Source organism: Ictalurus furcatus, chromosome 4 (genome assembly GCF_023375685.1).
Source record: "Ictalurus furcatus strain D&B chromosome 4, Billie_1.0, whole genome shotgun sequence".
Taxonomy (NCBI): Eukaryota; Metazoa; Chordata; class Actinopteri; order Siluriformes; family Ictaluridae; genus Ictalurus; species Ictalurus furcatus.
This window is the reverse complement of record NC_071258.1, coordinates 3,227,318-3,288,265: the sequence shown is the minus strand read 5'-3', so window position 1 is coordinate 3,288,265 and position 60,948 is coordinate 3,227,318. Positions and strand designations below refer to the sequence as shown.

The 60,948-nt window shown below is 39.5% G+C and overlaps 4 protein-coding genes across 4 annotated transcripts in view; 3 read left to right on the top strand and 1 right to left on the bottom strand.

Moving 5' to 3' along the window:
* The first annotated feature begins 7,072 nt into the window (after positions 1-7,072).
* On the top strand, positions 7,073-9,431 carry si:ch73-167i17.6 (regulator of G-protein signaling 9-binding protein). The gene has a single exon (XM_053622249.1). It carries the CDS (start codon positions 7,579-7,581, stop codon positions 8,305-8,307), a length of 729 nt encoding a protein of 242 aa, XP_053478224.1. The 5' UTR covers positions 7,073-7,578; the 3' UTR covers positions 8,308-9,431.
* A 9,524-nt stretch (positions 9,432-18,955) lies between these two features.
* On the top strand, positions 18,956-28,193 carry pdpr (pyruvate dehydrogenase phosphatase regulatory subunit). Its single transcript, XM_053622553.1, has 18 exons — positions 18,956-19,456; positions 20,388-20,667; positions 21,173-21,306; positions 21,426-21,507; positions 21,909-22,072; positions 22,190-22,311; positions 22,453-22,570; positions 22,724-22,873; positions 23,355-23,547; positions 23,652-23,776; positions 24,220-24,375; positions 24,622-24,755; positions 25,081-25,229; positions 25,656-25,768; positions 25,872-25,966; positions 26,097-26,186; positions 26,307-26,489; positions 26,997-28,193. Exons 2-18 carry the CDS (start codon positions 20,399-20,401, stop codon positions 27,399-27,401), a joined length of 2,682 nt encoding a protein of 893 aa, XP_053478528.1. The 5' UTR covers positions 18,956-19,456; positions 20,388-20,398; the 3' UTR covers positions 27,402-28,193.
* A 9,141-nt stretch (positions 28,194-37,334) lies between these two features.
* LOC128606431 (fibulin-7) lies at positions 37,335-48,437 on the bottom strand. Its single transcript, XM_053622552.1, has 8 exons — positions 48,159-48,437; positions 43,063-43,222; positions 42,793-42,963; positions 41,065-41,190; positions 39,834-40,016; positions 38,454-38,591; positions 38,202-38,337; positions 37,335-37,869 (listed from the first exon to the last, which is right to left on the bottom strand). The coding sequence occupies exons 1-8, from the start codon at positions 48,225-48,227 to the stop codon at positions 37,509-37,511; spliced, it is 1,344 nt and encodes a 447-aa protein (XP_053478527.1). The 5' UTR covers positions 48,228-48,437; the 3' UTR covers positions 37,335-37,508.
* A 6,030-nt stretch (positions 48,438-54,467) lies between these two features.
* Positions 54,468-60,948, top strand: part of LOC128607180 (C-type lectin domain family 18 member A-like) — an 18,780-nt gene continuing 12,299 nt past the window's right edge. The window contains exons 1-2 of the mRNA XM_053623871.1: positions 54,468-54,591; positions 56,141-56,232. Coding sequence (XP_053479846.1) covers positions 54,468-54,591; positions 56,141-56,232 — 216 coding nt within the window. The remainder of the gene's footprint in view (positions 54,592-56,140; positions 56,233-60,948) is intronic.

Genomic DNA, 60,948 nt, shown 5'->3' with positions numbered 1-60,948 from the left:
AACACTCTTATGAAGCACGAAGGTCAAGTTTAGATATCGATTTATTGATTTATTGCTTTATTTAAGAAGCAACCAAATGTATCATTTTCGGCTTCACAAACTGAAGCGAAAACAATTGAACATTTATAACACTCTCATGAAGCACTAATGTCTACTTTCCACAACTTTCCTCCCTTAAGAAACATACAGTATGTCAGCTACATTTACGTATAATCATCATGTTCACAGACTAAAGCACAACTCAATTTTGCGTTTCTAAGTAGTGCTTATGAAGCACCAATGTCGACGTCCTACGTCTTTACTCCCATGCGAAGCTCATATGTCAACCAAATGCATGGTTTTTATATCCTCGAACTAAGGTGGAAATCAATTTTGTGTTTATAACACTCTTATGAAGCACTAATGTCTACCTTCAACAAGAATGGTTATTTAAGAAGCACATACGTTGGCCAAGTTTGAGAATAAACTATATGTTTATAACACCCTTATGACGCACGAATGTCCACTTTCTACACCGTTTCCTATTTAAGAAGCCAATATCTCAGCTAAATGTTAATATATAATTTTATTTCCAAACCATTTTTGCGTTTATTTTGCACTTGTGAAGCGTTAATATGTCTACCTTCGTTAACTTTATGTGTCAAGTAGGAGTGGAATAGATACTTCATAGAAGAGTGTTAGAGCTTCATCAGTGTTAGTAAACACAAAGTAATAAACTGGCAAATAAGGATAAAATAATGCGAACAACAATGTTGAATAGGGTGTTTCTATGTTCCGTCTTTTATTTTAAGGCAAAAAGCCCCCACATTTACTAATGTCATGCTTATAAACGTGTCATGAATCCTTCCCTTGGTTTCGAAGAGTTCTCCTTCACAGCGACAGTCAGAAGCTGGTTTGGATTCTGTCTGTGTTATTTCGTGTAATCTTGCCATGAACCCCGCCGCCTCTCCTGAGTGGTGGGAGGGCATAAATAATTCAGCAGATCGGATAAGGCTTCACCTCTGCTTGTACTTTACTCTTGGCTGGTACATTCAGTAACGCCATTTCTCCCGATCCTGCACCCAAACGTCTCTGTAGTTCACATAATACAAGTGGAGCTACCTTCTAAGCGTTAAAAGCAAACACACAAGACACCACATTTTGTCCGCATTTTTCCCCCATGCGTTTTCTTCAGATTTATCGTTTTCTACCCACTTCCTTCTTCCTTCTTATCGCACCGTAGCTACCAGGCTGGGAGTTTGAAGGCCAAGACGCAACTTTTTAACTTATTAAGAAGCTTGTATGTCAGCCAAATATATAATTTCATATTCTCAACCTAAACTGGAAATCAATTTAAGTGTTTATAACACTCGTATGACACACTAATGACTACTTCCTACAACTTAACTTATTAAGAAGCTTGTATGTCAGCCAAATATATAATGTCAGGTTCACAACCTAAACTGGAAATCAATTTAAGTGTTTATAACACTCTTATGAAGCACTAATGTCTATTTCCTACAGCTATATTTATTAAGAAGCTCTTATGTCAGACAAATATATAATTTCATATTCTCAACCTAAACTGGAAATCAATTTAAGTGTTTGTAACACTCTTATGACACACTAATGTCTACTTCCTGTAAATTGATTTATTTAGGAAGCCCGTATGTCAGGACGAGTGATTCCAGCGACTTCATACTTCATTAGCTCGATACATGTGATTTCCCCTTCACATTTAAATGACAAGATTGTGTACAGATGCCAGGGCAAACAGTCTGAACCGTTCATTAATATGGCAGCATGAATAAATGCTTACGCTTCCCAAGGAGCCAGGCAGTGAGATCCTCCCGCTCCCTAGGGGTCAAGCAGCGAGCTAGATCTGAGGCTTTCGTCCTGAACGGGTGCAAATTTTATAACTAATAACAGGTCAGTATTGGTGTTAAACCCTGAAATCAGAAAATCACCAATGTACATATCTACAATTAGGTAAGTAGTTAGTAATGGCTTCATTAATGCGCTTTATCATAAACACTTTAGACTTTTTAACTTACATTTAAAGCAAAGATTATTACGATGTTCATTTGCATAACATTGAAATCCAAATTGCTGCGTATACAACATGAAACGAAAACTTTTATTAAATATTCTAAAGATACTACTGAACACTACTGAGTAATCACTATAACATCATTATAACTTTTTATAATTTAGTAGTAGCAGAATTTGCATTTGTTTTTTTTTAACTACAGTTTTTATGTGATCACTTGACATTTTTTAAATGTAATTTTTATGTAATAATTTAGCGTTAAGCACGCGTCCATACACAAATTATTTTCTTTTTCCTGTTGCAGTGATGCGGTGCGATCCTCGTCTGGTACTGAGTTACAGTACCAGTTCAGGGCAGCAGAATTTTTGGCACCTTTTATGTAAATGAACAATAATTAATATATATAATTAAAATAGGTCAATAAAATAAATAAATAAATAAATAAATAAACAGTTCAGCACTTCTTTTTTTTTTTTTATTAATATTTACTAAAGACACCCTTGGGCTTGTATGAGTTATATGAGTTATTATGAGTTATTATATGAGTTACCATATCCTTATTGGTGTTTCCACCCACAGAACTGTCGCTCCCTCTGTGTTTTTTGTTTTTCGCACCATTCTGTGTAAACTCTGAGACTCTTGTGTGTAAAATTCAGCAGTTTATGAAGTACTCAAACCAGCTCACATGAACTCAAACCAGCCCTCGTGATCTTTGACCGAAGCTCTCGAACCTGTATCTTTTATGTAAATTAGGCCAAAGGTGAAGTATCTGGGACTCTCAGGGAAAGTAGATGCTTCGAAACCAAGCAGTTAGCCAATTTCAGCCATCTCTCACACCCGTCTCCATGACCACCAAGTGAAGTGACGAGACACGGAGTAGAGTTAAGTTGAATCAGAACTGAAGACGGGAAGAGGAACCATAATTCGATGAATGTAATGAGATAAGTTTAGCTGAAATAGCTATTCTTATCAGGCAGCTAACTTTGGCTATCTAACAATTAGCATAGCCTAACTACCTAGAACCTTAACTAAGTAGTTACTATTTAGCATTTTAATACTATTTAACATTTTACAATTTAGCATTTATAAAGTTGTTTAACATCACTGTTCATCATATCTAGCTACTTGTGTAGTCCTGAAACCCCTTTTTATCTACGTTTCTCTGGAATCTTTGAAATAATGGAATAAATACACCACAGCAAAAAAACAACAATTAAACGTGACATGTACGGTATATGATTTTGTGATGATCTGCTTTACTTTACAGTTACAATTAAACATTTGCAGCTCCCTGGGTTTGTTTTTTTAACGTCTTATGCATCAGGGTCATTCCTGACATTCGTTCCTCTTGGAATCTCCTCACCTTTCCTGTAGTTAGTGAATAATTCCTACAGGTTCCTGAATACTGCGAACAGCATCTAAGCAGAGACTTTAAGAGGTTAAAGCACTGAACGTAATCTTCCTCTATAGTCATCTTAATCCTTTCAGATTTCGGAAGGCCGTGCTGGCGGGGTGGCACAGCTAGCAAATGTGGTTTAGGAAGCTGGCTCAGGCAGAGGCCTGCAGGGACATGCTGTTTTTCTCCCCACGGGGTGATAGTTGGGATGGCATCCTGTTTTGCATGAGCACAGCAGGTTAATGTGGAGCTCTTTCCCCTGCACAGAGTAAACCTTCAGGGTGTCCCAGCAGATGCTGGCTCTTAGTCATCATGACTTTAATTGTTACCAGAGAACTGTGCCACCCCGAGCTCATTAGGGAAGGTGGTACGGGTTGCTAGTAATAAAACTTAACAACACTAACGCGTCTGTGAAAACACGGAGAAATTGAAAAACACCGAGCACACTACTGAGAGTTCACCTAATGCCATGTGAAGATTATACTTCTACGAGAAGACGTTCTGTATTATAATTAATCAAGACTTTCAGAGTAATGAGCCTTGAAGAATTCAATTATTCATTAATTATCTTGTAATTATATTTTGATTTACATTCTTAATCAGTCTAAGATGTTATAATACCTAAATCTAATATGATCAATAATAAGAATTTTTTTTTTTTAAATGAATATTTATAGTATTTTTAGGTTAAAGTATGTAAACAATTGAACAGTGACAATATCTTTAGTCTTGTCTCCGTACTGTGACACGAAAACAATCACAATGGAGTTCAATTATCCAGTGTTAGCTTTAATTTAAGAATATTCACACCGGTTTTGATCAAATCACGTGAAAAGAAATCACAGGCTTTTTGTACATTTTCACCAATCGGACATAACGTTAAAACCACCTGCTTAATATTGTGTAGGTCCGCCTTGTATGACCGAAACAGCTCTGACCCGTCGAGGCACGGACTCTACAAGACCGCTGAAGGTGTGCTGTGGTATCTGGCACCGAGACGTTAGCAGAAGGCCATTTAAGTCCTGTAAGTTGTGAGGTCGGGCCTCCATGAATCAGACTTGTACTTGCCCAGTACATCCCACAGATGATCGGTCGGATTGAGATCTGGGGAATTTGGAGGCCGATTCAACACCTTGAACTCTTTGTCATGTTCCTCAAACTGTTCCTGAACAATTTTTGCAGTGTGGCAGGACGCATTATCCTGCTGAAAGAGTCCACTGCCATTAGGGAATACTGTTGCCATGAAGGCGTGTACTTGGTTTGTAGCAATGTTTAGGCTGGTGGTACGTGTCAAAGTAACATCCAAATGAATTCCAGGACCCAAGTTTTCCCAGCAGAACATTACCCAGAGCATCACACTGTGTCCACCGGCTTGCCTTCTTCTTATAGAGCATTCTGGTGCCATTTCTTCCCCAGGAAAGCGACGCATACACACCCAGCCGTCCACATGATGTTCATCAGACCAGGCCACCTTCTTCCACTGAACAATGGTCCATTTCTGGTGCTCACGTGCCCATTGTAGGTGCTTTTGGTGGTGTACAGGGGTCAGCATGGGCTCTCTGACCGGTCTGCAGCTATGCATCTCCATACGCAGCAAGCTGTGATGCACTGTGTGTTCTGACTCCTTTCTATCAGAACCAGGATTAACTTTTTCAACAGTTTGTGAAATAGTAGCTCTTCTGTGGGATCGGACCACACGGGCTAGCCTTCAATGAGCCTTGAGCGTCCATGACTCTATCGCCAGTTCTCCGGTTCTCCTTCCTTTGACCACTTTTTGGTAGGTACTAACCAGTGCATGCTAGGAACACCCCACAAGACCTGCCGTTTTCGAGACGCTCTGACCCGGTCGTCTAGCCATCACAATTTAGTCCTTGTCAAAGTCGCTCAGATCCTTATGCTTTGCCCATTTTTCCTGCTTCCAACACATCAACTTCGAGAACTGACTGTTCACTTGCTGCCTAATAAATACTGTATATCCCACCCAATGATAGGTGCCACTGTAATGAGATAATCAGTGTTATTCACTTCACCCGTCAGTGGTTTTAATCTAACAGCTGATTGGTGTATGTACATAATATGGCAAAAATATCACACTGCAATACCTGAAAAGATTAGTTTTGCTCACAGAGTGCCAATAATATGCTAATGTTATTAGCTCATAGAAGTGATTTTAGACTTGGCCTATCTGGATTTGTGGGAACAGTTGCAATTTGCATACAGTATTTGTTCATATTCTGTCAGTTTGTAATGAAGAAACAGGTGTAGAGATGTTCTTATGCAAAGTTTCGGTAGTTTCTTAGGCATTAAAGCAATTTTAAACCATTTATTGTTCTACACAGATGACAGTTAACGGTTTAATAAGTTGTAATAAGTATTGCGATCTCCTATAACTTGATTAAGTAGGGAATAAAACATGATGGGACGTGCTGTTTTAGGACAATAATCAATGACAGGATGATGTGACATGAAGTTACTGTTTCCACCCTGAAGTGTTTTATTATTTCTCTTCCACCACAACAATTTTTGCAATTGTTTAAATTTTATTTTTTTTTAATTTATTTAAGAACGACACATTATGCTATTTATCCATACTTAGGGGCCTACATTTAACGTTAAAATTAATAAAATGGTCTAGCAACTAAATGATACTCTTTTTTTCTTCATAAAATGATCATTTGCAAATCTCAGCATTTAATGCGCTTTAATACTTTTAGAAGAAAAAAAAAAGAGATTTCTGGGAATTAAGGGATTTTTTTTTAGCGTCCTAATGCAGTGTACATGGAACCATCTTTCAGCATAGAACCTGTAAGGGTTCTCCTAAAAGGAAAAACACTTAATGATTGCAATTTTAACCTTTTTTTTCTTCTTTTTTTTCTTGGCCATACATTTATTGATCATGAAACTTTAGTTATTAATGTTTACTTAAGCTATTTGCTACAGATATGTTAGCATAATCACTGAAAAGTAAAATTTTGCATTTCAGAACACTTGATAAACAGTTTCCTCTTTAAAAAGGAGTGCCAAGAGCTTTTTATTTCGATTATTTATTTATTTTTATTATTATTTTTAGAGCTTTTAAGGGCTGAGCAATGAATGATGTCGAATACTGAAGGAAATGATTTGCAGTAATCAGTAGAAATGTAAGGCGGTGCGCTTTAAACAGTGTGGCCCAATTTATGATTTCATTCCCCTTGTATTTCTGATATCATCTTCATGCACACACTCCACATGAACACAGTGCTGTTCAGAATAAACACACACTTTCTCCCCCTCTGAAATATGCGCACACTCCAACAGTTGTCGAGTTTTACGCGTTTGACTGACATGCACATGAACCAATCAGCATGGGTGTTTAAACGCAGTAGAATCGGCCAACCAATCCGCTTTCAGTATTCCAGAATTGTTTTTTCCGGGATTCTCTCGTGAACGCGAGATTGACTGCTCGTGTCAGTGATGCGCGTCCACGTGAGCTTCTAGCGGTATTTAATGGACAGCGGCTCTGAAGTGAACTGAACGTCTCCCTGCTGGGAAAAAAAAAGAAAAAAAAAAGGAATAAAAAATAATAACCAAAAACAAAGAGGAAATAAAGACAATAAACGGGCATTTTGAACCATTTTAGAAAACAAAGAGCAAGCGCGAGGGAGGTTTATTGCGGATACGCGGATGGTTTCATGTACATTTTTGTCCATCAGAAGGGTTTTACTGAGGTGCAAGACGTTTTTATGGACACGTTGCGGCTTTCTTTAGTAGGATTATGAGCCAGGGATAGGTTATGATATATTATGCCGTGTAAAAAGATTGAATTTGTGGTGTCGGGTATTAAGGTGTAACGCGTAAAGGCGGCGGCGCGCTGTGTTGTGTTGTGTTGTGTTGTGTTGTGTTGTATTGTGGTGTAGTGTAGGCCACTGACGCCGACTTTAATCTCCGAGGGCAAAAGTAAAGCTGTTTACAGATCCGTTTATTGCTAAGCCTGTGCGCTGTCTCGTCAGGAGCAAGGTGGGAAACATGGCTGGAGAGAAATTGGCCGTGACGCGAGCGCTGAGTGGATTTGCGTGGCTGTGGCGCTGCCGTGGAAACTAAGGGCGACCGAGGCGCAGGTTTCCACCCGACACATCCCTAAAGGAAAACTTTTCATTTCGTTTTCTCTACAAACATGGGCAAGGACGAGTGCAAAACCATGCTGGACGCTTTAAACAAGGTAACGGCGTGCTACCGGCACCTCGTGTCCGCTTTAGGGAGCACGTCGGACTCGCAAAACCTGCGCGAGGAGCTGAAAAAGACGCGGCGGAAAGCGCAGGAGCTGGCTGCGGCGAACCGGACCAGACTGACCGCGCTGCTCAAAGACAAGAGCATCAGCAATGACGACCGCGCCGAGTACGAGCGCCTGTGGGTGCTCTTCACCAGCAGCATGGAGATCCTCGAGGTGGACATGAGGAGGTCGTTGGAGATCGGGCAGGATTTCCCGCTCAAGGTGCCCACGCGCCACTTCATCCAGACTGGCATGACCGGCAGCACGAGCACTGTGGCGGCCCGGGCCATGAGCATGCAGAACATGAAATACGAAGCGGACGCGGGCATCGACACGGCCGATCTGAAAGACCTGGAAGCCGAGATCGCTCAGCTCGATCAGATGATGGAGGAGATGGAGATGAAGGTGCAGGTGGCGCCGTGGGCGGTGGAGGCCAAGCAGGAAGCCGGAGCCGAACTCAAATCCACAGTCAGTGTGGGAAACTCATCCGTCGGTGTCATTTCCATCTGCGACGAGGAACCCAAAGACGGGGCCGAAGGTGAAGCTGGTGTTATGAGGATCTTCGCGGGCATCATTTTCACTATGGTTTTACTCATTGCAGGCATTCTGGGATATCTGGTCGTCAATCTTTGAAGTAGGATCTTCTTAAGGCTGTGTGAACACTAAAAGAACAACAAAACAAAAACTGTGACCTGCTGGATTTATTCTAACCTACATATTCACCTGCCAGTGTGTGTGTGTGTGTGTGTGTGTGTGTGTGTGTGTGGCTTGGACCTGAAAAACACATTCAGTAGCAGTGTTTCATGAATCAGAGGCTGAACTGATTACTTTTGTGGATATAATGTATCCATGGGCCACAGTATTAGTACACTGTTACACCAACAACCTGGCTGTAAATTTTTACAGTAAATTATAAAGTACTGTAAAATCTACAGTAAACAACTGTAAAACATTTACAGTGATAGCTTACGTAGTATAAAACAACACATCATCCAGTAGGCTACATTTGCTCGTTTGGCTGATGGTGTGTGTGTGTGGGGGGGGGTTCACTTACAATCGGTGCAGGATGGGATTTGAACATACAACCGTCTAACCCGTAACCGTAAACTCTGAGCTCAGCTAACTTGCTTTGAATCAATATAATCTTATTGAGCTATGGTGTCTCAGTGGTTAAGGTCATGTGTTCAAATTCCAGTACTGTCAATCTGTCATGTTTGGTTCCTTAAGTAAGATCCTTAACCTTCAGCTCAGTTTAATCTTGCATCAGTTGTAAATTTAGCAGCCATTAAATGACCATATGTACTGGATTATGTGTTATCTTATACTAGGTAATTCACTGTAAACATCTTTTACAGTTGTTTACTGTAAATCTCAGTACTTTTCTGGCAACCCTGCTGCCACTAAATTACTGTCAAATTTACAGCCATTCTCTCTCTCTCTTTTTTTTTTCTTTCTTTTTTTTTTTTTACAGTGATATGTTACAGAGAAGAATTGGTAAGCAAAAGACAAACTGAGATGATGTAGCATATTTATTGGTCGTTTCCGTGAGTGAAATACCATCAGATCAGGCCAGGCTCTCTATCAGGGCTCTTGAGAATCGTTGCGGAGATTTCATGTACAGCAACATTGAGAAAGCATGTTTTTTTTTTTTTTCTTAAGGGATATTAAAGAAACTGGTTCTAATAGTTCCAGCTGGCTGAAATGAGAAATCTGATTGCAGTCTAATCCTGTTAGTTTAACCTGAACTAGAACAGTACAGTTAATACCAGTATATATATATATATATATATATATATATATATATATATATATATATATATATATATATACACACACACACAGACAGTACTGTGCAAAAGTCAAAGAAATGCTGTAGAGCAAAGGTGCCTTCAAAAATAATGAAATTAAATGTTTCTACATTTTAAAAAAATACAATAAAGTGCAGTAAACAGTAATAAATGAAACAAAGTCACTATTTAGTTTGACAACCCTTTGCTTAAAAAAAAAAAGAAAAAAAAAAGAGCAGTCTCGGGTAGAATTAATGCAGTTTTATAAGGAAATGAGCTGTAAGTTTTATTGAGCATCTTGCAGAATCAGACACGGTTCTTCTGGAGACTTTGACTGTCGCACTCGCTTCTTATTTTTGCAGCGAGACCCAGCAGCCTTCATTGTGTTTTTTTTTTAATCTGAAAAGTGTCTCTTACCACTTAATACGCTGCTTTCTTTACTGACAAACAAGCATTTTTCTGTAACATATCATTTTGTGCTGGAAAACTAATGTTTGGGAATCTAAAATGTTTTTTCGTACTACATCGATAATGTAAAAGTCATCAAATAAAAAAATCTATAATATATAAATTTGTACTAAAAGAAAATAGGGTGCCTAAAACTTTTGCACAGTACTGTACATATCATTAGCACGTTTTATCAGTAGCTGAGTTTATGACCCTGAGTTTATTATTCTATTTTGCCCCCAAAAAAGAGACAAGCTGTTTTTGGGGGGGATTTTTTAAAATCAATTACAAGACTATTTTCTATTAAACCCTAAAAATGCACCCTAAGGGTATTGTAAAGCAATTTCTGTCTGAATGACATCCCCAGAACTAAAGGCTTGATATTCTTTTTATTTTTAAACACAGATTTTTTTTTTTTTTTAAATCAATGTTCAATTTTTTTTAAATGCAATTAAAAAAAAAATTGACATCTGTTTTTTTTTTTTTTTTTAAGCTGCTAACTAAACTTTAATCATTAATAACTGTTTAGATTCGTTTCGTATCTGGATCTGTCGCTTTAAAATTGTACATTCCTCATGACAATAGGGTAAGGATTTCTTTAACGGGGAGGCACCGAACGTTCTTAAGGGGTTAACGGCTCACACCTCTGCTATAATCTTTATCGGACCAGTCCCAGCCTATGGGCCGTATCTTTGACACCCCCGCCCTAGCTTTTGTCCCTTTGGACGCCCATCGTCACAAAAACAGGTTAATAATTTAATAAAACAACATTCCCAGGCCTATATCTCATTAGGCTCAAACACAACACTTCACAATAACCATCTGAACAGTGTTAGCCTACTAGTCTTTACTGGAACCAGTATTTCAGACTTCTCATCATGTCCACACATCATATCGGTTTCTTAGTTGTGCCTCAGTCCTACAGAAAGCCCCTTTAGATTGTACCTTACAAACCTTACAAATGGCTATGACTTTAGGCATTTCGCCGCACACTGTAAAAGCAACAACTGTATAGTGAATCTGTACATAATCCATATTCATGTTGAAATAGTGTACATATAATTGAATATATTTATATCAATAAATAATTTAAACAAATTTTTTGTCTTGTCTGACGTGCAGTGTAATATACGATAGTGTAATATATGCGTCATGTATTTTAGAGACTTGATTTATTTCCTTTATGTGTATTATGGAAATGCTAGTAGTTTTTTTTCGAGGTATACTCGGATAAAGGTGGTGTAAAAAAAAAAGAGAAACGACCAGAGAATCGCATCTTCTTGTTTTCTTGGTTTACATGACTCAGTCCTTTATAGCTGAAGAACTCTTTTACAATTCATTTGATCAGGTGTTCATCAATTTTCTATAACAGCAGTGCAGACAGTAGTGCCAGCTGTAAGGCATAACACAGGTTTATATGAAAGCACTTCTTCTATATTTTTACTTTAACAACCCTGCTGGAAAAAAAAAGAAACCATCACAGAGATTCTAATGGTTTCCACTACAAATACCATTACAAACCATCAGCTAACCATTTAAACCTTTACCATTATTGGTCCTTAATGGTATCCACTAGACATAACATGCCACCAATAGCAGGCAACAAATTAGCAGTAGAGACCCATTACAGTTTCCATTAAAACCTATTACAATTCATGTTATAACCATTAAAACCAATTCTATGAGGGTTTCTATTGTTTTTTTTTCAGCAGGGAACTTACACAGGGATTTGAATGGTGGACGCTACACATAATCAAATGCTAATAATAAACAAATAAAAAAATGTGTGATTTATCAAATAAAAACATGTAATTGTTTATATAATTTGTGTTAATATGAAAAAGTTTTGGTAAGGAGATGTTAACATTTTTGAAAGGAGTCTCCAGTTTCAGCACTTTGTAACATTCTGGAGGTTCTCTGACACTGGGAAGTCTTCAGAACAAAACTTGAAGACAAAATGTCTTTTGTGGTTTCTCACTAACGTGGCAAGCTGCGTTTTTGGTCTTATTAACTTCGAGAGAGAAAAAAAGTGAGGCTGGGGAGGGAACGATTGTTTATAGGTGCTATAACGTTAGCGAGAACAGGGACTAGTTTGTCGAGCTTGTTTTGCGGACATTACACAATGTTAAATGTAACTATAGACTAATAAAAAGTATGATGTGTCTTTCTTTAATTAAAAAATAATGGAATCACTGGCAAATGCTGTGAAATTAAAGGAATAAAAAACTATTGGCCATATCACCCCATCCCATCGTTGATTAGTTTCTCGTAACAGTGCCTCTCTACACAAAAAAAAAAAAAGAAGAAAAGATTAGTTGGAAGAACAACGGGAAATGGTGTATGTATAATATATAATTTTACATAATACAAGTTAATTTAATCTATATATGATGGAGGAAAGAAACAGGCTAAGTGTTGCCTATAAAGATACATAGATTTTGCTAAATACTGTAGCTACAGTAGCATTAGCAGGTGAAGGTGACCTGAGGTAATTTTTGATTATATTTTATTTTAAAATGCATTACTTAATGGTTAATGCCAACTAAAGAAAATTCCATCATGGAAAAAGTAAATATATTCAACATTTATGTGGGTATTTAACATAAACGTGTAGTTACATGAGACATGAGGCATTTTGCACGTCCTCCCTCCATGAGACAAATATAGTCACCAAGAGTAAATATTAAATAGATTCACAATCAAGCAGATAAATCAATCAAATTTCTTAAACTATCTGAAGTAACTTTAAAAAAAAACAAAAAACATTTAGACAAACACTAAATCTGTATTAGACTATACAGTAGATTGTATATCTGAGGTATATACAATCTGAGTAGATCTGAGGTAAATTGTTTACATAATAAATTTTTATTTTATTTCAAAATGTAATACTTGATTGTAAATGATAATAAAAATGATCCTCACAAAAAAACAAATAGATTTAACATTCACGTTGATATTTAACATTAGCAGAATACCACGAGATGGCCATTTTTGCTAGCATTAGCAGGTCAGGCTAATCTGAGGTAATTTTTCCCTTTTTTTTTTTTTTTTTTGTTAGTGACATGTAGATTATTTTTAAACCAAAAAGGACTTTTCCCACCACAAGCACTGACTTTAGAAGAAGATATATAATGTATAAAATATTATATTCCTTAATTTCAATTCATTCTTCTGAGCAATTCCATCAAACACAAAGTTATTAAGCATTAAAACTGAAAGTTGAATAAAATATACGAAATAATGGACTAATCCTAGAAAAAGTGTAGCTGTGTAACAGAAATGTGATCTGTAGGAGGGTTAAAAGAGGAAGGGGGTTCCTTAATTATTTATCATACACGTCATTTATATATTTATTTCATTTCACACACTCTTCTTTGCTTTGCTTCTTCTTTGTTTAAAGCCATTTAAATATCTGATTTCACGAGTGCACTGAAAGTGAGGGATTGAGTGATCGCCATGGTTACAGCATCAAGCACCTATCTTTCCTCCAGCAGACGCGAATGGTGTTCGAGCATCAAAGACTCATTGGAGTGCTCATTGAGGAAAACTTGGACAGGGCGAGGAGTGCTTGCTCAGTAATGGGACACAAGTACTCCAGTGATGCACTGAAAATGCAGTACAATACTGGATCAGTATTTCGAGTGCTGTAGTAGAAGTAGCAGTAGTAGTAATAATAAAAGCAGTAATAGTAGTAGTAGTTGTAACAATAATAATAATAATAATAATAATAATAATAATAATAATAATAGTATTACTAGTTGTAATAATAGTAGTAGTATTAATGGTTGTAATAGTAATAGTAGTAGTAATAGCAGTAGTAATAATAGTAGTAGTACTGTAGTAGTAGTAGTAGTAGTAATAATAATAATAATAATAATAATAATAATAGTAATAGCAGTAGTAATAATCATAGTAGTACTGTAGTAGTAATAGTAGTAAAAGTAGCAGTAACAATAATAATAATAATAGTAATAGTATTACTATAATATAATATAATATTAGTAGAAGTAGAAGTAACAGTAGTAGTAATAATAATAGTAATAATAGTAGTAGTAATAGCAGTAGCAATAATAGTAGTAGTAGAAGTAGCAGTAATAGTAGTTGTTGTAATAATAGCAGAAGTAGCAGTAGTAGTAGAAGTAGTAGAAGTAGTAATAATAATAGTAATAGAAGTAGTAGTAATGGTACTAGTAGAAGTAGTAGTAATTGTAGAAGTAGTAGTAATAGTAGTAGTAGAAGTAGTAATAATAATAGTAGTAGAAGTAGTAGTAGTTGTTGTAATAATAATAGTAGTAGAAGTAGTAATAATAGTAGTAGTAGAAGTAGTAGTAGAAGTAGTAGTAATTCTAGAAGTAGCAGTAGTAGTAGAAGTAGTAGTAATAGTAGTAGTAGAAGTAGTAGTAATTGTAGAAGTAGAAGTAATAGTAGTTGTTGTAATAATAGTATAAGTAGCAGTAGTAGCAGTGATAGTTGTAGTAAATTGAGATGACTGGACCTGTGATTTTATCCTGAAGTCCTTCATCCACGATACTTATCCAAGACACTTCATCAGTTCATCAGAATTCATCTCAGAACAGATGAAGCCTCTTGGACGAGTGGTGAAACATCTTCATCATGACAACAGCCTCCTTGACTTACCCTACTACTAAACAATTCAATGACCTGGATGAATAAAAGCCTCCATAAATATGTGATCGACAATATTTTTAGCTTGTGGACGGCCAGTCTGGCAGTGTCTCCATCACACAGAGCGCACAGAAGATGAAGCATAAAGCCATTAAGTAAAAACAGAAAAAAGACGGTAGAGAATATTCTTCAAATATGCCCCAGATATTCTCAGGCTGCACCAAAAAGGTTTAGTTCAAACAAAAATTTAGAAGGATTTATTCTTCCAAGTTTTCCTTTATATTCAATTCAAGGTGTATTGCACCACCATGTGTGGAAAAAATACAGAGAAACTCTACTTAAGTGAAAGTGCAGTCATAAAAGCTTACTTTAAAGTGGATGTATCCAGACAAAACTGTACTAAAGTGAAATAAATATGTAATCAAGTATTAAAAAGTAAAAAGTGAATATTTTTAACTGATTAAGTTAATTAAGTTAATGCTAAAATTAAGTCAATGCTGTGTTTTGGTGCAAAAACTAACTTTTATTACTTCTCTAAAACTGTAAGAAGATGCTCATAAGCATGACTAATGCTAATTAATCAGAAGTAAAATGTCCCTTAAATAACCAATATTTAGCATTAGCTAGAATTTGACTTGCTGCCTAGCCAGTTATGTTAGCTAGTGGATACGATGCTAGTCTAACCCGGTATTAGCACAGAGAACAGGTTAACTTAGTTCAATTTAACCAGTTAATATTCAAATTAGTATACAAATTAGCAAAACAATGTGTTTTTTTTTCCGAATTAGATGCAATTCATGGCTTTACATAAACCAGTATACTGAAACATTTTACTGAGGTAAGGCCAAGGGCGCTCATCCTCAAGTTCCACAATGCAATCTGGTGGATTAACCATCTTTAATTCAATTCAATTCATAGCTATAGCGCTAACTACATTGTGCAGCATAAGAAGGTCACGGCAGATGCCGAATTGACACGATTCTCGTTCGTTTTTTCTATATTCATGTACTTGGATTGGATAGTAAACTGAAATGATTGGATGATAGCCTGAGCCCATCCGATTGATGTATAGCATACAGTCATTGGCTGGATGAGAGAAGAAGAGGCCTTCATGATAAGTCTAAATAAATGTTCCCCTTCAACCCTGTGTAGGATAAGCGGTCTACAAAATGGATGGATAGATGCACTTGAGTACGTTTAAATATGGACACCATACTCCGTTCATTATGGTTTTGATGAGTTCCTTCCTTATTTATAATGTCGTATAAAGTCTATACTGACTCGGATAGCAACCTAAGAGACGCAATTATTTCTGTTCAAGGCTGAAAGTTTAGTTAATTAGTCTCCCTGCTGTGGCTTGTGACTCATGAGTTCATATTGACTGGAGTGAGGGCTTGTTAAGGGCAAGAAAATCAATGACATTTAAAGGCCAAGGCATGCCTCCAACAGATAACTAGCATTTACAGTGATAGAATGAGGGGAAAATATATTTTTGGAACGGTTATAATATTTCTTGGTGATATCCAATTTTTATGGATGCATGATACATGCATTTCTTAATTGTTTCTGAGAATTTAAAAAACAATGAAATGGCTGTCTTTACTTTATAAAACCAGCGTTTTCCAAGGTGGAATAAATCAACATGAGGTGACAGGAGAATAAATCATTTAAAAAAAAAAAACTAAAAAAAAACCTCACACTTTTCTGAGACAGCTTTTCTTTTTAATCTATCTATTTTCAGAAGTGTAAAGTAGAATTAATGGCAATTTTGCATTTGAAAACGTAATTCTTCCTAATTTCTTCGTGTGTTTAGAGGAAAATGATAGAAATCAACGCTGATTATGAATTTTTGCGTAATGCAAACGTTCAGGATACTAAAATGCAAGTCTCATCATGAACTAATTTCTGGGAAAAAATAATGACGCCCCTAAAACAAATATTTAAAATACACGCAATCAAATTATCTCTTAAAAAAAGGTCGTCCTTCCATATCGAGTCTATCAATAAAACCCATGTGCTGCTATATATATATATATATATATATATATATATATATATATATATATGTGTGTGTGTGTGTGTGTGTGTGTGTGTGTGTGTGTGTGTGTGTGTATGTATTACTCACTCAAGTGACAGGAAAAAGAATCATTCAAATCAAAAAGACACCTTTCCTTAGTCTCTCTTTACTTCCCAACAAAGAAAACACACCATCACCCAGACTTAGAGCTCTGCCTACAGGCGGAAACTAATCACAACATGCACTCAGCTTTTATAAAAAAAGATTTACTTTATGTATTTGTATAGTTTAATAACTTTAGTGAACATTACACACAGACTACTCTGATTATAATGGACATGATACATTTTAAAAGTGTCTGCATTAAGGTAACATTTCTATCGGTGATATCCACTCACCAGCCACTTTAATAGGAATGCCTGTAAATCTGCTAAATCATGAAATGGTCCAAACAGACAATAATATGGCAGCAGCACAAGACATAAAAGCATGCAGATACATGTCAAGAGTTTCGGTTAATGTTCACATTTCATTTTTCATTCTGAAGATTGCAGAAACGCCATGTTGATTCGAGTAAGTATAATGAGTAGAATGGCCAATCTGAGCTGACAGGAAGGCTACAGTAACTCAAATAACCAGTGTTTACAACTGCGGTGAGCAGAAAAGCATCTCCAGACACACAACACTAAAAATGGCCTGTGAGTTTATATATTTGGGTTGTAATTAGTAGTAGCAATTATGGGGTCCAAGCACTTGTGCTCGGAAACCGGCTTGACATCTTGGGCATCTTTAATAAACATTTGAATATTATTTTTCTCCTATGTGTATACTGGATACGCTTAGACAATGAGATGTACTGTAAGCTAAAGTATCTTGTACAATTACAATGATTTACAAGTGAATTTGGTTTCTGACTAATGGCATTAGATAACATATATATGATAACGTATGTAACTGAGATCAGGCATGTAGTTATTCCTGTCCATATCAATGCTCTTACACAGAATACTGAAATATTGTGACTCAGTCTCCAGGTGATGTCACCTTAATACCTTGCATAAAATCTTAATCACTACATTATTATTTAATAATTTAAAAAAAGTGAGTTATGATATGTAAACACACTTTTCCTGGCTTTATTTCCTGTCTCATTGTCCCATGGAGAGGAGCATGGGCATAACACAATTTTAGAAAAATGTAATAAAATAAAGACACAAATACTGGTTTTCTATCATCAGCTGCAGTTGTTTTCATTGACAGGCCTTAAGAAAATACTCTGGTGAAATGTTTTCCTTTGGGTTTTAAAGCAATATATAATTTTGTCATGGTTTTTTGTGACATTTCAGACTGAACTGGTTATTCAGAATCAATATGCTTGCTTTATATCCATTAAAAAAAGTCCTTCATACTGCATGTAAAGGATAAAGCCCAAGCAGAACACTTCTGTTTGCTGAATCATGCAACTCTGCTATGTGTACACTGTGTAACAGGATACACCAGGCCAATAAAACATACTTGTCATCTAAGCATCCTTATAACAAATTCCTCCCTGAAATAGAGGTATAGACAGGGGTTGAACTGGGGGAGTGCAGGGGGCGGCGCTGAATGCTGGTACTGTGATTTGATGGAAGTTTAAATCATATAATTTTGAACGTAATTGAAAATGGGAACAAAATCATTCTAAATTGTTCCAGAGTAAAAAAAGTTATTTATAAAAAATGCTTAACTGTTTAATAACAGTATTTTTGAATTTCCATGTGATAGCAAGAAAGCACAGCCTAAACCCAAACCTTTTCCGAAAAGGCTTCAATTACTGTCCAGAATTCGTCACTTCCTGCCTGGCTACAGGAAGATATGACGTTAGACGAGGCGAACAAGGTTTCTGGTTAAACGCATTTCATTCTTTTACGTCATACTAACTGCTTTCCAGCCAAAGAGTGGGGATTGGAACATTGGAGCAGGGAAGTACAAAAGAAAAATAATTTCTATACGGAATGAACCAAAATGAAAAATAAATCATTTCTAACCCTTGCTTTTCTGGTCTGGTTCCTCTCAAGGTTTCTCAGGGAGTGTTTCCTTGCCGCTGTCACCTCTGGCTTGTTCCTCAGGGACCTCAATCTTTTAATGATTTACAATATTGACCATACTTATAGTATAGCAAAAAATATTTTAAATCATTAAAAGATTGAGATCCCTGTTGAACAAACCAGAGGTGACAGCGGCACCTATATATATATATGTTTTATATTACTTATATATATGTACTTATATGTTATAAAGTGCTGACACTGGAGACTCCTTCCATAAATGATACATAAACATCTTCCTACAGAAAACCCCACCGTGTCAGCGCTGAAATGTTTTTATGTTTATTTTTTATTATTTGTTAAATAACACGTTTATTTTAATCCATACAAATCTGCGAGCGCATTATTATAAACCTTGCAGCCAGGACTATGATCAGAGCTGCTGTTAAGGAAAATGAATCAACACATTCTGATGAACCAAGTGCATCTTGGAGACTGGTTTGCATACTAAGTGCATACAGCTTTAATTAAAAAGCCCTTCCCCTTGGTAGTAAGCACTGCATAGGGAACCTATGGGATTCACATGATGGTTGAAGACTTGAACAGGGGCGCTGGGTTTTCTCATATCAGCCTGGAGAGGAAATGAAGAGCTGAAGTTCAGTATTAATGACTATAAACTAGCAAAACAAGCTAGCAGGATAATTAACTATAGACATGTAACCCGAAGTAAACAAACTAATTAAACTCTGGCTAGGTTAAAAGGCTCAGCTTTCACCAGTCATTTAGTTATAAATAATATCATTAGAGGTTAAAAGTAAAGGTAAACGAAAAAAAAAGAAGATATATTCTGTTTGGAGTTGGAGCTGGTAAACCAGGTAAGCAGCTGTCACTGCTGTCCTCAAGTAACTCTGTAACTCAGATAGAGACACTGGCTTTATTCCTAAGGTCTAGGATTGCTAGCTTGCTAGCTAGCTGTAATGTTTGCTAGCATAAACAATGCTAGGCTATGTTAGTACTAGCCAACTTCTCTGTGCATTAGCATTGGAATACGGTTCATTTTAAAGCTAGTTTGGTTAACCATTAAAGCGTCAATTGTTTATATTTTTTAAAAATGGGGTTGTTTTGTAGTATTTGACGTTTGTTAGGAAGTCAGACGTTGTTTAGCTAACTTGCTAAAATGGACGCGGGGATTGTATTGCTCGACCTCTATGATTCAGTATGGGTGTTTCTGAGGTAGATATCAGTGAGATATTGACAATAGTTAATATTTCATAACATCTACTAAGTTATAAGACCTAGTTGGAAGCTCTAAACGAAATCACTGAAGGTTTACAAATCAAGAAGGCAACGGAGGAAGAAATAAATAAAATTTAAAAAAGTCACTACTGTTGCTACTAAAGCTGTCATGAGTTGTCAGATAGAATTTAAACTAATAGAATGTCAGTTTAATCTTTTCATTCATTAATTATTTACATGCTTATGCAAATGAAAATAATTTTTATATGTTTTTTTTTTAACTGCATGATGTATGAACTGTGATTCTGTCTGAATATTATTTACATTAAAAAGTACATGGGTTGTCTGAGTTAATAAGGCTAAAAGTATGCTTAGAATAATAATAATAATAATAATGAATCTTCCAATGTGTGAAGTTTTGAATATTTTTAGCTGTAAAATATGTCATGTTAAAGACATGGTTGCAAGTACATACTATAATATAGGGGGTGGAAATAAGATATATTTTGGGTTGTCAGACCCTGTGATGTTGCACACACACCTGTAACTGTGTGTGTTGTTTTGTTACAGGTGTAGGTGCCATGCGTGGCTGTGCGGGGAGCTTTCGAGCTCTGTCCCCAGCCCTGCTGCCCCGGCTCCTCTTTCACGCCCGGTGCTGTCGAACCCGAGCGGTCTGCCATGGCCCGTGGAGCACGGTCCGGTTTTTCAGCACGGCTCCAGAAGCCCAGGTCACACCTCTGCCCAGTCAGGCCCGAGTCGTGATCTGTGGCGGGGGGGTCGTGGGAACGTCCGTCGCTTATCATCTGGCGAAGTTAGGCTGGACGGAGGTTGTGCTTCTAGAACAGGGGAGGTGAATGTCGTGCTATGAGTATGCTCGGGATGAGACATTTTGCTCATAACCAAGTATTATTTCAAGCTTGCAATGTTTAGGTGGAGAATTTGTTCATTATTTCACTAAAGCTTAGCTTGTATCTAATTTTTATCGGCATGTCCATCCATCCATCTCTTCATCCTCCACTGCTTTTTCTTTCCTTCCTCCTTCCCTCTCTCGGCTTGTTGTCTTCCTTTCTTTCTCTCTTATGTTATTCCATTTTCTCTCTTATTTCCTTCTATTTTTTCCTCTCATTCACGTGCAGATTCGACCCAAGTCGACCCAGATTCACTTTGATTAGTTAAATCTTTCTATTTTCTACAATCCACCCAAAATAGATGGGCTCTGGAATTGTATTGCGAACACTCAGACAGAATTCAGACAGATAAGTCAGAGTTCTGCTCTGTTTACAAAGCCTCGAGGTTGCTTTGCCATTTTCCGAAAGAAGGAAGCGAGTAAGAAGGCTGTTTGTTTTGCGTTGTAGACTCGGAGCTGGAACGACTCGGCTGTGTGCGGGGATAGTAAGTGTTGCCAAGCCCATTTTTATCGAGAGCCAGATGGCAGACTACTCGAATGCCTTGTATGAGCGCTTGGAGCAGGAGACTGGAGTCAAAACAGGTGCGTAAAAAAGTGCACATTTACAAATGAAAGAATTTTCTTCAATAATACAGGAGATGAGGTTGAGATTTCTTTTTTTTTAATTTTATTTATTTTGATTTTGTGTCCGTGTTGTACAGCTTTTGCCAGGACGGGATCACTGTGTTTGGCTCAGAATCAGGACCGTTTCCTCTCGCTGAAGCGGCTGGCGTCCAGACTCAAGTAAGTTTATATCGCTCTTTAAGCGCTCTTTGATGAGTGTCTGTACTACTGTGTGTGCCATAGTACAGGCAGGAGAAATAATCATTCCTTCTATGCATTGTGATTCTCTGTTGAATGATTTGGAGCTGATGGACAAAACGTCATAACTTCTTTGAAATAAACAACGTTAACAGTAGAGGTTTCGCTGAAAAGCACTAAAGTTGCTTTCACATGGCAAAGGAATCCAATCAGGTGACAAGTCATGAAGCAAGCGAGAAAATTGAACACGGAGGATGTAAAAAAAAAAAAAAAAAAAAAGATTGTTTTTTTTATTGAGTGAAAATATTATTTTTAGTATATATTTTACTTTATAATGGACAGATGTTTCGTTTGTTCCATTAATTCTTCCCTTGATGTTTTAGTGTTTTGGGTATAACCTGTAACATCATCAAACCGAAAGAAGTATCCAAGCTTCACCCCATGGTGAACATTCATGACTTGGTGGGCGCTCTCCACCTGCCGGGAGACGCCGTGGTGTCGCCTCCAGACGTCAATCACGCCCTGGCAGTGGCAGCAGCAAGGCACGGTGAGATTAGTGACGCTTTAGTGTCTAAACCTCACCGTTACGTTTAAAACAGCATCTCTGCTTTTGTATTTCATGCCACTTTTCATTTCATAACATCGTGTCATAAACGCATTGCAGGAGTCCAGATCCGTGAACGAACCAGCGTGAACCACGTCCTTGTGGAAAAGGGTCACGTCAGAGCAGTGGAGACGGACCGAGGTTCTATCGAGTGCGAGTACTTCGTGAACTGTGCTGGACAGGTCGGTCTGTTGAGAAACACCGTAGTTCGCTTTCCAACTACAGACCCATTTCGACACTGTGAAATTTATTCAACGTAGCAGGGCTTTATATACATATAATGATGTTGTTGTTGTTGTTGTTGTTGTTGTTTCCCTTTGCAGTGGGCATATGAGCTCGGCCAGAGCAGTGAAGTCAAGGTGTCTGTGCCTCTGCACGGCTGTGAGCACTTCTACCTCCTCACCAAACCTCTACAGGAACCTCTGCAACCCACAACACCTGGTAACACACCACAAACATACACTCCACACTATACCGGAGGTTACAAGCCCTTTGATTGCATGTTTTTTTAAAAGCAATTAATTAATAAAGCATTGAATAAAAAAATATGAATAAAGATTATTGGGAGTTTGAATGCACTGAATGTGACTCTAGTGGTGATGGATATGGATGGGAGGATCTACATACGGGCCTGGCAGGGCGGCGTTCTCTCGGGAGGCTTCGAGAAGAACCCCAAACCCATCTTCACAGAGGGACGCAATCAGCTGGAGATCCAAAACATGCAGGAGGACTGGGACCATTTTGGTGAGACACATTTATTAATACATTTCAGGTTTTTAGGATGATTTCACATATACAGTGTTAAGTCCATGGTGTGTTCTCCGCGTTTGTGCAACGATCACACTCGGGTGCGGCGCGAAAACAAACGATCTGACGGATTGTGAGTGAGGTCTTTGGTCTTTTCTGCTTCCAAGTGGTTCGATTTGCAGTGAGAAAGCGATTCGACTCTGAATCGACACACCTGCAGGAAGCGAATCAAACATGCCGTGTGTTTTGTGTTGCAGCAATTTTTTTTTTTTTTAATAATTTTTTTGGTAGATGTGAGCTGCTAAACTGCAAAATGCCATCTGATCTGGAAATTTGGACCACCAAACAAAAAAAAAGAGAAAATAGAAACTGCACACGATAGACAAAATTTAAACTATTTATTCGTACGATTGTCTTATCGTGATCATATTTAACCTCTGTGCTCTGTACTGTAGTTCATGATTAAATCCTTTTCCAGAACCCATGTTGAGCGCCCTGCTGAGGAGAATGCCGAGCCTAGACTCATGTGAGATCCATCAGCTGGTGAACTGTCCCGAGTCCTTCACCCCAGACATGCGCTGCCTCATGGGCGAGACTCCAGGAGTGCACGGCTACTTTGTCCTGGCAGGCATGAACTCCTCGGGTCTGTCTTTTGCAGGAGGGGCTGGCAAGTAAGGAACGACCTAAACTTGTTTCAAAAGTTGGCTGTGTTTCCTAGTATTTTAGATTCTACTTGTATTGTTTGTTTTTTAACATCTGCATTTCTTGTGCTCAGGTATTTGGCTGAATGGATGACTTACGGCTATCCACATGCCAACGTTTGGCCCCTGGACATCAAGCGCTTCGGTAATCTGCAGAGCAGCCGCACTTTTCTGCGTCATCGTGTGATGGAGGTCATGCGTAAGTACTGAACAAAGTATTGTAGAATTAATAAGTTTCTTAAAAATAAAAAAATGAATGAAAACAGTTCAGCAGTTTAGAGTACATCTCAATTTCGATAAGCAACTTATTAAATAACAATAAATGGATAAATAAAGAGGTCTTTTTTTTTCTTTAATGAATAAATAAATTGTATTTGGCAAATTTCTGTTGTGTAAGAGGAATAAAACACATTAGGACATGCTGTTATAGGAAAAAAAAAACCAATCGACCTTAATAATCAGTTAACAGTAACTAACTTCGCCCTATCACATCACACTGGTTTATTATTTTCCTATAACAGCACACCTCCGAGTGTTTTATTCCTTGGGTACTCAGTGTTATGAATGCGGGAAGACTTTCAGCGATGACTTTATCTCACGGCGTTTTTTCTCTCTCTCTCTCTCTCTCTCTGATCGCTTTAGCTCTGCTGTATGAGCTGAAAGTGCCGAGATGGGACTTCCAGACGGGCAGACAGCTGCGCACCAGCCCCCTTTATGACCGGCTGGATACGCAGGGGGCTCGCTGGATGGAGAAGCATGGCTTTGAGCGGGCCAAATACTTTGTTCCTTCAGGAAAGGGTGAGAGGCTGTTCGAGGACGTTTTTGATGGCATTACACCACAATATTATTTTAATTTTTTCTGGGTGTTACATGTTTACCCCAGACAATAGGTGAATGGTTTAACGGATCCTGTCTTTGTTCTTTTTCTCTGCAACTATCAGACAGTACAACGAACGCTGTTCTAACTTAATCTGAACAAACACGGATAGTACACTTGTATATTGTTTTAAAAATATATATTTCCTGTCCTTTGCTTTAATACAGATTTGCTGGCCCTGGACCAGAGTAAAACCTTCTACAAGCCGGACTGGTTTGACATTGTTGGTGCTGAGGTGAAGTGCTGTAAGGAGGCGGTGTGTGTCATCGACATGTCCTCCTTCACCAAGTTTGAGCTCACGGTGAGTGACCGCACTGCTTTTTAGCCCTAATCCGGAGCGGATTAAATTCGCATGGGTTCCTGGGGTAATTTTCCTAGATTACAGGTGCTCCTCCAGGTGATTTTGATCGTCCAAGACGTGTTTTTTTTTTTTCTTTTCTCCGCCCTCCTCTGAGAAAATTACAGTCCGAATTACCTACTGTTTTTTTTTTTTGAGTTGCTGAACTGTTGAGTTCAGCAGCAATCTGATCATTATCTCACCCACCTCACTGAAATAATAATAATTTTAAAGAATTAAGTGTTGTGTTTTTTTTTTTTTTTTTTTTTTGCGTTCCCTGACTTACCAGTCATCTGGGGACCAGGCCTTGGAGCTGCTCCAGTGGCTGTGTTCTAATGACCTGGATGTTCCCGTAGGACACATCGTCCACACGGGCATGCTGAACGAGAGAGGGGGGTACGAGAACGACTGCAGCGTGGTACGCCTGAGCAAGAACAGGTATATGTCTGTGGGGATTTGTGTTCGTTCAGCCACGAGAGCATTAGTGAGGATGAGGTCAGGTACTGATGTCGGGTGAGGAGGCTCCAGTTCCAGTTCATCCCAAAGGTGTTCAGTGGGGTTGAGTTCAGGGTTCTGTCCGGGACATTCGAGTTTGTCCACCTTCTTTCGACTTTAACACACCATGTCTTCATGGAGCTCGGTTTGTGCACAGGGTTATCGTCATGCTGGAACACTCTTTGGGCCTTTTAGTTCCGGTGAAGGGAAATTGTAACGCTTTGTGGCAACAGTATATGGGTGTGATGGTCAGGTGTACAAACTTTCAGTCATATAGTGTATTTTTGAAGTTATGTAATATTGCACATTAAAAACATTGTGGTTTATTTATAGAGTTTAAAATGTGTTCCTCTCCTCCCTCTCCTCTAGTTTCTTCATCATCTCGCCTACGGATCAGCAGGTGCATTGCTGGTCTTGGATTAAGAGGCATATGCCCAGTGACCCACAGCTCCACCTAGAGGACGTCAGCTGGAAATACACTGGTATGTCATCATCAGAGGATTTACGAAACTCGATACTGATTTATTCCTTTTTTTGATAACGTACTTAATGACCGTATGACTTGACATCTCTTGCACCTTGTAGCTCTTAATCTGATTGGTCCTCGGGCGATGGACGTGTTGTCCGAGCTCTCCTACGTCTCTATGACTCCGGAGCATTTTCCCTCTCTGTTTTGTAAGGTAAGCAGCAGACGTCGTCTCTCGCTCATTTCTCGTCCTTATTTACAGCTGACAGAACGGGGAAAAACGAGACATGGATGTTGTTTTAATATAAGTCTAATCTCTAAAACGATTTCTGCGGTCGTTACAGGAAATGAGCGTGGGCTATGCTAATGGAATCAGAGTAATGAGTATGACTCATACAGGAGAGCCAGGCTTCATGCTCTACATCCCTATAGAGGTGAGAGGCTCTTAAATGTCCTGCATCACCACTATCTCCTGATACTGGAGTATTTTGTTTTTTGGTTTGTTTGTTTGTTTGTTTGTTTGTTTGTTGGTTGATGTGATTTTGTTTTCCCAGTACGCGCTGCACGTGTATAACGAGGTCATGTCGGTGGGTCAGAAGTACGGCATCCGTAACGCAGGATACTACGCCCTGCGCAGCCTGCGCATCGAGAAGTTCTTCGCCTTCTGGGGACAGGATCTGGACTCGTTCACGACGCCCCTCGAATGCGGTCGCGAGTTCCGCGTCAAATTCGACAAGGTTCGTAATCCTTTAGCGATGTATCACGTTTTGGGTTGGGACAGGTGTTGATTTTAAAAGGTGAAATATTCGAGTCGTGTCTGTAAGTATTAAATCTGATGTTTGCAAATAAATAAATAAATAAAACGCTGTTCCCTCTATGATTTTTTTTTTTTTTTTTTTTTAATGCAAAAATGAGCAGATTAGGGGAAGGGCAATATGACAAAAAATATCATATCACAATATTTCAAGGCATTTCTGCGATACTGCGCCATGCATCACAATATATTTCATTAGTGTTGCATTTTAAAAGCTAAAAATACAAGAAAAATAAATCACTTAAAGCTAAAAATTAATTCTATTCAAACAAATTGTAATAAAAAAAAATGACCGTTTACAATTTTAACGATTCGGTACATAATAATATCAGACCAGCTGCTTCTAATCAGAGTTTTTTTTTTTTTTTTTCTTCTTCACTAAATAAATAAATAAATGCATAAATAAATAAATACATTTCCTTTACTGCAGGACACAGATTTCCTGGGCAGGGAGGCTCTGTTGCAGCAGCGGCAGGTAGGAGTGACACGCCGCTTCATCATGCTGGTCCTGGAGGATCACGACGCCGAGCTGGACCTGTGGCCGTGGTGGGGCGAAGCCATTTACCGTAACGGAGAGCTGGTGGGCGTGACTACTAGCAGCGCCTACAGCTACACTCTGGAGCGCCACGTGTGTCTGGGTTTCATCGGCTCACCCGGCGCACACGGCAGCGCCAACGTCATCACACCCGACTTCATCAACCGCGGTGAGTACGAAGTGGACATCGCCGGACACAGGTACCCAGCCAAGGCCAAGCTGTACCCCTTCAGCTCGCTTTTCGCCCAGCAGAGACGGCGCAAAGAGGACATGGAGCTTAGCAACTTTCAGGGCAAGTAAGGGATTAAAGTACGGCTCTCTTTTTATTTTTTCTCCTTACTTTGCTTCCTATGTGCAATAGACATCATCATATGTGCTGTAGAATTAACGTTTGTCAGGGTTTCAGTCCTGTCCTCTGGAACGCCAGCTTTCTATCTCTAAAGCACATCAATCTACATTGCACAACCTTCACTACCTGCTCAGGTGTGTTTGGAGGTGAACCAGCTGACGATCTGAGGACTGGATTGAGAATCTAATCTATGTTATATTATAAGACTGTAATATAGCCTCTGTTTTGTTTTTTTTGGGGGTTCTCTCTCTCTCTCTCTCTCTGTGAGTGTGCTTTGCATTAAAAGGATTCTAGTGGGTAAAAAAGGATATTCGGTCCTTTTTCTTTTTCTTTCTTTCTTTCTTTCAGCACAGGGAACTGTCGCAGTTCTTGTCTATGGCTATCACGCGTGAGCTGCAGTAGATGGAAATTAGTACGAACGAATCGGATTACTCCTTTAAATAATCCGTCCTGTCGACCGATCGTGTCTTTACGTAGTCAAAAGTCGTATTTTTTTTTCTTTGTAACCCTGATACCCTCTGACAGTCGGATCATTATGAAGGCTTGCGTCGGTATCCGAGGCGTTTGTGGCGGTGCACATAACGAGAGGTGCCGTTTTATTGTAATGTTTAGACTTTCACACTCTCCAAGCCATTTTAAAAAACATGTCACATAAAGAAATGTATTTTTATATATATATATGCATAAAAAGTGTACAAAAAACCCTTTTGGAATGAAGAGTAGTGTGTGTGTGAGTGTGTGGGTGGGTGGAGATATATATATATATATATATATATATATATATATATATATATATATATATATATATATATATATATTAGTGGCTGTTCATATCGAAGCCTGGTTGATGTGTAATATACACTGCATTATAATGCATCGTAGCATCTTTATTGGGACTGAAGCACTGATGTGAAGTCTGAAGTGTTTTTAATACTGAATTTACTATTGTTGCACATCACAGTGAAGTTCAGTGAAGTCGTTATGTTCAAGTAAAGAACTGAGGAAAACCTCCATTGGTCATAAAAGTCTGGCTTTTATCACACTCTTTTTATTTTATTATTATTACGTACACTTCGAGATACAGCAGTTTTATTATCGCAACGACGAATCACTTATTCAACGTGTGTCTGTTTTTCTATCTGTGTGTTTGTGTGTGTGTGTTTGCATATGAATGATAAAAACACTGCACTGTCAGGAATTTATGAATTATTTTTTTATTTTTTTAAAAAATGTTTTTTTTTGGAATTCCCCCTCTCATCATCGCTAGAAATCCCCGATAGTTTTCAGTATTACTTTTAAACGAATAAACCTTCGGTCGTAAAAAGTTTATTTTCTCACCGCGCGTCGGTTTCCAAGTTAAACATGGACGATAAGTGATAAACGACCTTTCAAATTCGGTGACGCTTGTGAAATCGTGTGCAAAAGTTCGTATCCCCTTAGGACATCAAGAAGAATGTAATTTCGGTAAATGTCTTAAGCTACAAAGCTCTTTCTAAATGTAAACAAGTCACACATTTCATATACATTGTGTTGCTTTTTTTTAATGTTATTTATTTATTTTTTTAAAGACAATCTCCCTTTTTATTTATTTTTATTTTTTATTTTTTGGGAATATGATATAAATATTCTCTAATAACTTGCAGGCCTTTATAACGTCCTCCAGATCCTTGACTTTTGACTCGTGGTCAGATTGTTGTCTTGATTTCATTTTTAACATTTTAGAGTGTTTTTTTCAATTTTTATTTTTACATTTTTTTTGGAAGAAGAATAATAGTCAAATCTGAGGTACGTTTTCTCGTTTTTCCCACCCAAACTCCATGAGTGCACGGAGAGTGTCGGACATGCTGTTCATGTCTGTACTCTTGTTGTTTTTTGACCGCTGTAAACTCCCGTCCCTTTCATCTCTCTAAACTGAAAGTGACTCTTTAAGGCTGTCCATCGTATTCCATGTATTTATACTCTACTGTACAGTTGTCTTGTTTGTATCTGTATTATTAATTAATAAATAAATAAATAAATAAATGTATTCCCGAATCTCTAGTATACTTTACACAGATTAAGTTCATACAGACGTTCTATTTGCTTAAAGAAATAAATCAGTCACATGGTTATGAAAAGTGATTTCCAGGTAGGTTTGTTTTTGTGTGCAGTGATCGCGACGATATTTGAAGATTTGATTGAAAAGACTCGATTGAATAAAACATATCTACGTTCTTTTTCACTTAAAGTTGCACGTTTATATGAATGTTTCTGAGTATTAGTTGTATCAAAAAGTCCGTGAGAAATACCATGAGGGGGGGAAAAAGAAAGAAAAGAAATCTTATATTATGTGTTGGTAAACAGAAACTGTTATATAGATAATATTATATAGATATATCTATATATGTATATATTTTTTATCGTTATGAGAATTTTTGTTGTTTTAAGTGGACTAAAACTCTTCAGGATGTGCTGTTAATGAAGGGGAAATAACTCAACTTCATGGTGTAAGCAGTACCCCTGCCTTGTGTCATGGTTTTATTTCTTATTTGATGTTTTCAAAAAATGAACAAATAATAAAAATACAATGAACTACGTACATGGAATCGTTAAGTGGTATAAAAGTACTTGCAATATTCAGGATTTCACAGAAAAGTATTAAGGCCCGATATCATGATAGTCATATCACCTTAAGTTTCATTTGAGTTCAGTTTAGTTTTTAAGTAAAGTTTCAGTTAAAGGACATGTTAAACACACTAACTGCTCTATAATTCCTGCTAAACATTGTAGCATATTATTATTTCTTACGTTTTAAGTGTGTTGTTTTGGCTCTTCCTCTAGGGGGCAGTGTTACTCCTCTGAACATCATTCAATCTCTAAAGCGCTCATCATACAGGTGTTTATCAATCCTTTCTTATCACAAGTCCATAAGGTGATGCTTTAGTCTGTGATGCTATATAATCCATCCATCTTCTATACCGCTTATCCTTCAGGGTCACGGGGAACCTGGAGCCTGTCCCAGGAGGCATGGGGGGCACAAGGTGGGGACAGGGTGCCAAACACACACACGTTCATACACTACAGACACTTTGGACACACCAATCAGCCTATCATGCATGTCTTTGGACGGGGGGAGGAAACCGGAGTACCCGGAGGAAACCCCCGATGCACGGGGAGCTCTGGGAATCGAGCCCCCAACCCTGGCGGTGTGAGGCGAACGTGATGCTATGTAATAAGGGGAGATTCTGTTATTAGCTCTTGAAGGACTCATGAAAATGTTGACCTGACACTGACTGGGTAATATTATCAGTGTATGTAGGAGGATTTGAGTGTAATCATTTTGATTTTGCAAACCTTTAAATGATTTCTTCAGTGACTAGATTTGAATTGAATCAGTGAATCATTTCACTCTTGAATGGTGTTAATAGATTCGGAGATCAGTTTTATTAATGCAAACCGCACTATTAATATCCCTGCTGGAAAAAAAAAAAGTCAAATTAAACACCATTTTGCTTCCTGATGGGACTTCGGCTTAATGGTTTCTATTAAACATTTTCCCATTAGGCTGTAATGGTTGTAATAGTTACCAAGAGGACATTTATTCTTGATTTAGTTTCACATTGTGTCTTAATAGAATACCTGCCAGCTCCATCTTCACCATGAATTCTTTTTTTTATCAATCCTTTCTCATCACAAGTCCATTAGGACTGGACTGCTGAATCACATCAAACCACAACCATGGCTTATTACCGTAATGGAGCCCTTTATACTGTGATCGCCGACCCATTTGTAAACAGGAAATACTACTACCAAGCGTCACAATCCATTATAAACTCGCTGCATTGCTTTCTGTTTTTTCACCCAGCAAAAACATCTCATTCTAAGACTATAGTAAATACACTGTAACCTTTAATTTCTCCTCTAAACTCTTCAGGACACAATACATTGCTGGTTTCTCTGCATTTTTTTTTCTCCCACAAAATTAAACCTAAAAATAAACAGACAGAAGAAGTATGACGTTTTGTTCTTTAATAAATAAAAGTTTAGGAGTGCCAATAATTGTTGCACATCTATATTTAACAATTTTAAATATATAAATATATATATATAAACCTGTCTTTTGTTTGCAATTGTATGATATCCACGAGAGCAGAGTATTTCTGCGGATATTTTGAACAAAAGATCAAAAGGTTCAACAATAAAGACAAATTTTCACAGCCTTCTTTGCTCATATTTTCCAAGGGTGCCAATATTATTGGAGGGCACTGTATCTAATTCCTTTTTTCTAGAACAGCACCTCGGATATCCAATTCAAACCACGGTTTCTATGGTAACAGCTTATCATTCAGGTACGTTTTTCCGCCACAAGAAAGTCTTCAGGACTGGACTGTTTTATTCCTTACATGTGTTCCTCATTTAGTCCTAGGGTGCGCAAACTTTTGTACTGTAGATAATACCGGGTTTGAAAGCAAATTTAAATGATAAATATTTTCCTACTAATACTTGAACTCCTCTTCCGTATTTGTGTTGCATCAGCACTTCTGCAGACGTTTTAGCGTCTTCACGTATTCACGTGCGCTGCTGTGTGGTGTTTTTTTTTCTTCTCCTGTCTTGGTGTAGATTTCCGGCAGAGTGGCAGCGTGGTGAGTCTCCCCTTAAATCTGATCCAGCTCCGATTGGATCACGTCGCGGGTGGCTTTGGAGGTCAGAGTCACGCGGAGGGAGGAAGCTGCTCTGTGCCAGGTTTCCCATCATGCTGTGGGAATGGAGGTGTTGGATTACTATCAGTAACAGGTTAGTGGGACAGAGCAGGTGCTCTGCAGAGACTCTTTCTTCTCCTTCTGTCTCTCTCATCAGCAGCTAGACAGGTTTACAGAGGGTCAGTCAGGTTAGAAAAGAGGGACAAACGATTAAAAAGAGAGCTCAGAGATTTACACCAGCTGCCGTATACGGTCCTCTCCGAAAGTATCGGAACAGCAAGTCCAATTCTGTTGTTTTCGCTATGCATTGAAGACGTTTGGGTTTGAGAGCAAAAGAATTCAGCTATCGTTTCCTCGTATTTACTTAGAACATGGCACCTTTTGTTCGAACCTACGGTATTGGAAAATATGACTGATAGGTGTTGCCCAGGTGTGCCGTGTTAAATTGATTGTTTGAAGAATGAATAGCTCTGGATGTCTACTCCTGGTGTGAGCCCTAGGTTTCGCCTGTGAAGACTGCGTTTGTTGTTAAAAAGGATAAACCAACATGAAGACCAGAGAGCTGTCTATGGGAGAAAAGCAAGCCATTCTGAAGCTGAGAAAAGATGGAAAAGCCATCAGAGGCATTACACAAGCATCAGGCATAGCCAGTAGAACAATTTGGAATGTCCTGAAAAAGAAAAGAAACGTCTGGTGTACTGACAACCAGACATAGAGCGGGTCGGCCGAGGAAAACAACAGCAGTCGATGAGGTGAAGGTATCACAATCCGCCGTTCGAAGAAGTGCAGAAATATAGAGGCCGTACCACAAGATGCAAACCCCTCTTCAGCAGTAAGAATCAGAAAGCCAGATTGGAATTCGCAAAGAAATACAGAGATGAGCCATAAAAGTTTTGGAACCAAGATGAACCTTTAAAGAAAGGATCTGCTCATGATCCAAAACATACAAGCTCATCAGTCAAGCACGGTGGAGGTAGCGTCATGGCTTGGGCTTGCGTGGCTGCTTCTGGAACATTCTCACTAATCTTTATTGATGATGGAAGTCATGATGGTAGCAGCAGAGTGAATTCAGTTTACAAAAGCAATCTGTGTTCCAATTTACAGAGGAATGCATCCAGTCTAATCGGGAGGAACTTCATCATGCAGCAAGACAACGATCCAAAACACACTTCCACCTCAACAAAGGACTTCATCGGGGGGGAAGAGTGGACGGTTTTAGACTGGACAAGTCAATCACCAGACCCTCACCCAACTGAGCAGCATTTCACCTCCTGAAGAGGAGACTGAATGGAGAAACCTCCCTGAAACAAACAACAACTGAAACACGCTGCGGTAAAAACATGGAAAAGGATCACAGAAGAAGAATGCAAGAGTTGTGGTGATGTCAGTGAGTCGCAGGATTGATGCAGTTATTGTAAGCAAGGGATATGCAACCAAATATTAGGTGTTATTTACTTCGCGAGTATCTGTTCCATTACTTTTGCTCACCTAAGTATTGGGTGGTCTGCTGTAAAAGATGCCTTGTTCGAAGTCGTTTAACACGTCTAGGTGTAAATATGAGGAAACGAAAGCTGGAATTGTGATCTGTCGTCTCATGTTCATCTTTTGATCTGAAACTCAGATGTATTCAGTGTGTAGTGAAAAGTCTGGAACAGCTCAAATTTGCCAGGAGCTTTTGGGAGGACTGAGAGTGTCAGGAGTAGCAGGTTGCAGCTGCCAGGAGGTTAAGAATAAGGTCATCCATCCATCCATCCATCCATTCATCTTCTATACCGCGTATCCTTCTTCAGGGTCACGGGGAAACCTGGAGCCTATCCCAGGGAGCATCGGGAACAAGGCGGGGTACACCCCGGACAGGGTGCCAATAGAATAAGGTCATAGATTTCCCAAAAAGACAAAGAGGATATCTCACCCAGTGTTCAATCTCTGTCTCTGCCTCTGTCTGTGTCTCACTTTCTCTCTCTCTTTTCTCTTTTCCCCCCTCTGTGTCTCTCTCTCTGTCTCTCTCTTACACCCTTTGTTTTTCTCTGTCTCTTTTGTCTCTGTCTCTCCTTTCTCTGTCTCTTCTGTCTCCTCTCTCTCTCTCTCTCTCTCTCACACACCCTTTGTTTGTCTCTGTCTCTCCTTTCTCTCTCTGTCTCTCTTCTCTCGCTGTATTTCTTTCTCTCTCTGTCTCTCCTTCTCTCCTCATTCTCTGTCTCTTCTGTCTCCTCTCTTTCTCTCTCTCTCTCACACTCACACACACCCCCTTTGTTTTTCTCTGTCTCTTTTGTCTCTGTCTCTCCTTTCTCTCTCTGTCTCTCTTCTCTCGATGTATTTATCTTTCTCTTTCTGTCTCTCCTTTCACTCTCTCTAACTCTCTCTCCTTCTCTCCTCATTCTCTGTCTCTTCTGTCTCCTCTCTCTCTCTCTCACACACACACGCTTTGTTTTTCTCTGTCTCTTTTGTCTCTGTCTCTCCTCTCTCTCTCTGTCTCTCTTCTCTCGATGTATTTATCTTTCTCTCTCTGTCTCTCCTTTGTCTCTCTCTAACTCTCTCTAACTCTCTCTCTCTCTCCTTCTCTCCTCATTCTCTGTCTCTTCTGTCTCCTCTCTCTCTCTCTCTCTCTCTCTCTCTCTCTCTCTCTCTCTCTCTGTCTCTCTGAGTATGACAGTGTGCATTCAGAGATGCACTCAGACAGACAGTCGGATTGAATGAAGGGGGAAAAGAGTCTTTCAGCACGGAGTGATGTCTCTGACAGCTGAAAAATAGGAGGCCCCGAGCAGAAACACAAAAATGATGAGAAGGGGACGGTGTGTATCTCTCTCTATTCAGCCCTTTCAATGTCAACAGGATGCATTCAGACATTCGTACACTCTATCCTTGCATGTGCTGTCCCTTTCACTGATCTTTAGTGATCCAGTGGCATGCAAAACACACCCAGACTCACACGTAGCTGCTGAATAAATATCTCTACGTGTGATGCGAAGACCGAACATCACATCTCATAGCTGAAACTTTGGCCGAAGATGCTGATTTGTTGTCACGGATTCAATCAAAGGATTAATAAACATACAACACATTCGTGAATCCTTTCTATTAGTCTGTATGAATGTACTTTACTAAGCTAGCTAGCTAGCTACGTGATACAAAACGACATGACGTTAGCTACCGCTTCTTAGCGTTACGTTATGATGTTTCGAACTCGTCCACCCCGATTTTGTTTATCTTACATCCTGCATGTACACGATTACAGCTCAGAAGGTGAACGCTCCGGGTTCATGAAGTGTTATGTGACGTGTCAGTGAAACATTTTTACTTTCACACACAGACTAATAGTTTGTGGCAAAACTAAAACCTCTTTGTCACGTAAACACACACACACACACACACAAGCAGAAACACTTTCATGTACTGTATTTACAGTGACACACACGGACACCGTGTATCACTGTGCATCTGAATATACCCTTCAGATACACTGTTTTTACTTGCGGTGTTACATAAACACTCGTGAAAACGGCAAACTGCAAGAACACAGCACCTCTTTGACCTGGAGTAAAGCGGAGATTTGTGTGCCAGGGCTAACGTCTTACCAAGAAGTGCAATTTTAGTCCGTTCATAATTCGTGTAGTAAGAAGAATGGTCGAAGTATCCAATCTTTGCCAGTGTTTAAAAGGGGTACATGTCACCCAGGTACTGTAATCTCTTCATCACTGAGGGTGTCTTTTAGGCTCTGTGACAAAAGAAACCCGAAAATGAATACCCGTGAGCAAACTCCATTGACCAATGAGTGACCAGAGACATCCATGACTTTAATTGGCTCATAAAAAAGACACCGTGAGCGATCCATTTTTAGTGCGTTCTCTCTTCCACACACATCTGGCCCCTAAATAAACGTCATTTTTGCTTGCGGTTCAATTTCCTCCTCTTGTACATGACCACAACGGTCATCTTTCCAGTCGTTCAGTACTAAAAGACGTATTTAAAAACTTTCACTCCAGTCAAAACCTACGTTTCCTTGACATTTTTTTCATTCTGTGGGAGATCTCGACAATGAAAAGCTCTAAATTGACTCGCACTACAGCGAGATAAGCAATCACATGTCCAGTATGTCGCTACAGTCATGACATAGAGAGCCTCAACTATCACAAGCCTTGTAGATAGGTCAGTTCAGTCGCGTCAGGAACTCGTACACACGATATTATGGTAGATACAGTAAACGTATACATATGACGTAGGTCATTTGCTCTGTTCGAGTGCAGAGGTGATCCAGCTGTCAGCCATGCTGTAGCTTTAACTCCTACTGGAAATAACCGAGCGTTGGATATTATTACAGATCAATCTGGAGTCATTCAGTACATTTGCTTTTACACGCATGTATAGAGGCAGTGAGACACTGGGAAAGAGAACGTCTACAACGTGTACCATTAGCTACAAGTTTGAAGAAATAAATAAATAATAAATGTTTCCTTGTTTTTTTTTGTTTTTTTTTTTGATTAACAAGATTGCACAACTAAATACTTGGCATAGAATAAAGTCCAAACGTCTGAATCCACACGCAAGAACTGTTCACAGAAAACTAGCATGGAACCGACTATCCAGTTCACACACTACAGGATATTGGCTAACATTAGCTGTTGGCTATTATTATTATTATTATTATTATTATTATCATAGGATTTTGTTTTCTTCAAAGTTATCCTATCAGTTATATTTATATTCAAATCTCAACATGTACACGTTACAACTCTCAGAGTTAACTAGCACTAACACCTGATAACGACTACATTTGTGAGAAATGTTTTGGACTTAAAGGTGCAGTTTGTAATTTCTAAAAGCGTTTCTAGGTCTGTGATAATCAATAATATCATGAATAATCAACTTCAAAAACACATTTCAGGAAAAAAAAAAAAAAAGAAAGAAAAAGATTTGCGATATTGCCAAGCTTTGGTTGGTTGGTTTTCTGGCCTGTAAATTGGCACCGCCTCTGAGAGCTGCTCAGCCCTGCCCTTTTTTTTTTTTTTTGTATAAACAAAATAAAATAAAATCAAAAAATTAAAGAGGCAACAGAGGGGGTGAAGTCAATTTGGAGGGAAGGTGAGGCCTGGTCAGTTATTTTTTATTACGTTTGCAGTTCACCTCAGAGGCAGCAGAAGGCGCTAAAAATCACACAGTGCTCCTTTAAAAATGTGTTTTCCATGGAATAATAGACTTAATAAAAACTGGACTCAGACGTTTGGACCGCACTATAAGCCAGAACTTCAACTGGATTTATCATACAGTATATAGACAGTGTCAAATCTGATGATGATGATGATGATGATGATTATTATTATTATTATTATTATTATTATTATTATAGACAACAATATTAAGTGTTCCTCTTGAACTCCGGACCTAGAACTCGTATTGTGAGATGAAGATGGTGATCTTGGTGATGTAGCGCGCAATCAGCGCCCTCTTCTCCAGCTCGCTCATCTCCACCTCCACCTCAAGGGTGTCAGGACCCTGCAAGGGGTTGAGCAGGAGCAGCTCGCCGGTCTGCCGGTCCGAACGCTGGACGCTGAAATGGCGTCGCCCGCGGCTCCCTAGCACAGCGAAACGCAGAGTATCTCCAATCATCCGCACCGCCGAAACCCGGAACATGACCCGCGGAGCCGAGAGATTTGACACCAGTGACATGTGGTGGTATGAGATGGAGTTAGGAGCCCGAGAACACGCTTTATTGTCCACAGGGCAGGGGTTCCTTTCACAGCGCCTGGTTCAATGAAAACAAACAGAATGGGAACATTACGTATATTAGGGTCCAAATTGAATTGACTGCTCATTGAATTGAATTGTTTGAATGATACTAGTTACAACAAGGTGTTATTTGTAAAAAAAAAGCTCTTCTTTCCTAATCTAAAGCTTCAAATGTAAACCCGAGATAAATAATCTCAACTTGGAATTCAATGCGATTTTGGTCGGATTAGACTCCCGGTGAATCTGGCTGGAATATGCCCGAGAGGCACCGCTCTGTCCAGTAGATATTATTTGCGAGCATATTACTAAACAGTGACATAGATCGTCATGTGCTATCAATATACTTACGTGGGTGAGGTTTTGACGTAGGTCACATTTCGGCTGCGTGGACACTCCACCTTTACGCACTGAAAACCTCCATACGTGTTAATACACAGCCGATCATGGGTGCAGTTGTTCTGCCTTGTGGCGCACTCATCGATGTCTGTACGCAGGATCAGGAGAAAATGTGTGTATGCATGGTAAACATCTAGATTTAGCTCGTTTACTTTCTGCTTTAACATATAGAAAGAAAATGGTGGCAAGCTTGGGGTGACTCACCTCTGCAGCCTCGGCCATCTCGGCTCACGTCGTAGCCAGCTGGGCATGAACAGCGATAGCCACCCGGGGTGTTAACACAAGCATGCACACACAAACGACCTGCCAGCCCGTTGTGGAACACCTCACACTCATCAATGTCTGAGGAAATACCAAAAACACAGGGTGACAGTATTCTGGTGTGTCTTTTTATCGCCACCTTTGCTGAGCTAAAAGGACCGTTGTTCCTGAATAAGAGTATTTCATATTTATTTAGATCACAACTCGAGTAGGTTTGCAAAATCAAAAATGGTCCATTATTAGTCTGAGTTGAATCCACAGTCTCTAGAACTAGAGTCTGAATCAAATTGAGTCACAAACCACAGATTGGTTTATAGTCTATAGTCAAGCTGAGTCTATATTCCCATAGAGTTAATCGATTTCGCAGTTCAAATCGAGTCAAAAAGAGTTTAGTCCAGCGTCTCAAGCAGCAGAATCTGACCCGAGCCCCCAAGTCTAGAGAAGCGGAGTTCAACCTGGCTCTAGAGTCTGAATCAAGTTGAGCCACAAACCATAGATTCATGTTAAAATTCTCAGTGAAATTTCAACTCTCACTTTTCAAACCCTCCTAACTGCCTGTGAACACAACCATCTTTTTTAGCTGGCTTGGAAAGGTATCCGATTCAATCATTCGCGTTAAAAACAAACGTGTTCATGAACATTTTTCTGATTCTGACTCCCAACATCATTATACATTATACTTGCTTTGTTTTTGCAACCAGAAGGCATGGCTGATGTCACAGTGACATGTATGACTCGGGAAATTTGGAAGAGGCAGCCCCCCATTGGGATGCTGGCTCATACAGGTGTTTTCCCCCACCATATGATTAGATTTGCGATTTTTTTACCCCATAAAATGTATATATGATCAAGTCAAAATCCTTGCTCAGGAATATTTTGGAAGAGGTATAGAATTTGTGTGTAGTTTTGTGAAATACTGTACATATTTCAGTCCATCCATCCGTCTTCTATACCGCTTATCCTTTTCAGGGTCACGGGGAATCTGGAGCCTATCCCAGGGAGCATCGGGCACAAGGCGGGGTACACCCTGGACAGGGTGCCAGTCCATCGCAGGGCACAATCACACACACACTCACACACCCATTCATACACTACGGACACTTTAGACACGCCAATCAGCCTACCATGCATGTCTTTGGACTGGGGGAGGAGACTACCCAGAGGAAACCCCCGCAGCACGGGGAGAACACGCAAACTCCGCACACACATGGTCCTGGCGGGACTCGAACGTCGGACCCTGGAGGTGTGAGGCGAACGTGCTAACCACTAAGCCACCGTGCTCCCCTACATATCTCAGTAATATTCAGATTGACCAGTGCTCACCTGTGCAAATGCTGGTGTCCCGGCCTGAAATGGTATATCCTGCCTCACAGGTGCAGTGTGTGGTGCCCTGGACCTGGCTGCACTTGGACGGCTGCACAAATGGAAGCAGAGTTGTTAAAGGAAACGTGGTGGCAGCTGCAGCTCCAGAGGTGGCAGCAGAGATGTTGGTTGTGGTGACAAAAACTGGTGGAAGAGAATGATAACAGATATCAGGAAACAATTAAGGTATCATCTGCATATACATACTCTAGTATACACTTTAATAGGGCTTGCGATAGTTGAACAGTGAAACAGAAAAGCTCATTTCTGGGCCGGAAAAAAATGTCAAATAGAAGCCTAAAAAAATAAAGAAGCTAGTCAGCTCTGTTACGTGGCTATATTGCGAATCATATTTTATATAAAGTATCTTTGAAATTCTGTGATTATTACAGGTCTAGAAACACTTTTCGGAATTACAGACTGCACCTTTAAATCTGTTTACCAGTCGAGATAAGCAAAAAAGCCTTAGCGATAAAACGACTGTAGAAAATACACATCTCTTGAAAAGCTTTTCATGCAACACGCCGTGTCACTGTGCCACTGTGTCATGGCTTAATCAAAACAGATTAGATTTTTTTTTTTTTAAAGTGTATATAAATGTATATTTATAGTGTTTATGGCTTCTTCTTGGACTCCGGCTTGCAGGAGGTTATGCGACCTAAAAACAGCCTCATTCGTGAGTGGGTTTTCAAGATGAATTGAAGAGAGCATTACTCTAAATGTGTGCTTTCCAGTTGTGTAGTGCAGAATTTTGTTTGCTTTATTTACATTTACAGCATTTGGCAGACGCTTTTATCCACAGCGAAGTTCAGACGTGCCTGCTTGTCTGCTTGGAAAACAAACACGTCTTTATGCTTGGGCAGATCACACCGAGTCTAAAGATGCCAACAATTTAAGACACGGCCAGAAACAGACATCAGTGCTGTTGCAGAAGTAAATGCACAAACCAATAAGTCCTGCACAAGTTTGTTTGGGTTTTTTTTTTGTCCAAGATTTCCTTCAGTTTGTGTTTGAGGATAGTGAAAGACTGAGCAGTGTGGACAGCCAGGGGCAGTTTGAGAATGGCGTTTAAAAAAAGAAAAAGTACCAACATTAGCATTGTCAAGACAAAGTATGCGTGTGGGGAAAAATATCCGAATTAAAACCCGAATGAAGTATGGCTTTGTTTTTAAAAGAATCTCAATAGCCTTACATGTTGGTGTTGGAGATTGGCATGTAGGTCCAGCCCATCCTCTGGCACAAGCACATGTGAATCCATTCACTTCATCTGTGCATGAACCCCCATTGGCACAGGGTGAAGAGGTACACTCGTTTATTTCTGAGGAAAGACAGGAATTCAGTCATTAATCTATCCCTAACACCAAGCAGATGCATTAAGGTATGCAGAGTTCTGATAGCTTTCGTGTAACTTTATACTATGATACTGATGCAGAGATTAAGTAAAGTATGTCCTGTGCTGTGTGCTTTCACAGCCAGCTTTCTCTCGTGCCGATGGAGCGTTCGCTGAGCCTAATCGACTTGTTGGACTGCTGTCTGGAATTAAATGGTGTGTAAAACAATGTGCTGGGACACAAAAAAAAAAGAAGAAGAAAAAAGTACAGAAGCCAAATGAAATTCAATCATGCCGAGGAGCGTGTGAAATGGGAAACTTCTTTTCCTGGGGAACAATGTGGGTGATAATGTAAGCGATGTGTAAAAGAGCATTTTAGAGACAGGAAGAAATAAAAGCAATGATGAGGGAAGTGAGGGTGACGGGTGGAGTTGAGAAAGGATGAGTAATGAGGCTCGACATGTATAAGGAGTGAGAAAGCAACCGTGACACAGGACCTAATCCAAAAACTTTGGCATGCTGCACAAAAAAATATGGGCCTTTGTAACGTTTACGCTCTGCGAACGTTGGTAAAAAGTCAACGTAAGGGTGGTGTTTATACAGCTACATAAGATCTTTATGACAAGGATATAAACCTACAGCAACATTTCTGAAGGCTCATTCCGACAGATGTTAGCTGTCATAAAATGTCCACGTCTGAATCAGGTAGCACAGATCATACAGATGACATAAGGTAGTTATGACACTTTCTGAGCTGATTTACTGTCCATCAGAACATCTTAACAACTGCCACAATGCTAATTGAAAGACAGATAAGCCTTATATGTTTATAAATGTTTATGTAACTTTATGTTAGTTGTCATAAAGGGCTTATGTAGATGTTGTGTAGCTCTGGGAACACAGTAAGATGTCATAACACGTCGTTATGTCAACAGATTCCATCACTTCACACAGGTGTTATGTCGACTGGATGATAAAGCAGCCCAACAGCTGACATACATTTAAACAAGCCTTTATAAACGCTAATGTAGACTTATGTCAGTTGCCATATAGGGCTTATATGGGTGTCACACAGCCCTGTGAACACAGTAAAGAGTCATATAACAACCTTATGTCAACATAAACCTGTCACTTCACACAATTATGTCGACTTAATGTCAAATTGACAAAAGCAGCCCGACAGCTGATACAGGTTAGGCTTATTTAGACTTATGTCAGTTGTCATATAGGGCTTATATGGATGTTATGTAGCCCTGTGAGCACAGTAAGTTGTCAGACCACAAAACTGACAAAAGCAGCTCAAGAGCTGACACAGAAAAGCCTTTATAAATGTTTAGGAAGCTTTACGTCAGTTGCCATATAGGGCTTAAGTAGGTGTTATGAAGCCCTATGAACACGTTTGAGTGTCATAAGCTTATGCTAACAAAACTACGTTACATCACTCAGGTATGTCAACTTGGCATCAAAATAAATAAAAAGACGCAGTCCAACAGCTGACATAAAAGACTTATATAGGGTCATGTAGCCTTATAACCACTTCCTTAAGGTTAATGGTACTAATATATTTATTTCCTCATGTGTATTGCTGACCCTTGCAGATGGGATGTTGGCCACTCCAGGTGAGCGACTCCTTACACTGCCGAGTCTCAGAGCCCACCAGCTCGTAGCCTGAGTCACACAGGAAGTGAACCTCATGACCCGGCAGTAGAACCTTCCCCAATTTTCGTCCATTGAGGGGAGCATCCAGTTTTGGACAGGAAGCTGTGTAGAAACAGAGAATGAGTTAATGCATTATTACATCCACTGTGATTTTTTTTTTTACTTCCTCACAAACTGACGATAATTATTAGAAGCTCCTACCATCACTGGGTTTGGCTGCCACACGAGCCGTGCTGTTCTGCAGCTGGCTGATTTTCCTCTTCAGGCTGCGGAGACTCTGCAGGTACGAGGTCTCGTGTGATGCGAGCAGCTTTTGTGCTTGGCGTAGGGAATTTTGCAGCTCCTGAGTACTGAGACATTCCTGCGGGAACAGACACAATGCTGTGATGTAGCGAGTTGCCAAGATAACAATTAGAACTCCAGGCTTATTGATATGTTTTTCATCTTCACGCGTATTACTATATTACTTAATAATTGCAGTGAGACTAATAGGAAATGTGTGTAGGAATGTAATCTGGACTCACTTCCTTGGAGTTGCTTATAGTTCATAGGGTTAAGCAAGGAAGAAAACACAATGGGGGGTGTGCTGTTATAGGAAAATAATGAATGACATGGTAATGTGACGTGGCCCAACAGAGTTGATGATTTATCTATAACAGCAATGTGGTATACAAAACAGGTATAAAGAGGACCACTGTTAATGTTTGGCAGTTAATCATAATACAGCTTTCAAAGAGTTTATGTGCTTGTACTTAAAAAAAAAATCTTTGGATCTGGATATATATTTGGTAACCAGGATAACATCACATTGACAGAATAACTAATTGATATTCCCACATTGGTGTATAATATACAGTTTCTTCTTTAGGATTACTGAGCAATTAGATTTATTCGTCAATTTCAGACCATCATTCACGTACATTTTTTTTTTTTTTTTTTTTTACAGCCTTGGCAGCTCTACTTCTCCTAATCCGTCTACTCGCCAGTCCTGTACACGATTAAAGCATGTGGTGGTTTTGTTCAGTGGCCTGTGTTCAGTTGTGAATGATGCAGTGTCTGGCCTCATGACATGAATGACGTCACCTGTAAATGGAGGACGGAGCTCGGAGCTGAAAGACTAGATTGTGCTCGCGAGGTGAATGAACAGAGCTTTACATGCTCCGAAAAAAAGGAAGGTGCAGTCCTGATGTGGTTCAGTCGAAGGAATTTAGATGATTTGTTCAGAAGTAGGAAACAGCCAGGGCTGTGTTGAAATGCTAGACTGAAAACTGTTGGCAAGACTTTAACCCTACTTCTTACTTCAGAGTTTTGGGAACAGGATTAGTATAAATGAAGATAAAAAAAAAATGAAGAGAATAAAGAAATAAGTCGTATTTTAAAACATTGCCATCCACATCATCGTATTTGTTGTGAACAAGTGGCTTGAATGGGTTAAAAAAAATTTTTAAAACTTTGGTGGGACCAAATACAACAATATCATGTGTAAGAAATAGAAGCTGGGGCTGATTTCTTTCTAGCCCAGAGTGTAGATTCACACAGCCAGTCACTGACTGTTGTGCTAAGTGATTACACTGATACGTCATCAGAAGTGATTGAAAAGGCGCACAAGAAATCCAGTAGCAGGTGTAATAAACATGAACAAGGTGAATGACTTTCTTGATGATGAATTTTTCCAGTGGAATTGATTGGAAATACATTACATGGCCAAACGTTTGTAGACATCTGACATATGTGCTTGTTGAACATACCATTCCAGATTGAGCGCCCCATTTGCCGTTATAATAACCTCCACTCTTCTGGGAAGGCCTTCAGGCAGTGATGTTGGGTGAGGAGATCTGGGGTGTAGTCGGTGTTCCAGTTCATCCCGAAAGTGTTCAGTGGGGTTGAGGTCAAGGTTTCTGTGCAGGACACTCGAGTTCTTCCACTCCAATCTCGTCTTCAAAGCATGTCTTCATGGAGCTCGCTTTATGCACAGGCGCATCGTCATGCTGGAACAGGTTTGGGCTTCTTAATTCCACTGAAGGGAAATTGTAAAGCTACAGCATACAAAGACATTCTGTACAATTGTGTGCTCCCAACTTTGTGGCAACAGTTTGAGGAAGAACCACGTCCGGGTGTGATGGTATCCAAAAACATTTGGCCATATAGCGTATTAATTCACTCATTCATATTCAGTTAGTGATTTATCCTGGTCAGGGTCGTGGTGGATCCGCAGTCCAACCCAGGATAGGATGGCAGTCTATTGCAGGAAACCATGCGGACTTAGGGGCAATTTCGAGTCACAAATCTACCTTCCAGCATATTTTTGGAAGGTTGGAGGCAAGCAGGGAAACCGGAGGAAACCCACACAGACACCGGGAGGACATCAATCTCCCTGAGATGACACGAGGAAGCAACCTTGACTCAAAATGGAGCCCATCCGCTTGAATTTATCTTTCGAATCTGAAATATCGCTGTATGTTATTCATTTTGAGCATTCTGGGATAAAGTGTTTCAGTTCAACCTTTAACATTCACAATACTGGGCATGCAGGGTTCCTTGCTTCTCATTGGCTTCCGTCAAGGGGAAGGGCGCTCTCCCCTCATGTTTTCATCTTGCATGACTTATGTAAGTAAGCTAAATATTTGCACATCCTGTGAAAACATCTTGTTCGTTGATTATGAAGCATGGCGTTATGATGGATCGGTGGAGACTCATGCAGAAAGAGAGAGTAATGCAATTCGACAGTGCTCTCTTTTTTTTATGGCTTCTGCAAAACATTTCATTTTATTTACAGTATAATTACACAATTATTGCATACTGACTCAAGCTTCTATAACATTTCCCTTATAGAAATATACTATAGACGCCTTAAGTACATACGATTATAGTATAGTAAAACTGTATATATTCTGTACGTGTATACAGTGGTGTGATTTCTTCTGTTTTTGTGTACATCTCATACTAAATTGTGTCAGAAATTAAAACTAAATCTAAGATGAAACAAAGGTGACCTGAGTAAACACAAAATACAGTTTTTAAATGTTATTTATTGACGCAAAAAAATGTTATCCTGGGCCTGTGTGAAAATGTATTTGCCCCTGTGGTTACTAATTCCCCCAAATCTATGAAGCTGCATCCATAACGGGGTTCAGCTGGACTAGACACAACCAGGCCTGATTACTGCAAACCCTGTTCAATCACATCAACACTTAAACTGAACTTTTTCAACAGCATGAAGTAGGTGTAAAGATCTTACCCGGTAACACGCTATACCAAAGATGGAAGGAATTCCAGAAATGATGAGGAGGAAGGTGATTGAAATACATCAGTCTGGGAAGGGTTACAAAGCTATTTCAAAGACTCTGGGACTCCAAAGAACCACAGCGAGAGCCGTTATCTCCAAATGGAAAAACTCAGCACAGTAATGAAATTCCTCCGTGTGCACAGCAACGACTCATCCAGGAAGTCACAAAAGAGCCAAAATCAAAGGAACTACAGGCCTCTCTTGCATCAATAAAGGTCACTGTTCATGACTCAACTATCAGAAAGACACTGAGCAAAAATGGCATCCATGGAAGAGTGACGAGATGAAAACCACTGCTAACCCAGAAGAACGTTAAGGCTTGTCTGAATTTCGCCAAAACACACCTTGGTGAGCCTCAAACCTTTTGGGAGAATGTTCTGTGGACTGAGGAGTCGAAAGTGGAACTGTTTGGAAGACAGGAGACCCGTTACATCTGGAGTAAACCAAACACTGAACTCCACAAAAAGAACATCGTACATATGGTCAAGCATGGTGGTGGTAGTGTGACGGTGTGGGGATGCTTTGCTGCTTCAGGGCCTGGGCAACTTGCAATAATTGAGGGAAACAAGAATTCTGCTCTGTACCTGAAAATCCTAAAGGAGAATATCCGGTCTTCAGTCTGTAAGTTGAAACTCGAGCACAACTGGATTATGCAGCAAGAAACGATCCAAAGTGTAGGAGTAAATCCTAGTCGTAGAAGTAAGTGAAAGACTGCTCTACAGTTATCGGAAGCGTTTGGTTGCAGTTATTGATGCTAAAGGTGGCACAACCAGATTTTAAGTTTAAGGGGGAAATTAGTTTTTTACATTGGTGACAGTTGGATTTTTTTTTTTTGCTTCAAAAAAAAAAAGATCTAAAGTTTGAAAATCTAAAACTATTTAGTATTTAAAATATGTTAGCTGATTAGGGATTGGTTAATGACTGGTGAGGTGGATGATGATGATGATGATGATTATATTGTAATCGTTAGTGTTCCTATTGTTATTATTTTGTTTCTTCTTCTTCCGCTATTGAGTCTATGGGAGCCCATAGAACCGTACTTCGGAAAATTCTGAAATTTGGCACACGGATAGGAGACAGTCTGAAATGTTTCCATAGCAAATTTGGAGTTGCTATCTCAAACTGTCTAGCGCCACCAACAGGTCAAATTTGCATGCATCTTTATGTTAATAACTTTTGAACTGTAAGGGTTAGAAACAATTTTTTTCCCTTTGATTCCTTGACTTGTGCTGAGTCAAATGCACCACATAATGTTTACTGTCATGAAAATTTTTCTGCCATTTTGAATTTTCTGTACAACCTACTTTTTCAAACTCCTCCTAGACTTTTTGTCTGATTTTCACAAAATTTCATCAGTGGCCCCGTAATTGCTGCTTGCAACTATATGTATCATCATCATCATCATCATTATTATTATTATTATTATTATTGTTATTTTATTTTTATTAATAAATTTATTCCAACAAATTCCAAGCCTTTTACCTTGCCTCTTACCTACCTACCTATAATGTACACTATGTGCTCATAACCAGAAGTTAGACTGTTGTGTTCAGCATGTATAGAGTATTTGTATGAGTGACAGTCCTCTCTGTTGACCTCTCTTACACACACACACACACACACACACACACACACATACACAGAGCTATGGGGTCTGTCTTTGACCTTTAAACACTTCCTGTGCAAATATTTTGCCTCAAGCAGAATGTATTAATCTTCATGTTCAGGTTACACACGGAAGCATAAAGCATAAGATGTTGCTTTGATGTGTATCTTAATATATATTTGTAACATAATCTCGTATTTATACCCACAATAACACATTAATACAAACTTTACCTTTTTTTAAAAAAATGATGTAACTAAAAACTGAAACTTGATATCATAACCCTAGGATTAACTGTATGAATAAAGTACAAACATACATTCTTGGCTTGCATCATAAGATTGATCAATGTTTGTGGAAAAAAATAAAAGCATACAATAGAAGATTGCTATCTTCTTCACTCACCTGCCCATAAATGCTGTGAATCTGACCAATACACATAATCAGCAGCAGTATGATGCAAAGGCGACTCATATTCCTAATAAAAACGATTACACGATGCTCAAAACAATCTGGGGAGAGTTGTTAGATGTCCTGAGCCTTTACACTCACTTTAAAAGTCCTAGAAAAGTCCTGAAAGTCCAGAAAATGCAGTACAGAGAACTTGGGGCCAGTTTCAGGAGCCATCCAAATGAGAGCCTTCTGCCAGCTGCAGAGCTCATTTTTATAACCCGCCACCGTAGACTGGTGTTTTTCTTCTTTTCCTTTTTTTTTTTTTTTTTTTGGAAAGCACATACCACATTTACTCCTCATAATAGCCACTCAGTTCAAGTAGCCTATTTGTTAACCTGGAGGAATATAAAATCCGCTTGCCAACAACATCTCAGGCACATATTGATATTGGTGCAATGGACCTATTTTGATTGGGTGAAAGTAGGAATAACAAGCGTGAAGTATTTCAGTCTGAAGTTTCCTGAAGCATTATAGTAAAGAATCAACTGTTTCAACTGAGTGCATTCCAAAACACTGTGTGGTTTCTATTGTACCGGCCAGACCGTTTGTTTTCATTACATGGAAATGATTCAAAGATTAAAAACTTGCTTTATATGGTTTCCCCACAAGGTTCAGTTTAAACAGATTCATTAGCTCAACTACACAAAATAAAAGATTGCCTAAAGGCATAAAAGCTTGCACGGATAGAAAGTTCCATCTCCTAAACAAACTCTACCTGCACAGGGATACAACACAATGGGCTGTGCTGTTATAGGAAAATAATCAGTGATGGGATGGTGTGATGCGGAAAGAGTGAAACAAGTGAACATTTACTTTATATTTACATTCATTCATTTAGCAGACACTTATCCAAAGCGACTTACAAATGAGGAGATACAAAAAAGGAAGCAAAACGATATATCAAGCAGAGAACAATACGAGTAGTGCTACCATACAAAAATTTTAACTGAGTTCTAGAGGAGCAAAGTGCACAGAGCAGCGTTGTAAGAGCGTTGTAAGTGCAGATTTTTTTTAAGGGGCACCAGGGGACAAGTTAGGGGTGAGATAAGTGTTCACGGAAGAGCGTGGGTCTTTAGCCGTTTTTTGAAGACAGTGACAGATTCTCCAGTCCGGATTGAGGTTGGAAGTTCATTCTACCACAGTAGGGAGGGACAGTCAGTTTGAAGGTTCTGGAATGGGACCTCATGCCTCACTGAGTAGGCACTACTAAGCGTCGGTCATTAATCGAGCACATAAACCTCAAGGAGAGTGTTGAGGTAGGGAGGTGCTGTTCCAGACAAAGTCTTATACGTGGGCATCGAGGCCTTGAATTTGATGCGGGCGGATACAGGAAGCCGGTGGAGGGAGATGAAGAGGGGTGTTACGTAGGTCCTTTTGGGCTGGTTGAAAACAAGGTGGGCTGCTGCATTCTGAATCATTTGAAGGGGTTTGATGGAGCTGGCTGGGAGGCCCGGGAGTAGTGCGTTGCAGTAGTCCAGTTTTGAGATAACAAATAACAAGAGCCTGGACTAGTAGTTGTGTAGCCTGATTAGTGAGATAGGGTCTGATTTTCATGATGTTGTACAGAATGAACCTACAGGACCGTGCAGTTGTTGAAAGTGGTCTGTAAAGTTCAAGTGGTTATCGAGTCACCCCAAGGTTCCTGGCTATCCTGGTTGGTTTGAGTGTGGTTGAGCCAAGATGTGCTGTGAGGTTGTGGTTGATTGAGGGGCAGGCACGGATGCACAGACGGTTTTTGCCAAGTTGAGCTTAAGGTGGTTTTCCTTCATCCAGTCTGAGATGTCAGGCAGGCAGGCAGAGATACGTGCAGAGACGGATGGATCTTCAGGCTAGAAGGACAAATGGAGCTGGGTGTCATCAGCATAGCAGTGATATGAGAAGCCTTAAGACTCAATCACAGACCCAAGAGATGTAGTATAAATAGAAAAGAGCACTGGACCCCTGGGGAACCCCAGTTGTGAGTTGCTGAGATTCAGATACCCCTCCCCTCCATGATATCTTGAAGGATCTGCCTGAGAGATAGGATTCCACCCAGCGCAGAACCATTCCGGTGATGCCTAGTCTGGAGAGAGTTGACAGGAGGATTTGATGATTCACAGTGTCAAAGGCAGTAGAGAGGTCAAGTAAGATGAGGACAGATGATCTTGAGGTTGAGCTTGCTAGTCGTAAGTCTTCGGTGATGGAAAGCAGATCAATCTCTGTGGAGTGACTGCTTTTGAAGCCAGACTGCTTGGTGTCCAGGAGGTTGTTCTGTGTGAGAAAAGTAGAGAGTTGATTGAAAACAGCTCTTTTAAGGGTTCTGGACAGAAATGTGAGGGGGGAGACAGGTCTGTAGTTGTCAACAGCAACTACAACCACAAAGTTAAGTGTTTTTGTGTTTTACATTTATGGTATTCGGCAGACACCCTTATCCAAGAGGGACTTACAATTATCTCATTTATACAACTGAGCAGGTGAGGGTTAAGCCCACCTTGCTCAGTGGCACCTTGGCAGAGCTGGGATTTGAACTCATGACCTTCTGATCAGAAGTCCAACATCCTAACCATTGCGCTACCACTTCCCACTTTTTTTTTGAAGCAATAGGGCTGGGGCTGGTGGAGAGGGATGTGTTAAAGCTGTGTGTGAGTGCAGGTAGTAGTGTGGGAGAGATGGCCTGAAAAAAAAGTTACTTCCTGTTATCACCTGTTATCATTCTGTCACCAGCCTCTCTGTAAAAAGAAATAAATAAAGCAGCTTGTCATGTTATAAAGAAACTGCAATACTCAAAGTCCCCTATCCTGAAGACTTTCCCATGTTAGAAGAGTTAAAGTTACAGCTTTAACCCTGACTGTTACAAAGCACTGACACTGGAGACTCCTTCCATAAATGTTAAATAAACAGAAAAGCTCAAGTATATAAACCTGTAATTTGCTTCGCAGGAGAAACTACTGTCAGAGCTGCTGTTATAGAAATTAAATCAGCACTTTATGACCATCAGATTAAACAGCGTTGCGGTATACGGTTGCTTACTTCACTCTAGAGGTAGATATCTATCCTGTGAAAACAAAAACAAAAGCTAAGGACCCTGGTTTATTATTTGTTTTCCATGCAATCACTAAAATAGCATATTATCATTTGAGACAAAGCGTTATAATGAAACATGCTAGTCTAATGTGATGCAGACACGCTAGTGCATTCCTTCATAACCTCTAGGTTGGACGTCTAACCTCTTTCATAACCTCTAGATTGGATGTTTTATATATAAAGCATTTTGAGGTTTTGGAGTGCTGTCTAAAGACTATTATTACTACAGTTATAACTTCAAAATCACGTCAGTAGCCTACCATGGGGCAGGTGGAAATTTTACATTTACAAAAACATTTTAAACCAAATGTGTAACAGTGATAATACAACATAGGACATAAATGTGTACCACGCTAATTGGCAGTCAATCTTAAATAATATATGCACCAAGGATCCAGCCTAGTTGCTATTTCCACATTCAAATGAGCCACTTCAATCGAGAAAAACATTGTCCCTGAACGGTTCTTGCACCAGTGTAGAAACACTCTGCCCTCTGCAGGGAGATCTTTCTCTACCTCAGTGCATCTCAGCACAGAAGAACGTTTGATATTATGTTGGAAAAAAATTAATATGAAAACTACTGAGCACAGGGCCACAAGCATGATGTGTAAATGCAAATGGAGACGTGTCTAACATTTTACATAATTAAGACTTAAGTGTATTTGCATAATTAAATCAGATTAATCAGATCATAATCCACAGATAGTAGATTAGTTCAACAAAACAGACTTCATATAAAAACTAGAATGAACTTTCTTTTACTTTCACACTACTTTCACACTTTTGGCTCCCAGTGAAATCTCACATTGATTATAAAATACTATTATTAACTTATAAAGCACTAAACGGTCTCGCACCACGGTATCTAAGCGACCTTTTGGTTTTCTATGATCCGCCACGCCTACTTAGATCAAAAGATGCAGGCTATTTGACGGTACCTCGAATAGCGAAGGCTACAGCACGGGGAAGAGCTTTCTCTCATAGAGCCCCACAGTTATGGAATAGTCTTCCAATTAGTGTTCCAAAATAGCAAATTATGCAATAAACATGAGTTCAGAAAGCTATCTTTAGGGATATATGTAAATCCATAGCCTCTTAGGGCTTCTGTCCTAATGGAAAACTTCACCCTGAAACGTATTATATATATATATTTATATATATATTTTATTCATTTATGATGTGTTCACTAATCCTAATGTTAAGTGTTGTATTTTTGTTATTCCTTTGAGAAGTTAGGGTGACATTATTACTGCTAGCGCAATGATAATAGGAGAAAACTTTTAAATGATCTCAAACATAATTAATAACGTTTCTCTCTCAAGATTTCCCAGTGATGCTTAATACCATATTGATGAGAAATCCAGGGTAGAAGTAATGGAGACATTGATGTAAAACTCTGGACTCAAGGTTCCAGAATGCAACACAGCTGCATAACAAAGCGTCATGGTTAAGGCTGACGAGCGGGATGGTGACGATTTAAAGCTGAAGCTTTGGAAGCTGATCTGTTTGAGCGGAGGGTACTGATGAGAAGGTGAGAGAACTGGACAGACTAAATGACTAAAGTGCCGCTGCATCGATCCCACTATCAATGGGTAGTCAAATGAAATTTTGGGTAATGTAGTAAACGATGAACATGACAGATGTTTAACCTATAAATGTCAACTCTGTATCTTATTAAATGATACATTTTAAACACCATTGAATATCACATTAATTATAACCGTTGATAAGTAACCTCCTCTGATATCAACAGCAAAGATCAACCCATGTTGAAAATACCAGAGGTGATGGGAGCATGTTTGGACCTGGGTGGTAAATTGGAGCGTCTACTGAAGAACTTCCTTTCTGTTTCTGTAAGCCATGTGAATCCAGAGAAGCCTTGGTCCTTTGATAAAACAAACCATAATCCCCTGAGAAGAAGCTTTAGCCAAATAATTTATTGTAAATGGTTATGACACTCAGAACAAACCACTCCTGTTGACAGTTGGGTTTGTTGTCTATCCCAGGACATTTTTTTGCCATCTGTCCAGTAGCATGTTTCTCACCATCTTTAAAGTTTAAAAGAAATGCAACGAATCTTGACTTGGATATAAAAGTGGTGCATACAATTCCACCTTTATGCAACTAAAAAAAACACCACCAAATTTTATTCCTATAGTCGTTTTGCATTATCATGCTTGGACAGTGAAATGTCTCTAGCTCAATGGTTGCAAAAAAAAAAAAAAAAAAACAACAACCCCAAAATACATTTTTAAATAGACATTTTGTCTGTTCCAAAGTTTTATAATCACAATCTGATCAGAAGCATAATATTGTATCACAAAGTTAGTTACACAAATAATATTGTTGGCAGATCTGGCAAGAAAAAATGTGAAACAGTTGAGTGATTTTGATTGTAATAGCACATTTTCCCCAATGATGCAGTTACATTCAGTGAAAGAAAGCCCTGAATAATAAACTGCACTGGCTTTGGAGAAATCACATCCAAGATGATAATAGTAGCTACCTGAAAACAGAACATGTCTACTCAGCTAGCTATCATGGATAAAATTACGTTAATGACAAAATATAGTGAATTGTTATGGAATATATAGGTTAGTTACTGTTTTATGTACAGAACACGACAATAAATGCAAATACGAAGCTAGTTTACTAGCGGTGTTTGCGGTTATGTGCCATTAATGAGACATTGTAAGACATTGTAATTACAGTGGTGTTTAATAAGTGAAGAATTTTCAATCATCTCAAACTCGAACGTGAGAGATAGGCTATTATTTGTTTACTCGTGGTACCAGGGTAGCAACGTTAGCTAACGTTAGTTATGATCTCAGGTGGACAAAATGGCGTGTTCTAATTAGCATATTCATGTATATTCATAAACCCTGGCATATTCAGTGAGAGTAAAGGTGTAGCCAACAGATTAACTTTTAGGAGAAGATTATTTATGAGTTAAATAGGTTATCTTTAACGTTTAGAATGACGTGCGAATAAACCTCATTAATGAATGAAATAAATACAGTATTCTAGGCAAAGAGGTGATGATGGGCGTTCATGCTGCTTGTTTGGAAACTATGGCGTGACGTCATCAGGACCGAGAACGAAGCTGGAGCGCGCGGGAGCAATGCGAGTGAGTGAGTGAGGGGTGAATAATACAGACCCTCACTCTTTATACTGTATGTTTGGAAACTTCTTACAGCCATGAGGCTTCCGAAAAACCCGCAGAGTTCCGCCGCACTTCTTATAGTTATATTTTCAGTGTTAAACACCTGCGCGAGCCGGACGCTTAACGGGAAAAGACGAAGAGCCGATTCACCTGAGAGTGGTAAGTCGCGCGCGCCTGATTCTCTGCAGCACGCGCGAGAGCAACTGCATCACTTGTAGGCTATTTATTGATTGATTCATTGATTGTTTTTTTTTTCTTTTCTTTTTTTCTTTTTAGGATTACTCTTAATAACACTGAATAATGCATGAAGTTAAGTTTTCTATTCAGGAAAACAACAACAACAACAACAACAAAAATCTCCCTACTTTATCCTGCACCGTGTCAAAACGTAGCTGTTCCAAAACAACAAAATAAAAAAGGAATAAAAGCATTACAGTCTAAACTTTAAAAATAAACATTCTGGAAAAGCATCTGTAATGGGATTATAGTGCATAACTCACTTCTGCACGTTTATAATACAGGATTTATATATTTATTTAATTAATAAATAAATAAATAAATAAATAATCTAATAGCACATTTCCTCTGTGATGCACAGAGTCCTGAATTATAAACTCACTCTACTCATAGTTATATAAATGTGCAGATTCATAATTTTCTCACGTCTTTTGATCATTGGAAGGAATCACAGTTAGATATTTAGGTTTTCAGCATGCAAGTTTATTTCTTTATAATAAAAAAAGGCAACATTTTCTGAATAAAATGTCTTGGTTTGTTAAAAAAAAAAAAGACACCTCTCTAGAAGAAGATTAATTTGCTAGTGTAATATTTATACTTTAATATTTAGTATATAATAAGTAAGGAATAATGCACTTGGTGGCATGCTGTTTTAGGTAAATAATCAACAATATGTGTGACGTGTGATGGAGTTCCTAGAACAGCACATCCTGAGTTTTCAAATTTATTTATAATTTTTTTTATTTATTCATTAATGACTTTTTTTTTCTTTTTTTAAAAAAAAATACATTTATATTTACATGTAATGTTGTGGAACATTCATGAAAAAACGTTATCACTTAATAAACTGCGATTATCTCACATAATAGCAGCTTTAAACAGTCATTCCTTCACTAGCCTCTTTTTCTTTTTTTCTTAATAAGACCGAAAATCTCTTTGTCATGTTACCGAGAAACCAGAAAACGTAAACTCTTTTGTCCTGAAGACTTAATGACTGTTACAAAGTGCTGACACTGGAGACTCCTTCCACAAACAGTAAATAAGCATCTCCTTACAGAAAACTTCACCATCGATACATTTTTTTCTTTGTTAAAAACAACAGGTTTTTCTCCTTCTGTTTAATATTAGGCTTAGATTAAATCCCTATACAAGTCCCTGTGAATGAGTTGTTACCACAGAAAAAAAAATATATAAACCTGTTTTTTCCCCCTTGATCTTTGATTTTAGTATTGTGATGCATTGAGTGGAGAAAGAAGAACATTTAAGTGTAATTAGTTATATCAGTGTAGAGTTGTATTTCCAATTAGACCTTTTGCACTAGTAGCAGACTGCTTTGTTTTCGTCAAACTGTCATCATCTGCACAAACTGTTCGACCCCTCGGCCTGCCCTCGACCGCACACTTGCACATGGTTGCCATGGAGATCTGATGTAGTGGGTGTGGTAATTGTGGTACTTTGCTTTTCTTTCTAGGATTTGGGGCGAAGGAGCGTTTTCAGATTGTTACACAACACAATCGACTGCGCAGTCGAGTCGAGCCCATGGCGGCGAACATGCAGAAAATGGTACGTTTGCTTTGTTCCGCTACTAAGGCTTAATCCTCCTCTTACTGTCAGAAAAGAACTCGAGGCTGCGACTGAATGAAGGGGGGAGTCCTTTTTTCTTTTCTTATTTTTTCCTCTGAAGTGCATTCACTGAACATGACGCACAATAGATTTTGGTAGGCATGTGAGGAATTAAAGCGATATACAAAGCTAAAAGGGTCATGAGTCATTCACTTTTATTCGTTTATTTGTTTTCGTATTTTGTGACTGAATTTGGTCACTCAAATGCTTCATGTGGTCGAGGCACATCTGTGGACAGCTATCACCTGTGGACTTATTATTATGGTGTTATAAGTGTTACTAGAACTCCTACAGTCCTCTCTGAAACTATTGGAACGGCAAGGCCAGTTCATTTATTTGGGTTCGAGGTCAAAAGACGAATACGAGACGAGAGTTTAGCTTTTATTTCCTGGTATTTACATGTAGATGTGTTAGACAACATCAAACATAGAACCTTTTGTATCAGACCAATCAGTTTGGAGGAGATCCTTTTTGTTGTTAAAAAGGATAAACCAAGATGAAGATCAGAGAGCTGTCTGTGGGAGAGAAGCAAGCCATTTTGAAGCTGAGAAAAGATGGAGAGTCAATCAGAGGCATTGTAAGCTGTAATGTTTAAGCCCTTATGTTTAGTTGTGTCTCTCTCGCTCTCTCTCTCACACACACACACACACACACACATATATATATATAGAGTGAACATCAAGCTCAGGCAGAGATATTTCTCTTGATGCTTTCCCGGGATCTCCCTTCTCCTCCACTTACTCATTTTTGGGCTGGTGCCAGAGCTCTTCATTATTGGAAGATGCCAGAAGAAATCCCCAGCATGCTTGTTGTGGATGGTGTCTACTACCCCTACCTAAAAAAAACCCCAACAATAGCTAGAGTTTCAGAATAGAACATGCTTTGTAAAGGAACTTTCCTCTATTTAAACTACTGACCTTGAACGCTTATCCTGTGGAAATTTCCCACAGTTCCTCCTCAGTTCCGCAAACACCTATCAGCCATGTGGAACGCGACTCCATCCCCAGCTGGAGTCTATTCTCGTTTCGAAATCACAGTTAATCCAATCAGACGTCCTCTTTCTCTGAAAGATATCCGATGTTGAAACAGTGATCGCACACACACACACACACACACACACATATCTCTTTGACACAAGTCCATCATGAGCACCAGGACAGCTGCTGCATGAGCGCAGGTCAGGGCGCTAATCCCGATGTCCATGTACGCCTTTTCGGATTGGATGTCCTGTCATTTTCTACTGCAGGCTTACCGGGTTCTGCAGACTCCATGCACACAAGCCACCGCATAAGGCTGCGTTCACTTTTACATTCACTGATTTTTTTTTTCCTCCCCTCAACCTCCATGTCATCCTGTTGGAAGCTTATAAACAGCGCTGCTATCGGTGGTTTTTATCTCATGTGAATTTTTTCATAAATGTTTTCGCACCTTTTCACCTCCTGACCAAACAAATGGCAGTTTGGAAGGCAAGCGAAAAAAACCCCACTGTCACGTATCAAGAAACTCTGGACTCCACTTCCCATCAGCCACTGCACTGCTCTAGTTGTCACATGACCACCTGCACCTGATTCACGTTTTGGTTAATGAGCACTCGTGTATATATAGTCCTGGTCTGCACTATGTGCTGGTCTTTCGTTGTCTTAGACCGCTGTGTTCCATGTTTCTTGATCTCGTTAGTTTATGTTTAGTTTTGCCACAGTATTATGTTAAGTTGTCTTAGACTCATGTTGTTTATGTCTCAGTGTTTGTTTCATGCCACAGTGTTTTGTCAAGTTGTCTTAGTGTCTTTGTTTCTTAGTACGTTGCTTCAATAAACGTCATTATCTGCACCTGCTTCTGGCTCAACCACGAATCGTGACACCCACGACTTGGATGTTAAAGTACCGGTGAAATCTTTTGTCATTTTAGTGAGCGAATATGAAGAGATACTGTATAAGACATCAACAAATATTTCATCGTCAATGTAACTAAATATAACGTTCCACTTTAGCTGCGGCTGCATACACTCGAACCTTCTTATCTCCAGTGTTAAACAAGCATTAGGCGATATGTAGTCAAAATTAGTCAAGAGTAGTCTCTATAGGTCACGTAAGTGGGTTCAAGAAAATTTAAACGATGTTCACAAAGCTACACACCCCACAACCTGGTCTTCCAAACAGCTTTTCTCAGTCGAACTGTATAACACTTATACGCACACGTATACGCTGATATACTTCTATATACCGAGGCCGCTGCTTAAACGATTGCTTTTTAATCAAATTCAAGATAGTCATAAGTTCAAATACATCACACGTAAAGACAGCATCACCAGGGACTGCGCGTAATGAGACGGACGGCGTGTCATCATCGGTCTCCATTTTGTATTCCAGTCTCTTGCATTTGAGATAATTTGCTTAAAGGCTCACAGAGGAGTTCCCGTGGAGCTAAAAAGGGATATTAAAGTGCTTTAGTGATAAATTTGAAAAAGGCTTTGCGCTGAAGCGGCTTTGTGATTATCGTGCTGCAATATTTGCACGGAACTCCATAAGCGCAGCCTGATTGTCTGTAGCTGTACCAGAGATTAGAGGCTCACGCTGAAGCGCTAAGCTCTGCTTTCAGAGGGAGATAAGATGTCCTAATTTCATAACATTTCTCAAATGATGGTCGCTTTTTCCTCCAGAGACCCTGTTGCGGTTTTATTTGGAGTGAGTGGAGACTGGGTGTGAAATAACGGAGTGTACAATACTAAATTGAAGTGTGTGTGTGTGTGTGTGATGAGTAAGTTTTGCTGTTTTAACTCTGCTGGACAGTTTCTTCAAACCTGTCTGGATTGTGAAATAGAAAAAAACGACCAAAGGGGGGCAGTGGTGGCTTGACGGTTAATGGTCTGGGTTACTGATCGGAAAGTTGGGGGTTCAAGCCCCAGTACTGCCAAGCTGCCCTGGTTGGGCCCCCCGAGCAAGGCCCTTAACCCACTCTGCTCCAGGGTTAGGGTTAGGGTTAGGGTTCGTTATACCATACTTATACAAGACCCTGTGTAAGTTGTTACTATAGAAACAATAGTGTTAGAATGAGTGCATTTACATAAACATATTCATAGTTTATGCTGCAATTAGAATATTATATGAACATTTTTACGTATACGAAATACGTATTAGGCCATTTTCATTACTTTTGCTAACACAGGAACGTCTGTGAAACCCAACACACGGAATGTCTTACTGGTTAGCACGTTCGCCTCACGCCTCCAGGGTCAGGGTTCGATTCCCACCGTGGCCCTGTGTGTGCGGAGTTTGCATGTTCTCCCCGTGCTGCGGGGGTTTCCTCCGGGTACTCTGGTTTCCTCCCCCAGTCCAAAGACATGCATGGTAGGCTGATTGGCGTGTCTAAAGTGTCCGTAGTGTATGAATGGGTGTGTGTGTGTGTATGTGATTGTGCCCTGCGATGGATTGGCACCCTGTCCAGGGTGTACCCCTTCTTGTGCCCGATGCTCCCTGGGATAGGCTCCAGGTTTCCCCGTGACCCTGAAAAGGATAAAGCGGTATAGAAGATGGATGGATGGATTCTCCAAATCTATCTGTCATTTAGTCCTACGGGGATGTAAACTTTTGCACTCCATTGTATTTGCGTTCCTTGTGGACAAAACAGCTATCTACATACCCATCCAAAACCACTCTTAAAGAAATCTCCCAGATTCGGCTTTCAGCTGTTTGATTTATTTATTTTTTTCCTGAGTGGGAGGAAGACGATGATTGTTCTTTTCAGCTTGTAAGCATTTGCAGTCTCCCACTGTGAGCGAATCTAAATGCACCCTGTCAGTCCTTGAGGGGTTCTCTCTCCCTCCGGAGACGAGGCGTCGGAGTGACAGAAAGTTGGCAGCATCTCTGAGACTCGCATAGAGACAGCATGTGTGGAGAGATAAGAGAGGACAGGGAACGTATGGTAGCGCAGTTAAAGCAGAGTCGCTGATGGCCTGTCGGAGTTTCGTCTCTGTCTGTAGCGTGGGTGGGAACAGGAACAGGACGGCTCGAATGACTCCGGCTGGCGATTTGTGCCAGCGAGCCGAGTACTGACTGCGTTCTCCGCCTCTCTGCTCTTCCTCTCCTTCGTAAACTGTATCTCTGAAACGGGACCCGATCTTCAGGAGGCTGCTGTGAAACCACATCTGTGGAAAGTGGCCCCCTTACTTTGATTTCACGCTAGATTTCGCAGTGGTGACAGCCGTGTCCATGGGAATACGGTGTCACCAGCCAAGCGTGTCATACCGTTGACCGCACACACACTCTGCTCACATTTAGGGGTCAGAGGAAGAACCGGGGTCAAACGGATTAGTCCGAGACAGACACATACTGTGAATTTACTTTTGGAATGAAACGAAGGGGTGAGGAAATGAACGAAGGGAGTCAATCTAATAAAAATGGTGCAGCTTTTTGGGAAGAAAGTGTCGGGGACGGTTTGTCGTCTTACCTCTGGGGCAATGAGTGACTTTGCTCTCCTCAGGCTCCTCAGTTTGGTGTCAGACCTGAAGGCCAAATAGCCATTAAATAAACCCAAGGATTTGGGTCATGATGCTCAGTATAATACGATAATATAATTTGTAAGGGATAAAACACTTGGGTGCATGCTATAATAGGAAAATAATCAAAGACAGCGTAGTGTGATGCAACTGTTACCACC

Bases quoted from the DNA above. Each gene is read 5' to 3' on its own strand.
- si:ch73-167i17.6 (XM_053622249.1), top strand. From the start codon at position 7,579: ATGGGCAAGGACGAGTGCAAAACCATGCTGGACGCTTTAAACAAGGTA.
- pdpr (XM_053622553.1), top strand. From the start codon at position 20,399: ATGCGTGGCTGTGCGGGGAGCTTTCGAGCTCTGTCCCCAGCCCTGCTG. The intron at 23,548-23,651 runs GTAAGGAACGAC...TCTTGTGCTCAG, and splicing joins TTTGCAGGAGGGGCTGGCAA to GTATTTGGCTGAATGGATGA. The intron at 26,187-26,306 runs GTGAGAGGCTCT...TTGTTTTCCCAG, and splicing joins TGCTCTACATCCCTATAGAG to TACGCGCTGCACGTGTATAA.
- LOC128606431 (XM_053622552.1), bottom strand. From the start codon at position 48,227: ATGAGTCGCCTTTGCATCATACTGCTGCTGATTATGTGTATTGGTCAG. The intron at 40,017-41,064 runs GTAAGGCTATTG...CTCTTCCACCAG, and splicing joins CCAATCTCCAACACCAACAT to TTTTTGTCACCACAACCAAC. The intron at 37,870-38,201 runs GTAAGTATATTG...TCATTGAACCAG, and splicing joins TACGTCAAAACCTCACCCAC to GCGCTGTGAAAGGAACCCCT.